This window comes from Scaptodrosophila lebanonensis, unplaced genomic scaffold, assembly GCF_003285725.1.
Source record: "Scaptodrosophila lebanonensis strain 11010-0011.00,11010-0021.00 unplaced genomic scaffold, SlebRS2 tig00000118-arrow-arrow-pilon, whole genome shotgun sequence".
NCBI lineage: Eukaryota > Metazoa > Arthropoda > Insecta > Diptera > Drosophilidae > Scaptodrosophila > Scaptodrosophila lebanonensis.
The window spans coordinates 91,786-152,733 of NW_022060578.1; the positions used below are offsets into that span (position 1 = coordinate 91,786).

The 60,948-nt window shown below is 38.1% G+C and overlaps 3 protein-coding genes and 2 non-coding genes across 6 annotated transcripts; 3 read left to right on the forward strand and 2 right to left on the reverse strand.

Moving 5' to 3' along the window:
- Window positions 1–20,930: 20,930 nt before the first annotated feature.
- Window positions 20,931–21,012, reverse strand: Trnas-aga. The gene has a single exon. It is a non-coding gene; the product is annotated as a tRNA-Ser (tRNA).
- A 4,951-nt stretch (window positions 21,013–25,963) lies between these two features.
- Window positions 25,964–45,732, reverse strand: LOC115628491 (abhydrolase domain-containing protein 2). Its single transcript, XM_030524620.1, has 6 exons — window positions 45,412–45,732; window positions 45,041–45,351; window positions 27,412–27,581; window positions 26,989–27,343; window positions 26,581–26,930; window positions 25,964–26,432 (listed from the first exon to the last, which is right to left on the reverse strand). Exons 2-6 carry the CDS (start codon window positions 45,193–45,195, stop codon window positions 26,263–26,265), a joined length of 1,200 nt encoding a protein of 399 aa, XP_030380480.1. The 5' UTR covers window positions 45,196–45,351; window positions 45,412–45,732; the 3' UTR covers window positions 25,964–26,262.
- On the forward strand, window positions 30,605–30,675 carry Trnag-gcc. The gene has a single exon. It is a non-coding gene; the product is annotated as a tRNA-Gly (tRNA).
- Window positions 45,733–47,197: 1,465 nt separating the features above from the next.
- On the forward strand, window positions 47,198–53,406 carry LOC115628456 (protein mothers against dpp). Of its 2 annotated transcripts, none has more exons than XM_030524573.1 (4): window positions 47,198–47,322; window positions 50,781–51,090; window positions 51,346–52,036; window positions 52,286–53,406. In XM_030524573.1, the coding sequence occupies exons 2-4, from the start codon at window positions 50,821–50,823 to the stop codon at window positions 52,690–52,692; spliced, it is 1,368 nt and encodes a 455-aa protein (XP_030380433.1). In that variant the 5' UTR covers window positions 47,198–47,322; window positions 50,781–50,820; the 3' UTR covers window positions 52,693–53,406. The 2 variants fall into 2 exon arrangements, with proteins under 2 accessions (XP_030380433.1, XP_030380434.1); XM_030524574.1 differs by lacking the exon at window positions 47,198–47,322 and adding an exon at window positions 50,560–50,699.
- Window positions 53,407–57,482: 4,076 nt separating this feature from the next.
- LOC115628503 (uncharacterized protein K02A2.6-like) lies at window positions 57,483–60,552 on the forward strand. Its single transcript, XM_030524644.1, has 2 exons — window positions 57,483–58,177; window positions 58,235–60,552. The coding sequence occupies exons 1-2, from the start codon at window positions 57,511–57,513 to the stop codon at window positions 58,828–58,830; spliced, it is 1,263 nt and encodes a 420-aa protein (XP_030380504.1). The 5' UTR covers window positions 57,483–57,510; the 3' UTR covers window positions 58,831–60,552.
- The last annotated feature ends 396 nt before the right edge of the window (window positions 60,553–60,948 follow it).

The following is a 60,948-nucleotide window of genomic DNA, read 5'->3' on the forward strand; positions in this document are numbered from 1 at the left end:
TGTTTTATTTTTTTGATTTTCCCCCCCACTTCCCCCCTATGGGGGTTTTCCCGATTTTCCATTCGTATAATCGCCTATATCTCGGAGACTATAAGACCTAGGAACACCAAATTTTAGTCCCAGATGCCTTATATGAATACGCAGAAAATGTATATTTTGGAATTCCCCTCCCTCCCCCCTCTACCCCGCAAATCGTAACTCCCGTAATTCTTGGAATTTCGAACTAAAATCTTGGAAATACCCCCAGTTGGTTATTATGTGTCCGTATGCCAAATTTCATTATGATAGACCGATTTAACAAGAAGTTATAGCCATAAATATATTTGCTGATGCAGCGCTGCTGCAGCGCTGCTCAAGCGCTGCCCGCGGCTGTTGTTGATGTTGCTGTTTGGTTGACTGCGAAAATGCGTACACAGACACGAATAGATGCGCATAGGCATACATACACTCACACAGACGCAATTGCTATGTAAATGTGCAATTATAAACCCTTTACGTGAGTTCAAATACCGAGAGAGGTAAAATCGATCAAAGTTTTTTTTTATTTTCTTAATTTTTTTATTTTCTATAATTATTGTAAACATATGTACAGAGTATTTCAAGGTCGGGACACCCGACTTTAGCTTTTTTACTTGTTATTTCAGTTCTTGTTACTCTTCCTGTGTGCACATTAGAACTAGAGATGGAACATTTAAAAAAATAACGATACGATACGTTCCTAATGACGTATTTACACAAGGCTTAACATATAATACACCTAGCCCTCGCTAAACGCAGGGGTTACGTTCTTTGAAAACGTCGTGTTAAGCGAAATAGCGTTAAACGAGCCATGTATTTTCATACAAATTGAAAGGTTACGCTCCTAGACTTCGAAAAATGCATGCAACAATTTTTGATGTTTAAATTTATTAGTTTCAAAAACATAAAAAGGTTTATTTAAATGGCAAAAGTTTTCAAAAGTAAAAAGAGAACACATATGTATTAAAATAAAATGAAAATTCATTTAGTGGAATTTATAACAGCTTTAGTAATAAACACATTTTATATGGTTGCTCACCCTGCGTGGCAACAAAATCTGTAATTTTCGACTGTTTAGTGGCTCTTAAAGCTTCAAAGCAGCTCTCCTTATATGGTTTTTTTTTTGTTGCCATGTGGAAACTGCAATTTGTATAATTTACTTTATACCATTTTATTTCATTCAACGGTTAAACCATTTCACTTATCACAAGAATTTTAATCTATGTGCGCGCCTGAATAAATAAAGTTTTGCTCACCTTAGCAACTATTTATGAGTATGCACTCATTCTTACTGTGATGGTGTAGAAAGTGGGGCTTCCCTTTTTCTACACACATCTCATGTGTGGTGATACATACTTTACCCAAAGATACTCATGTAATCGACAAAATAAAAATATCGATTTTGTCCATCGCGTTAGAACGCGTTCACCGCGTTGATAGAGAAAGGTAGCAATTTGCAATCGCGACCGAGTTAGCATTAAAAGAGTTAGCGTTAATAATAGTACTCACTACTACAGTATTTACATGAGGGTGCTTACTAGTACAGCTCGGACATCTTGACTTTAAGGATCTCCTGACCCTAGCCGACATACTAATTTTGGCTTAACTCTTAAAACATTTCTTGTTTTCTTTACATTTTCGTTTTCTTATTGTTCATCAACAATTGTATAAATTCTTAGACATTATCATTTAAAATTTTTTATAAATTTACGTTTTCGAATTTAATTTTTGGGACACGTCTATACTGCTTTAACTTTAACCAAATTTTAGTCCAAGATGCCTTTTATGAATACGCAGAAAATGTGTATTTTGGAATTTCCCTCCCTCACCACTCTCCCCCGCAAATCGCGATTTTCTCTAACTCCCGTAATTCTTAGATTTTAGAACTAAAATTTTGCAGTTAGTAATTATGTGTATGTATGCCAATTTTCATCATGATAGACCGATTTAACAATAAGTTATAGCCATAAATATATTTGGTGCTCCAGCGCTGCCCAAGCGCTACCCGCAGCTGTTGTTGATGATGGTGCTTTGGTTGACTGGGAACATGCTTACACAAACACGAATATACGAGCATAAACATACATACACTCACATAGACGCAATTGCTTTGTATATGTGCAATTATACACCCTTTACGTGAGTACGAATACCAAAAGAGGTAAAATCGATCCCAATTTTTTTTTTTTTTTAATTCTCTTACTTTTTTTTAGTTTCCATAATTATTCTAAACATATGTACAGAGTATTTCAAAGTCGGGACACCCGTCTTTAGCTTTTGTTTGTATATTTCTTTTACTAAAGGCATTTTCTTTGTCTTTTCTTTTATTTTTCTTTTAAACTATCAATAGATGTCTGTTAATGCTTATATAGCTGCGCTGGACTTAGTTGTTTTTGTTGGATAGAGTCTAATGAACTTTGTATACCCGACTACGACTTCTAAAATATGTTTCTTTGTCGAGCCTGTGCTCACAATAGGACCATAATGGTAAATATGAACCAACCCAAATGGGGTATTATCTTTTGGAATAGCATGTAGAAATCCTTCTTTTTTCCCGCATTTTGCTAAAAACGAAATCACTTTAAGCAATTTTGTATATGTTCATTAGCTTTTTTACGCATGCTTGGAAACCAATAACTTTTGCTTATTACTTCTACTACTTTATTTGTACCTACATGACCCATTTCGTTGTGGTACTTAAAGAGAACATGTTCTTCCATTGACTCAGGAACGCAGAACACTAACGTATCTTTAATTTTTTTGTAAATGATCCCGTTACGCACCTCATAATGCTCATGTACTCCCAGAGTTAGGAGTTCTTTAAGTTTCATTAGCTTTTCATCTCTGTTTTGGGAAATAATTAAAGTATCATCGAAGGTATTTGATACTATAACTAAAATTGTGTTGCACCTACTGAGAGCATCTAAATGCTGCATTCTCTTGTCATTTCTGTGTTCTAGTTCATAGTCGTAGTTTTGAAGATCTAAAGCCCACCTTGCTATTTTTGGGTTTAAGTTTTTTTTACTTAGCGTCAAAGCCAGGAAATTACAGTATGTGACTATTTTAAAGTGTATACCTTGTAAGTAAATTATAAACCTTTTTAATGCGTAAATAATTGCTAGGGTTTCAAGATCGAAGCTATGATACTTTGATTCCATAGTCGTCGTCCTTTTCGAGAAATAAAATATAGGATGAAACTTATTATCCCGTTTGTTTGTTTGTAACAAAATAGCGTCTAAGCCAATGGAGCTTGAATCACAATGCAGCTCTGTTTCGTCATTTGGGCTAAAAATTGGCAAAATAGGTGACTTTAATAACGACTCTTTTAATTTTGAAAATGCTTCTACAAGTAGTTCATTTTTACCGAACACAAACATTTTATCCTTCTTGGTTAAGTCATGGAGCGGTTTGGCAATATTAGCAAAATCTTTAAGAAACTTTCGAAAATACGAATACGCCCAAAAAGCTATGAACTTAATGTACTTTTTTCGGAATCGGGAAATCATTAATGGCTTTGTTTGTATACCTTCGCGTGTGATTATGTAGCCTAGATACTTTACTTTATTTTGAAAGAATTCGCATTTATCGAGTCTAAGCTTCAGCTTATTATTTACCAACCGTTTAAAAACTTCGCTAAGTATTTCCATATGTTCATTACTTTTCCGTTTCTTATCATGTCACTAAAAACTTTACTTATAAATCTCTGAAAACCAGAAGGGGAATTTTTCAACCCAAAGGGCATTCTAAGGAACTCATATTGGCCCAGTGGAGTTATAAAAGACGAATAGTCAAGCTTTGAAAACACACCCTTGTTTGCTAATCGATCTAAAAGATCCTCGATTAGTGGAATCGGAAAATTGTGCTTTATCGTCTCTTTGTTTAACTGTGTATAATCTACGCACATTCGCAAATGGCGAAGCATATTTAGATTCGCTCGGCCAAATAAAACCCTTTGCCAAATTTTCCTCCATTTCTGGCTCATATTCAATAGACAATATTTGCCATTTATTTAAATCAGGGCAGTCATTGCTGCTGTCGAGCTGTTGAATTATCTGCTTTATATTATCTTCTTTTTTTAGAATTAACTCAATTTCTTTGCATTGACGAATTTAAGTTTCTTGACATATAGTATTATTATTTTTCATTTTACGTATTTCACAAGGAAAAATTACTTAGCATTACATTGTTGTAAAAAAGATCTACCTAGGACAATCGGATATCCCACTTTAACGCTTTTATTGAATATTTGAACATAACAAGATTCCATAAGCTTTTAATTCACTTTTTTTTAAACCAAAATAGCGTCTTCCTTCAATATTTTCAATAGTAGTTTTAGGTCGTACACTAGACTTCTTAACTAAGTTGATGGGACTCCCAGAGTCAATTAGGCATTCTATAAACATTAGTTTTTGGTAGAAAAGTTACTTTTAAATAGCTTACATATTCATTTTGTTCGTTGCTCTTGGTCGTCTTTTGACATTTTGGGCAATCTTTAGCAAAATGCCCAAAGCTTGTGCAAGCGAAACAGGCTCCATCAGGGCGTTGGGGCTTGCGGCAGTCGTTTGCAGTATGACCACGACTGTTGCAGTTGTAGCACGTGATTGTCTTCTTTTCACCAGCTGTTGATCGTTGAGGCACTAGGCAAATCGAAGCATTAAAGTTTGGCCTGATTGCGTACGTCCGGTACGGTTGACATCCGGTATTCCTTCAATGACGTACTGAATGAACTCTTCCTCTTCTAGGCTTAGACTGCCTGCCAAAATCAGCTTTTCGTTGAAGTAGTCGCCAAAATGCTCGTTGTACTGCCAAATGCGTTGGGACAGTTTTTCGCGGACAGACACCTTGCTTTCCTTTGTCCCAAACATGTCGTCCATGTCTTTAATGAGGTCACCAATCGACTTAACAACATAAGCCGGATTGGAGAACATCCATTGTTGAGCTTTTCCTTTTAGCTTGTTGCACGCCAGTGCACGCATAATATTGTCGTTGACATCATAGGTATCGCTGACGCACTTAAGTTGTGCTATCCAAGCATTAAATTGATCATCGCCGTTGTACGGTGGCAAAAACAACATTATTAACCTTCGTTTGATTCTGAACACCAACCATCTTCACCGATGCTAACTCTTTTTCAAGTAACCAAATTTGTTGTTGTTGTTTTTATGGTCTGGCCTGACAGTTGCCGCTTCTTTGTTCATCGATTGGTTTGTCATTTCTACCTTGTCAACCTTGACTGTTTCACACCCCATCGTTTCTACCTTTGACTTCATCATTTTTAAACGCAACGGTTACTTCGCCTGTTGCGGCGATTTCCACAGGCACAAGCCTTTGTATCCTCTTCGTTGCTTATCATTTCTACTTTGTCGTCGTCGTTTTCAACCTTTGCTTTTTCGTCGTCGTTTGTTTTTCGCCGGCACTTACAGTTAGTTCTGCGTACTTTTGCTGAACGCCGCTAGCTGTAAATCTGTCTGCCGGCACTTTTCCAGCGTCCCCGTGAACATTTAAAAGTTCACTTTTGCTGACAATTTGCTGATCGTCGCTCTGGTTTTCTTGGATAACACAGTTTATAATAACTGCGTGAGTTGGGAACTTTCCTCTTTCTGCTGTTGGAACAGCTTCTAGTCGCTTTGTTATAGTATTTGTTGGCACCACAATTTAAGTTCTTTGAGTGTATAGCCTTTAGGGTCAATATATGACATTTGCACCACTATTTTATGTAGTTCTCGGTAAGGCGTGAATACAAGACCGCTTCTGAATTTGTAGGCCAACTTTCTTGGCAATCGCAAAACGACTGACTGCCATTTTTATTTCAGTTCTTCTTGTTACTCTTCCAGAGTGTACATTAAAACTAGAGATGGCACATTTAAAAAAATAACGAAACGATACGTTCCTAACGACGTATTTACACAAGGCCACTAACCATACAACATATAGATGCTTCATTTCATACAACGAAAACGTCCCATCAAAATTGTGAGCGACAGCTCATGGGCATGAGAATTTCATACACTGTTGCCATCTTCTGTCGCATGCGTATGCAGGTGAACTTTGTCAAATGTAGTGTTCATATGCAGACATTGCCATGACCTATCTCAACTTGTATTTATGCACAAGCAATTTTGTTGATCGACTATTTCCTATTTCTGTTTGATTGGCTTGCATCGTAATTTAAAAATATTTGGTAAAAATGTTAGTTTGCATTCAAATCAAATTAATTTAAAAATATTTGTTTAAAAATATTAAACGTTACGTTAATAGTAACCTTAAACTTAAAGCTCCAGCCGATGATTTTTTTACTTTAATTAAAATACACTTTGATGTTTTTAAACGGTATTTCGAGGCAAGTCTCACAGATTCCAATTGAAAAAAAACAATAGTTCAAAAATGCGTATTCATTACATCAAAGTTAGATAAATACGTATGCTGGCTTACAGAGTCTGATCCGTGCTGTTGGAGCACCCTACTTAGCTTCTAAGCCTTTTCTTTGCGCTCTCTATCGCGCCCTTTACTGCGCTCTCTGTGGCGCTCTCTTTGGGCATTCCTTTGCTTATGCCGGCCCGCTGACTTGTAGCGGCAGCAGGCAAATCACTTGCTAAGTAATTCTCGCACGTTGAACCTCGTTGTACAATTATCCAAGCCATTAAAGCAATATTAATAATCGAAAGAATACCGCGTCTCATTTAATAACTAGTTAAATATTGTTTGTTGCAATCGCTAAAAAGCTAGCGATTTTTCACGTGTTATAATCACAGAACTCAATTACTTAATGATTTCATTTTGATTTTAATTGAAAAAATTATAAATGGATAACAGATAGGATTGCTGGTAGTAAGAACTCCAAGGTAGTTTTAAATAAATTAAAAATTATTAAGCAGTAGAATTTTTTCTTACTTTATGTTTAAATAGTTATATAATAAGGTTATATAAATAAAGTAATATTTAGTGGGGAACATGGATTTGACTTAATTTCAAATACTTATAGTAATTGAAATGTTATGCATTTTTGAAATTAAGTCATTGTTTGGTCAAGCAGCAGGCGCAGACAGCGCAGTCGTCCGCAACAGACGCATAATTATTCATATATACAAATTGTATATATTGTATATATGAAACCCATAGACTAAATACTCTGAAATACTCTGTACATATGTTTACAATAATTATAGAAAATAAAAAAATTAAGAAAATAAAAAAAAATTTGATCGATTTTACCTCTCTCGGTATTCGAACTCACGTAAAGGGTGTATAATTGAACATTTACATAGCAATTGAGTCTGTGTGAGTGTATGTATGCCTATGCGCATCAATTCGTGTCTGGGTAAGCATTTTCGCAGTCAACCAAACAGCAACATCAACAACAGCCGCGGGCAGCGCTTGAGCAGCGCTGCAGCAGCGCTGCATCAGCAAATATATTTATGGCTATAACTTCTTGTTAAATAGGTCTATCATAATGAAATTTGGCATACGGACACATAATAACCAACTGGGGGTATTTCCAAAATTTTAGTTCGAAATTCCAAGAATTACGGGAGTTACGATTTGCGGGGTAGAGGGGGGAGGGAGGGGAATTCCAAAATATACATTTTCTGCGTATTCACATAAGGCATCTGGGACTAAAATTTGGTGTTCCTAGGTCTTATAGTCTCCGAGATATAGGCGATTATACGAATGGAAAATCGGGAAAACCCCCATAGGGGGGAAGTGGGGGGGAAAATCAAAAAAATAAAACAAACTCGTATAGAATACAGACATAACGCATCTTTGTGCAAAATTTGGTGTCTCTATCTCTTATAGTCTCTGAGATCCAGGTGTTCATACGGACGGACAGACGGACAGACAGACAGACAGGGCTAGATCGACTCGTCTCGTCATGCTGATCAAGAATATATATACTTTGTGGGGTCTGCCACGCCTCCTTCTGCCTGTTACATTTTTCAGCTCCCGCAAACCTAATATACTCTTGTACATTTCATGTATAGAGTATAAAAAGGCTCCCGAAAAAGCTCGGTGTCTCAACATTTTGGTGAACGTGATTTACATTAAACAAGAGAGAACGCTACAGTCGAGCAGCAAAAAGAGGAAGAAGAAGAGCGAACTTGTTGCTGCAGTTTGGTGGGGTTGTACTGTAGAGAATTTGTTTCGCTAATAACTTTTCTCAGAATTGACCGAATTGGATAAAATTTTAAACAACTGTAGACTGATGATGTTCAAATGTATGTTAGTCGTCCTGTTACTAAATTAAATGAGTGTATAAGTGTTAGTAATGGTGAACTAGGTAAAATCTCTGACTGGGCTAAAAACAATGGGTTAAAACTCAATCCCACTAAATCTAAATGCCTAGTAATCTATAAAAACCAACTAAACACTTCAAACTTCAACTCCCTTGTGATTGGAGACACTCCGATTGAATATGTCGATCAAGCTAATAACTTAGGCTTCTGCTTCAACAGGAGCTTGACATGGAACAATCATATAAATAAGGCTGTTGGTAAGGTTTATGGTGCGTTAAGACTTCTGAACTTGACTCAGCAATTCCTACCTGTAAATCTGCGAATGATGATAGCGAAAACATTCATACTTCCAATGCTATCTTATGGTGTTGAGGTATATGCAAATTGTGACGCAATTTCATTCCGAAAACTAAAAGTCGCTTACAATAGTGTCGCTCGTTATGTTTTCGGTCTAAGACGCTCTGATCATGTCACCAGCTATGCATACCAACTTTTGAACTTAAGTATCATGTCTTGGATAAACTTTCGAGTTTTATTATGTCTACAAAAATTGATAAATACTAAGGAACCAGCATACCTGTATCAAAGAATTAAATTTTCCACATCTCTAAGAACTCATAACTTAGTATGTCAGCGCCACAGGCTTCTTTTATCCGACAGACAATTTTTCATATATGCTGTTCGCATTTGGAATGGACTACCAACACACATAAAAAACATCAGAAACGCTACTCAATTTCGAAGTAATCTAAAAAAATATCTTCAAAATTAGCATTAATAAACTGTCACGATAACAAGCATGACATATACAATCATTTTACAATGTAATTTAGTTTTAAGAAAAATATAAATTTTATTAAACTTATTTTAATTCTCTGTCTCAAATTTTAATATAATCTCATTATAAACTAACTAGTTTAGTACATATGTAAAACTCTTTATGTGACTAGTGCTATAACATATAAGTAACTCTACTTGTTGCGCTAGGAAGTAATTAACAATAAATAAAATAAATAAATTAAATACAAAAATTATATATAAATTATGTGTGCAAAGTTTGGTTGAGGTAGCATTTGAAATGTGGACGCTATTGACGAAATTCTGTAGCGGGGGAAGGGGGGGAAAATTAAAAAAAAAATAAATAAACTCGTCCTTACTCGGACCTAGGAGAATCTGGATGCCAACTTTGGTTATTCTAGCTTTTATAGTTTCTGAGATCCTCGCGTTCATCCAGACGGACAGACGGACGGACAGACGGACGGACATGTCTAGATCGATTTCTCTCGTCATGCTGATTCAGAATATATATACTTTATGGGGTCGGAGATGCTTCCTTCTGTATGTTACATACTTTGCACAAACCTAATATACCCTTTTTACCCTACGGGTACAGGGTATAAAAATCGGTGACCCTGAAAAGCCATAGTTTGTGGCTCAAAACGATATATATTTGGTGTAGTAACTAAGCACTAAGTGTGTGCAAAGTGTGCATACATACATACATACCGCTGCAGCATCAGTGCACGTATGTGTGTACATAATTGACTGTACAAGGCGCATAGTTTTTGTACATATAAACCGCAAGCAAGCGCCGTTGCTTTGTGCGGTCATTTGCCTTTGCTTATATGCCGGTGTTTGGCGCGAGTTAGAATTTTCGGTGCTGAACATTTGAAGTGCATTATCGCGTGTTGTTGTTGCTGCCGTTGCCAAACCGAGACTTGTGTTTTCGTTGTGCATTACATTTAATTCGTATTAGAGTACTGCACTAATAATGGATGGTGATGATTCATCTGTACTGCCGTGTGAGCGTCAGATTGAACGTGGAATTAACGAATTAAAAGAAGACAAAATTGGTTTGTTGAGAGAAGATGAGTTGCTCTGTCTTGTAAAACTGCCGAGGATAAGAAGATTAATTTTAACTGCGCGCTCAGTAGTTTGGAGGAATTCGACTGTGGTGACGCGAGCTTCATCTTGCATGAGGAGTTTGGCAAAAAATCCGCGTCTGCAACTGCCAAGCTGGAAATAGAGTTACGGAAGCGCCATTTTCAAGTGCCCTCTTCGTCAACTATTCGGAATGACTTGACTACAGAGACTCAAACTATGGTGGTCCAAAATCGGTCTCGCTTGCCCGAGCTAAAGTTGCCTTCATTCAGCGGCAGTTACACGGGTTATGCTGATTTTATGTCGCCCTTTTCAACAATCATCGACAAGGATTTGGAGTTAACCCAAGTGGAAAAGCTGCAGCATTTCGCTCTTTAGAGATATCGACGGAAAATTATAGAGTGGCATTGGAGTTGCTTAATCGACGTTTTAATAACCGCCGTCTTATATTTCAGGCACACATTGCTGAGGTTCTGGGGCTAAAGAAGGTTGATGTTGGTGCGACTGCCAGATTGCGAGAGTTTTCGGACAAGCTGAACGCGCACGTGCGGGCATTACATGGAATGGGAAATTCTGAGCAGATCGCCGATTGTGTCATCATCATCTGCAGAGATTGGACAATGCGACTCAGACCAAATGGGAAGAAACTGTCCCATTTGACACGGTTCCGACGCTACAACAGTTCACATCATTTCTGGAAAAACAATGTCAGAAGTTTAAAAATATGGAGCAGGCTATCGCAGTGTACAATTCTGGATCACAGGTGGGAAATAGTAGCAAAAATACTAACAACAATAGAAGGTCTTTTGTTGCTACTAACCCTAGTACGAAAGTCTGTGTATTTTGTGATGCCGCGGACCATTCAATACACACCTGCTCCCAATTCGCAAATCTGTCGTCAGTTCTGCGCCATAAGGAGGCCAGAAAGCTTTCCCTCTGTCTCAATTGTCTCCAAAAGGGTCATCAATATAGAACCTGCAAGGCTCGATCCTGTAGAGTCTGCGGTGTAAGGCATCACAGCCTTCTGCATTTTGAAGGATCCGTAGCGCACGTGTTTGCATCTGATGCCCAAGTTTCTGATTCCTCTCAGCAAGCAGTAACGCAATTGCCAACATCGTCGTCATTTCCAAGCGTCATGACTGCCACATCTCCGCATCCGCCCATTTCAGCCCAGAATCTCAGCCCTGATGTTGTGCTTCTCGCCACCGCCGTTGTCAACGTGAGGAGTCACGCTGGCACATTGGTACCTTGTCGTGCCTTGCTCGATTCTGGATCGCAGGGGCATATAGTTACTTCTCGAATTGCTCATCAGCTTCAATTGCGCAAAGTGAAAACAACAACTTGGCCTTGGTGAGGCAAATTTCATTTCGAATGGATACGCGATTGACATTAGTCGGGAGTCTCGGTCGTCAGAATATTCAACCAACATTTCGGCGTTCGTGGCTCCGAATATCACGGACAACCAGCCCAACATTAATTTCGATACGACGCATTGGAAAATTCCATCTAATATCCGTTGGGCTGATCCTAGCTTCAATAGGCCGCAACAAGTTGACATGCTGATCGGCGCCAGCCTGTTTAAAGGTGCAGTACTCGGCCTTCATAAAGGAATACAAGGATTTGAATCACATGTCTCTTGTCAGCACTGACTCAAGGGATAAGTTTTGATGGCAGGTCCCACCATTCAAAGCAAGCTCTTCAACACAGTGCTACGGTTTCGTTCGTTTGCAATTGCTCTCACAGGCGATGTATGCAAGATGTACCGCTGTGTACGGGTGGCAGAGCCCGACACTTTCTTACAATGTATATAAGTTGGATACCGTAACATACGGCACAAAACCTGCTTCGTTTCTTGCAGTACGTACAATGCCCCAATTGGCCATGGATGAGCAGGCCTCATTTCCCATTGGTGCCGAAATTCTTCAGCGTGATTTCTATGTGGATGATCTCATTACTGGAGGCAGTTCAGTTCCAGAGGTGATGGAGATCATACATCAGACTACTACTCTTCTGTCGACGGGCAGTTTCAAATTGCGGAAATGGTGCTCAAGCAACTCTGCAGTACAGATAAGGAATCGCTGCTTAAATTTGATGATGGTAGCGACATCACCAAAACATTGGGCTTGGTCTGGGATCCGGCTTCCGATCAGTTTTTGTTTTCGCTCTCACCCATAGAGCTGCCTTCTAAGCTTACCAAGCGTTCTGTCTTTTCAGCTATCGCACCCCCTTGGTCTTGCTTGTCCTGTAATAACCAAATCTAAAATCTTTATGCAGGATCTCTGTAAGGCGAAGCTGGTGTGGGATGACAGTCTTCCGGCGGCGTTAGCAACCACTTGGATTGGTTTCTGCTCAAATTTTTAACGTGTGCCAAAGCTAACTTTTCCACGGCTGGTGCTGGCTAACGCAACTATTGAAGTCCATGGCTTCAGCGATGCCAGCAGGAGCGCTTATGGAGCCTGCGTCTACATAGTCTCTACAGCTCAGGGGAAAACGACGGTGCAACTTCTTTGTGCTAAATCGCGTGTGGCACCTTTAAAGACGACCACAGTACCCAAGTTGGAACTCTGTGGTGCTGCATTACTGGCGCAGCTTATGCATGAAGTGGCCAAGATGAAGATATTCTGTGGTCCATGCTATTGCTGGTCTGACTCATCCGTCGTATTATCTTGGCTTCGCAGCGAGTCTTCGTGCTTCAAGATATTCGTCTCCAATCGTGTAGCCACAATTCAGGAGCTGACATCTGGAATGGAGTGGAAATACGTGCCAACGAATTTAAATCGGGCAGACATTTTATCTAGAGGGGCTCTGCCCGGTGAACTTTTGGAATCTTCGTTGTGGGCTCATGGACCGAAATTTCTTACAGAAAGCAAAAGCAAATGGCCTGAATCCTGCTTGTCTGTACAGTCGCTGCCTGAACTTCGTCAAAAGGTGCTGCTTGGAGCGGCATGCTACACAGATGTTTCGGCAGGCTGCAAGTTCGTAAACTCTTTCTACAAGTTACAAAGGGTTTTTGGTTTCGTCTACAAATTTATTCATCGTATCCGGTGCTCTGGCAGCGTACATGCTGGGCCACGTGCGTTGTTGGCCTCGATTCGTCTACAATACTGGCCCATAGGTGGCCGAAAGACGGTTTCAGCTGTTGTCAGCAAGTGCACAGTATGCTTCAGAGCCAAGCCGCGCTTGGTTGAGCATCTGATGGCCGACTTGCCTGGCGATCGAGTGGATTCGTCGTATACATTTATGGTCACTTGCGTTGACTACTGCGGCCCATTTTTCTACCGGAGTGAGGTTCGCAACAGGCCAGCCATAAAATGCTACATCAGCGTCTACATATGCTTCGCGACAAAGGCTGTGCATCTAGAGCTCGTCAAGGACCTGTCCACAGCTGCTTTTCTTGGCGCTTTAAAACGCTTTATCTCCACGCGTGGTCGACCCGCTCGGATATGGTCCGATAATGCGACTAACTTCGTGGGCGCCAAAAATGAATTGGCAGAGTTAAAGCGTCTGTTCCTGAGTGCTGAGCATGTACAGCGCCGCCAGGCAGAAGACCGCATTAAAGCGTTCTACTGGCTGATGGGTAGGAGATACAAGCTGCCGACGTCATCAAAGCTTCTTGTATACAAGGCGATCATCAGGCCAATCTGGACATATGGTATCCAATTGTGGGGCACCGCCTGTAAAACTAATGTCCGAATTATACAGACATTCGAGAACAAAGCTCTCCGCATCGCCACCAGCGCTCATCCTCTGCACGACAACGACACCATTCATGAAGTCCTCAGCTTCCCTTGGGTGAAGGACGAAGTTAAGAAAATCAGCAAGCGGTACATGCAGAGGCTACATGACCACCCCAACAACTTGGCGATGAACTTCCTGGACAACAGCGAACGGACCAGGAGGCTGCTCAGGACCCATCCTCTGGACCTCCCCAGGGACGAGCCGGATACTACAACCACATTCTAAATTAAATAATAAACTATGAAGTTTATCTTTATCCAATTTAATGATTGTCCATGATGGACAGTTTTAAATAAAATCGAAAAAAAAAAAAATGTACAGGCGGTGCAAGAGTTTTCCTTAGCAGAGTCGATTGACTGGCGATTTATACCTCCTCGTTCACCACACTTTGGCGGACTTTGGGAATCGGCGGTGAAGACGGCAAAGCATCATTTTTACCGTGCTGTTGCCTCTGCAATACTCTACTTCGACGAGATGCGCACCTTGGTTTGCCAGATCGGCGCTATAATTAATTCTCGACCATTACTTCCACTTTCAAGCTCTGAAGGAACCTTGACGTGCTGACTCCCGCTCACTTTCTGGGTACGGCGCCGCTTACATCATATATTGAGCCTGATGTTACCAAGCTCAATTAGATAATTTGGGCCGTTGACAGCGAGTCACCTATCTGCAACAGCTGTTCTGGAATCGTTGGCGTGAAGAGTACCTCACTTTACTGCAAGAACGTTCAAAATGGCGACGTGGTTCTCGTCAAGGATGAAAACTTGCCTCCTCTAAAGTGGCCATTGGCAAGAGTCGTCGAGCTGATCTCTGGAGCTGACGGTGTGTCGAGGGTCGCGGTGCTGCAGACTGCAACTGGAATCATTAGACGAGCGGTGCGCAAATTGTGTGCATTGCCAAAAGAGGATGAGGTTGGAAGCCCGTGCCTTCCAACGGGGGGAGGATGTTTGGTCGAGCAGCAGGCGCAGGCAGCGCAGTCGTCCGCAACAGACGCATAATTATTAATATATACAAATTGTACCTTGCTCTGTGAAGCAAGAAGCGCTAAACGTTTAATAACTCTTATAATGTTTGTTTTGATCGCGCTCAATATTTGCTCTCTTTGTACATTTCCTTTTGTTATCTTTTTCTTAGTCTCTGCAGGTGCCAGTGCAGCTGCAATCGAAGTTAGTTGACCTAGATTCGCCGTGCCAATCTAACGCTTGTCGCTGTGCTGTTGTACGAGACAATGCACTTCTACTTTTGCGCATATTTTTTAAACGCTCAACTTTTTGAGTTGGTGGCCTCTTAAATTCGTGTATATCAATTAGGTTTATAGACAAACATAATTGGCCCTGCGAGGCAAAATATACATATGTACATTCAAAAAGAAATCGTTCTTGTTTTAATTGTCGTGTCTGACGCCCGCTTCAGACAAAACCCATAGACTAAAAAAGGCTCCCGAAAAAGCTCGGTGCCTCAACAGTCATTTCACGTCGACTCAAAGGTCCTATTAAATAATTTAGGACCCCATTAAAATGTTGATGGCCTCCACGTGGTGTTCCCTGGATATGTGTGATTTTATAGGCATGCTTAGAAACTAGAGATGGGCACGGGCCGGCTATTTTCGGCCCGACACGACACGGCCACGAAATTAACTTTTAGAAACACGCACGCGCACGCACGACGAAAATTTTTCTTAACACGGCCCAACACGAACTTTTTATATATTAAATATAAAAATTTAAAAAAAGAAAAATATATATATATGTACATAAACATTACAAATTTTTATTCAGAAAGATTATCTTATCAATATTTGAGCTAAGAAGCTGAGTACGTCGCTCATTTAAAATATGTCCAGAAGTGGAAAAAACTCATTCGCTTGTTGCAGAGCTGACAGGGATATTGAGTATATGCCTTGATAATTGCCTTAGCATTTTAAATTTTGTTGATTTTTTCCAGAATGTTAGCACACAAATTCCTGGATCAACAACACTACTTATATAATCATCTATTTCAATATCCATTCTTGACCTGTCCAATTTAATTTTTTTTTTTTAAGTTTTGCTCAGCTTGCAATTAAGCTCTGAATGTTTAAAATATTTTACCAATTTTTTAACTAAATTAAGATTGTGACAAGAAAGCCTTTTGTGGTGGCTAAATGCGGAAACAACATTTGAACCATTGTCTGTTATTATGACACTACTCTTAAGACTGTTTCGTAGCTCATATTCATCAAGTATAGAATTGACTTGTTCCAAAATATTAGATCCTGTTTTAGAAAGTACAAATTCGTTTACACCTAACATAGCAACTTTAAGTTCAAACAAATCTGTAATATAGTGGGCACTAAGAAATATGAAAGTCCGCTGTGTATACATATCTGTCCAAAGGTCGGTGGTAAATGCCAACTGCTGCTTAGCGAGGTCAATCTTAAGCTTAGCTCTTATATTATCATATGTCACAGACAAAACTTTTGTTGATAATGAATTGTCTAAAAATGTATTTAGCTTGTGTTCTAAAATATGGGCAAACGCTAAAAGTAATCGAATTATCGATATATTTTGATTATTTACCCAACATTCGTTTTTTTATTACTTTAGTTGTTCATTATAGCCTGTACCCAAAGGGTGAAAGGCTATACTAGTTTTGTGCGCATGGATGTAACACACAGAAGGAGGCGTGGCAGACCCCACAAAGTATATATATTCTTGATCAGGATGAGAAGCCGAGTCGATATAGCCTTGTCCGTCCGTCCGTCTGTCCGTCTGTCTGTCCGTCTGTCCGTATGAACGCAAGGATCTCAGAAAGTATAAGAGCTAGAATAACCAAACTTGGTTTCCATATTCTCCTAAGACCGAGAAAGTACGAGTTTGAGTTTTTTTTCGATGCACCCCCCCACTCCTCCGCAATTCGTGTTTTTTCTTATAACTTCCGTAATTCTCGGAATTTTGAAATCAATTTTGGTAGGTACATCCAGTTAGTACTAATGTGTCCGTGTGCCAAATTTCATCATGATAGGTCAATTCTGAAGAAAGTTATAGCCATAAGTAAAATCGCTGCTCATGCGCTGCCTGCAGCTCTGTCGGCAGCGCTGCCCGCAGCTGTTGTTGTTGTTGCTGCTTTGGTTCAACTTTGTGCTGCATACATACACGCATATAAACACGCATAGGTACGTGATGTAAATGTATGCTGTTAAAACTAAACATAAACATATATTCTAATTTAATTTAATTAATTAATTCATTAATTTTTTTTAATAATTTTTTTTTTTTTTTAATTTTTTTTTTTTAATTTTTCTTTTTTTGTGGAGAGTACAGGCTATTTTACTGTCGGGCTTGCTCGACTGTAGCGTTCTATCTTGTTTTATTTCGTGCTATGTTCGTGTTCTTTCGTGTTTCTTCGTGCGTGTTTTGTCGTGCCTTTTTGGCTCAACACGAACACGCACGGCCACGCACGAAATCGGAATTTACAACACGAACACGCGGGCCCACGCGTGGCACGAAGTGCCACGACAAAAAACACGGCCCGTGCCCAACTCTAATAGAAACTCATACACTGTTGACAAAGTTCAACTGCATACGCATGCGACAGAAGATCGCCACAGTGTATGAAATTCTCATGCCCATGTAGCAGGCAAAATCTGAAAACGAAAAGCGAAGCTACTGCTCGCAAAACACCAAAAAAACAAATACATACAGGGTGCGCCATCTTACACACCGACATAGTGTGTAGATATTGAATGGCTTTGTCATTAGTGAACCGATTGACTTGAGTAAAAACCTCAGTTCAAGAAATTGTACAGAACCAAATTATTTAAAAATATCTCATACTTGAAAATTAGTTGTTTATTTTTAAAGATATTCAGTGTTTACATGCCGACATAAAAGATGGCGCACCCTGTATAAACGTATACATGTATATATGTGCACGCACATATTCAAAGAGCATAAGCGGAACAGATCGACCGTCGCTGTTGACTGCCTCTCTGCGAATGAAATGAAATTCGCTCACAGAGAGCACGAATGCGACAGCTCCCAGTCGGGTTAGCCGAAGTGCGACAGCTCCCATTCGGCAAATACCCGAACAGCTACGGAAGGTGTCGCTCACAATTTTGATGGGACGTTTTCGTTGTATGAAATGAAGCATCTACATGTCGTATGGTTAGGGACTAGGCTTAACATATAATATACTAGCAGGTCTTGCCCGTCTTTGCTGGGCTAAGTAAAATGTGCTTATAATTAAAAGTTTATTTACTATATGATATTCTTCTTTCGACGCTCTCTAAAGTTTTTTAAAGAGTTCATTTACCAAATAGCAAAAAAAGTACAATAAGTACTATGTATGGTTATACGTACATACATACATATGTACATACATATCTTCGTTACGCACCGGGCGGACTGCCAGTCCTGACTTAACTGTGTGCTTCCTCAGCACGTTGTACGCACGGTCAAATTATCCCCGAAAAGTCCGACGCGGGACATTTAATTTTGATTTATAAATCCGGATGTCCCGCCAAAATTGAAGCGTTCGGCAACGCTGATATGTACATACATTTAAATTTTTCATGCAGGCGTTATCCGCCTATATACATACATACATATATAAGTATGTATTAAATTTTTAAAATCAACACTAATTTGTGTCTTCAATTCCAAATATGATTGCTGTGAATGTAAAAGGTGTGTTTCTGCTTTTGTTAATCGCATGAATACACTACAAAACAGGCTTAACGGTAAATGACTCTTAGATTTGTTCAGAATACATTTGTAGCGTTGTTAGCTAACACTAAAATGGTAAGTCGCTGTAAATATGCGATCAGCTGAGATGCTAGAGATGGGCATGTGTCGAATGATCTATGTGTTAGAACATCAAAACTATCGATAGTTGAATCCGTCGATACAATCAATAATTCCATCGAAGTTTGAATGCAATTAACAGAAAATTTAAATAATAACATCTTATAATTTATTGAGATAAATTAGAACAAATCATATAGAATCATACATATGTACTACATATCTATGTACATCTGCACGTAACGCGAAGCAGAATATACGTAGTTCCGCTTTCGGCTTCTGCTTTACTATCGCTTACGCAGTCGTTGTCTAGCGACGGTAACTGTAAACTTTTGGAATTTTGCCTTTGAAATTAACAGGCGTAGATGATCAAAACGAAAACAGAAGCGCGAGCCAATGACTTGCAGTTGTTGTTGTTTTTCGTTTTAAAATTTTGATTTAAAACCATATAACATTATTTATTACAATCAAACAAAAGTGCTCGATTGTCCAATGTATACATACATACATACATACGAATGTACATACATGCTATATACATATGTACGTACACAGGCATACATACATACATATGTATGTACATATGCATGCATGTTTCTCTTTACTTTTTCAACCGGACGTAGAGAACCGCACACATAGACACGAACTGTTGCTTGTTCTGTGTGTGATTGTGTGTATATGATGTCCCCAACTATTTGATATTTGCGTTCTTTGTACTTTGTTGTTATGCATAAAGTTACTAATGAAAACCCTAATGCCAAATGTACTATACAAAGAAAAAATTACTTTTAAAAATGTTCAATAATTTTTAATTAATTAACATTTCTTGCTCTGTCAGTGCAAGACGAATGAACATACATACATACAAAGATATGTATGTACATGTACTTAGATGTGTACATATGTATGTGTGTACATTAACACAATAGTGTCACACAATAAAATATTTAAAAAACCAAGTATCATATATCATGTCGATCGGTTGAAAAATGAGTGAATGAAAATTTTAATCAAACTTTGGAGCTAGTTTTCCCCCCATTGGATCTCGAATTTTCCAAAATCCCAGGTTGCTAGCTTTTACTGTTTGGGCTGTGGGCTGTTGAAGCGGTTTTCTTTTGTGCCTCAACATTTATTTTGCACGAAAACTCCCATATTTCAGGTCCCAAGAAAAATTTCAAAAAACCAAGTATGCAGTTTTTCTTGGAATTCTTTTGGAAGTATACAAACAAAGTTTGAATTTAATCAGATGTAAGGACACATTGTTTTATATATATAGATAGTTAAATCATCGTATAGTATTTACATAAAAGTACTCACTACTACAGTATTTACATGAGGGTGCTTACTACTACAGTATTTACATGAGGGTGTTTACTACTACAATACATGCATTTTTATACGGTCATACTCGGGTAAAATCCGCGCAATACTCGAGACATCCTCGGGTAAAACCTGCGCAATACTCGAGTAATACCCGAGTATAGCTCGCAAAATACCCAAACAATACTCGAGCAATAACGGCACGAAAAAAATTATATGTACATATGTATGTGTGTATGTAAGAGCCTAAATGGTAAGCGTTAAGAAGCTGTTAAAGTGTAAGTGAGCACCAAGAAGTGGTTTAGAAAATAAGAAATCCAATTAACTTTAAACTTGGTTTATGTATTTGAATACAAGACAAACTGCGTTGTATATTTGTAACTTTTCATTAAAGAGTCGAAGAAATAATTATGATATATGTACGTACATATGTATGTACATATATACATACATATATATGTATGTGTGTATTCTCATTTAAATGTTGTGTAGTTGCATAAGTTGACCAAATAACTTTGCCAAATTGTACAGCTTTTAATTCTAGAAATTACTTGCCATGATTTATCCCTATCATACTATATACATAAATATACATATGTATGTACATACATACAATTAATAATGTTTATATTCCAGCCATTCTAAAAAGATATCGGTTGTTTAATTTGGATTACTGTAAGGGTTTCAAAAAGAGTTTTGAAAGTGATGAGGTGCGGCACTACTATTTCATTGAACACAACTGTATATACATACTTCGTGGGGTCTGCCACTCCTCCTTCTGCATATTATATTTTTCTCCTCTCGCAAACCTAATATACCTAGAGTATATTACCCTTGTATGTACATTTAATGCACAGAGTATAAATATTAGTATATAAATATAAATAGTAATAATATAATTAGACAGCTATAGGTACAAAAGTATAAAAAAGGAAAAAATGAAGAAACTAACCTTCGCCGCAGCTGGTAGGATTCGAACCTACGCTCCCAGAGGGAATCTGATTTCTAGTCAGACGCCTTAACCGCTCGGCCACAGCTGCTTCATACGTGTTGAGCAAGTTGTATTAATATAAGCCTTTTACTTGTTGTTAGCGATGTTTCTTAACTATACATTAATGCGTTAACATAACTGATATCATAACATCGAATGTACAATGAGCGCCAAAACACAAATTGAATATACACATTTCATTAAGTACTTTTAATTAATTAATGAAAATAAAAAAATCTATACCTCATAGGTACAAACATATGTTTACGCAATTATTAAATTAAAATGATTACGAAACTTATCGAAATTGTGTTTGCCTTTGCATAAGAAGAAACAAGTAAAAAAGCAAAAGTCGAGTGTCCCGACTTTGAAATACTCTGTACGTATGTTTACAATAATTATAAAAAATAAAAAACAAGATAGAACGCTACAGTCGAGCAAGCCCGACAGTAAAATAGCCTGTACTCTCCACAAAAAAGAAAAATTAAAAAAAAAAAATTTTTAAATTAAATTATTAAAAAAATGAAAGAATTAATTAATTAATTAAATTAAATTAGAATACATGTTAATGTTCAGTTTTAACAGCATACATTTACATCACGTACCTATGCGTGTTTATATGCGTGTATGTATGCAGCACAAAGTTGAACCAAAGCAGAAACAACAACAACAGCTGCGTGCAGCTGCAGGCAGCGCATGAGCAGCGATTTTACTTATGGCTATAACTTTCTTCAGAATTGACCTATCATGATGAAATTTGGCACACGGACACATTAGTACTAACTGGATGTACCTACCAAAATTGAGAATTACGGAAGTTATAAGAAAAAACACGAATTGCGGAGGAGTGGGGGGGTGCATCGAAAAAAACTCAAACTCGTACTTTCTCGGTCTTAGGAGAATATGGAAACCAAGTTTGGTTATTCTAGCTCTTATACTTTCTGAGATATTTGCGTTCATACGGACAGACAGACGGACGGACGGACAAGGCTATATCCACTCGGCTTCTCATCCTGATCAAGAATATATATACTTTGTGGGGTCTGCCACGCCTCCTTCTGTGTGCTACATACATGCCCACAAAGTTAGTATAGCCTTTCACCCTTTGGGTACAGGCTATAATTAAGAAAATTAAAAAAACAATTTGATCTATTTTACCTCTCTCGGTATTCGAACTCACGTAAAGGGTGTATTATTGCACATTTACATAGCAATTGCGTCTGTGTGAGTGTATGTATGCCTATGCGCATCTATTCGTGTCTGTGTAAACATGTTAGCCGTCAACCAAACAGCAACATTAACAACAGCCGCGGGCAGCGCTTGAGCAGCACTGCAGCAGCAAATAATTTATGGCTATAACTTCTTGTGAAATCGGTCTATCATAGTGAAACTTGGCATACGGACACATAATAACTAACTGGCGGTATTTCCATAAATAAATAAATTTTAGTTCGAAATTCTAAGAATTACGGGAGTTAGAGAAAATCGCGATTTGCGTGGGAGAGGGGGGAGGGAGAAAAATTCCAAAATATACATTTTCTGCGTATTCACACAAGGCATTAGTCCAAGATGCCCAATTTAGTGTCCATAGGTTTTATAGTCTCCGAGATATAGGCGATTGTACGAATGGAAAATCGGGAAAACCCCCATAGGGGGGAAGTGGGGGGAAAATCAAAAAAATAAAACAAACTTGTATAGAATACACACATAAGGCATCTTTGTGCAAAATTTGGTGTCTCTATCTCTTATAGTCTCTGAGATCCAGGTGTTCATACGGACGGACAGACAGACAGCGCTAGATCGACTCGTCTCGACATGCTGATCAAGAATATATATACCTCTTACATTTTTCATCTCCCGCAAACCTAGTATACTCGTGTACATTGCATGAACAGAGTTATACTCTGGAATGCTACAGTCGAGCGAGCTCAACTCTTAAATATCCTGTACCTCCCTCAAAAAAGAAAATAGAAAAAAATTTTTTAATTAATTTTAAAAAAGTATATTAATTATATTATTCTATTTAATTAAATACAAATTATATATATATCGACTCGTCTTGTCATGCTAGTCAAGAATATATGTACTTTGTAAAATCTACCAAGCCTCCTTCTGCCTGTTACATACATTCGCATAAAACTAGTATGTATTGCCTTTTCCCCTTGGTACAGGCTATAAAAACAAAAACTTATCCGTTTTCGGACTTATGAGAATCTGGATACAAAGTTTGGTAGCTCTTTACTTTCCGAGATCTTTGCCTTGCGTTCATAAATGGAGATGGGCATGGGTATATTGATTGGCATTGCTGATCAAGAATAAATACATACATATAAATACTTTGTTGTCTCTGTCATAGCTCCTTCTGTGTGTTACACTTTAGTGCAGTTAAGTAATATACGCGTTCACCCTTTGGGTATAAAAAGGCCGCAATCGTTAACATAACGTTATGGGGTTGATTCCTGACATTTTTATAGCCTGTACCCAAAGGGTAAAAGGGTATACTAGTTTTGTACAGACACACAGAAGGAGGTGTGGCAGACCCACTAAGTATATATATTATTGATCAGTGTGACGAGTCGATATAGCCATGTCCGTCTGTCTGACTGAACGCAATAAACTCAGAAAGAATAAGGCCTATAATAACCAAACTTGGTATCCAGATTCTCCTAAGTCCGAGAAAGTACGAGTTTGAGTTTTTTTTCGATGCTACCCCCACCCCCCCGAAATTAGTGATTTTTCCATAACTTCTTAGAATTTCAAACTGGCAGTCACATTGACTTAGTGATTATGTGTCCGTATGCCAAGTGCCCGCAGCTGTTGTTTTTGCTGCTTTGACTTATTCCTCTACTGCAAACATACTTTTTATTATTATTTGGCATAAACAACCCTATTGGGTCTTTGCCTGATGCACAATTTGCCTAAACTGCAAACATACACGTAAGTATAAGTGAATGCTGTTGATATTGTACATACCCTTCAGTTCGGCTTGAGGCAATTGTCCTCTATGGGCAACCAATGGACCGGTCCTAAGCTCAATCAGTTTCAACACCAGTCCCTTTAGGAAGGCAGCGCCATACCGGTAGGACATCGACACAGAACAGAATCTGTCTGTCCGTATGAACACCTGGATCTCTGAGAGACACCAAATTTTGCACAAAGATGCCTTATGTGTGTACGCTGTGCAAGTTTGTTTTATTTTTTTGATTTGTCCCCCTATGGGGTTTTTTCCGATTTTCCAATCGTATAATCGCCTATATCTCGGAGACTAAGACCTAGGAACACAAAATTTTAGAATTTCCCTCCCTTTCCCCTCTCCCAAGCAAATCGTAACTCCCGTAATTCTTGGAATTTCGAACTAAAATTTTGCAAATACCCCCAGTTAGTTATTATGTGTCCGTATGCCGTATGTATTCACTATGATAGACCGATTTAACAAGAAGTTATAGCCATAAATATATTTGCTGCTTAAGCGCTGCCCGCAGCTGTTGTTGGTGTTGCTGTTTGGTTGACTGCTAACATGTTTACACAGACACGAATAGATGCGCATAGACATTCATACACTCACATAGACGCAATTGCTTTGTCGGGACACCCGACTTTAGCTTTTTTACTTGTTTTAATTTCTATAATTATTCTAAACATACATATGTACAGAGTATTTTAAAGTCAGGGCACCCGACTTTTTTACTTGTTCTGTCTGGCAGAGGGGTAGTATCGGACCGGTCCAAAGCTAGTCCAAAACGGACCGGTCCATGGAGTAGTCCACTCGATATAAAAGGGACCGCTCCATTTACCAGTCCAATGTTGGCGAGACGCGGACAATAGTCCGCTTCGTATGACGTCGTGTGTAAAAACTAAGGGAGGCATGGCATGAAGTTCGGACTAGTGGTGGTGCGCGGCGGACCGGTACTTGCACCGGTTTGGACCGGTATGCCGTACCGCTAGGTAAACACATGTATGCATGTGTTGAATATTTTTATACCCTGTACCCGTAGGGTAAAAAGGGTATATTAGGTTTGTGCAAAGTATGTAACATACAGAAGGAAGCATCTCCGACCCCATAAAGTATATATATTCTTGATCAGCATGACGAGAGAAATCGATGTCCGTCCGTCTGGATGAACGCAAGGATCTCAGAAACTATAAAAGCTGGAATAATCAAAGTTGGCATCCAGATTCTCCTAGGTCCGAGTAAGGACGAGTTTATGTTTTTTTTTTAAATTTTCCCCCCCTTCCCCCGCTACAGAATTTCGTCAATAGCGTCCACATTTCAAATATAATTTATATATAATTGTCTATTGTTGTTCAAAATTTTATTAGCAAAACAAATTTTCGCCAGTACAACCCCCACAAACTGCAGCAACAAGTTCGCTCTTCTTCTTCCTCTTTTTGCTGCTGCTATGGGCGCATATAACTCAGTGACGCACGTTTACCTGGGTACAGGGTATTACACTGTCGGGCTTGCTCGACTGTAGCGTTCTCTCTTGTTTATATTTCATTTAGTTCATTAATTAAACAAATTAAATTTTTTTAATGCATTTTGCATTTTTTATAAATTTGTTTTTTTTTTGTGGGATGGGTACAGGATAGTTAAGAGTTCAGATCGCTCAAGTCTATCATTCCTTTCTTGCTTAAAACAGCGTTGTCGTTTTTATAAACCAAATTTTTATTGGTATAACGTACATTTACACAACATTCTCTTATATTTGATTTAAATATATGCGTGTTATACACACACGTCTGTTGAATAAAATACGTCAAAAATTTGTATACAAATTATTCCTTCGCCCTTACGGCCTTTCACATATATAAGTAGTCTATTAAAAGCGCTACTCATATAAAAACAAATTTACTTTAAATAATATAAGTATAATAATGTATATAAAACGTTTGCAAAAATGTACAATAAGGCAATTATTAAATATCAATATAACCTCGTACATGTTGGCTTTTGTTTTATAGGATAAAATTATAAAGCTTTAACAAAAAAGAAATGTAAAAACATTTTAATATTAGATCTTCTTTATAAATAAATTACGTAAGTTTGTTTACATCATGTCGAATGCAATTGTTAATTTGCTTATTACAAAAATTTTTCCAAAAGAGAGTATATAGTACAAAAGTGTGCCTTCTGCTTTCTTTTTTAAATGCACATTGCAACGTCTTTATCTACGAAGAACGCTTAATACATAAGTTATTAGGTGGTTAAACTATTTATACGATTCGGTTTTGACAGCAACATGGAATTTTGACATAAAGCATTGTATTATTGGGTAACTGCTGGGGCATCTTTAACCTATTAAGAAGTAACTTTTCTCATATCGGCGTGCATCAATGCCAGAGATCCCACCATAGCAACCAGAGTTCGATCCAGCCAAGTTACAGGATTGGGGTATAGGAAACCACCCTCATAAAAGCCCAAATGACCTCCGTGTGCAACCTCAATGTAGGCGAGATTTTGTCGTGTTGCTACAAATAAAAAATTATAATATTTCGTAATATTTGTATAACTAATTATTGGAAATGTTATGTGTGTGTATTTAGTATATACGATTATAATAGCGTACTTAACGTAACAACACAATTTTATACAATCAATAATTGGCGGAATACATACATGCATACTCTTTTATGGGATTCAATAAATCCTCGGGCACTAGGGGATCATCTTTAGCATTAATAAAAATCATTGGCTTCTCAATGTTATCGAAGTAGAACAAAGATGAGCTCCACTTGTAGAGCTCCTGTGTTGAAGGGAAATTATAAACTCGTCGTGTATAAGCCTCATCCAGTTCTGGTAAGGTTGCAGCCGAAATAATTTCACGTTCGTTCAGATTATGACGTGCCTTAACTTCGTCGGAGAGCAGCACATGGCGATGACGCAAGATAATATTTTTAACATTTTCAGTCATAATATACAAGTAGAAACGTCTAAAATTTTGCCAATTCAAAAGCCACTTAGTCCCTCTAAAAAAAAAAATGCTTTAAATACTTTTATAAAAAAAAATTGTAGATTTTAACTTACTCGACAGCATTATAGCCTTGACATACAGAGATACCACCTATTACACTGTTCGGTTTGTTTTTTGCTAGCTCACCAAAATATTTGGTAATTAAATTACCACCTAAGCTGAAACCGACTGCAACGATGCGACTCCGACGATATTTTTCATTCAAATGTTCCACCATGGCGGCGAAATCCTCTGTGTGGCCATAAGTGAAAATGCGTGTTGATGTCACCTGAACACTGCGAAGTGCTCCAATATGGTTCAGTACGGCGCAACGGTATCCACTGCATTGAGCCAAGTGTACAAAAGTTCGTATATATACGCTTTCAGAACTGTTGGCGATGCCCGGACAAATGGCAATTGTTATGTCATCTATAAGGCAATGATAAAAAAAATATATATATATATATGATGGTTACCAACAGTATTTGAAAATGTACCTTCTGCTTCATTAAGTGATTGATACAAATCATATGTTAACGTTGATCCATCATCTAGCCACATATAAACGCGTTCACCCAAGGGCCAAGGGCAACGCACACGCCCAACAATGCTATGTAAAACAGTCTGCACATGGCCGCTGAATCCCCAAAGCCGTGGAGGAATGTATCTGCAAAGTAAATTGACAAGAACATGTTCTACATACACATCGGTTTCTGTTTTGATAAAAAACAAGTAAAAAAAGCTAAAGTCGGGTGTCCCGACTTTGAAATACTCTGTACATATGTTTACAATAACTATAGACAACAAAAAAAAACTTAAAAATTAAAAAAAAAATTTGATCGATTTTACCTTTCTCGGTATTCGAACTCACGTAAGTGGTGTATAATTGCACATTTACATCGCAATTGCGTCTGTGTGAGTGTATGTATGCCGATGCGCATCTATTCGTGTCTATGTAAACATGTGTGCAGTCAACCAAAGCACCAGCATCAACAACAGCCGCGGGCAGCGCTTGAGCAGCGCTGCAGCAGTAAATATATTTATGGCTATAACTTCTTGTTAAATCGGTCTATCATAGTGAAACTTGGCACACGAACACATTTATTTATTTAATTGACAAATAACTGTCAATGTTAAACATAAAGAAAAGAAATAACAGACTAGATATACATTCAAATATTGGAAAAAAACATAAAAAATAAAAATTTAAATTAAATAGAATTACAACTGATTTAAAGAGATTCAGACTGGATCAGGAAATTAAGTAAGCAAGATTTAATCGAACTATTATTGTAGTTGCTACACAGAACCCGAAACGGACTGTGCAAAGCATAGTTGCTTGTACAGCGATTTAGGCTTATGGGAACAAAAAATCTTGAAGGTCTTTGTGGTACCGTAAAGTTAATTTGGCTGACAAGCACCGAAGACTCGATGTCGCCGGTAATTAATTTATGTATAAAAACAATACAATAATAATGGTAGAGGGTCAGTTCTACTCCATCCAAGACCACGTAAGGCAAACAAAAGAAATGGCTTTAGAACCGATTCAATGCGATTTTTATGTATTTCATATTGCGGGCACCAGACGATTACAACAATATTCTAAGGTAGGCCGCACCAAAGCCGTATACAAAATTAGTGTTGTGTAGGGGTCATCAAATTCCTTTGCCCAACTTTTAATAAAGCCTAGAGTTCCCTTTGCTTTATTAACAATGGTGGAGATGTGATCATTAAAACAAAGTTTAGCATCAAACAGTACACCTAGGTCGTTAACAGTGAAAATTCGTTCTACAGGAGAGTTATTTAAATAATATGAAATGAGGCTTGCATCGGTGGAACGTCATTAGCTTGCATTTAACAAAATTTAAGTTCAACAGATTCCGCGAACACCACAATTGGAAGGCATTGAGATCAAGCTGAACATCGTTATATGAGAGGCAAAGTTTTACGTCGTCGGCATACATTAGTACACGAGAGTAAGTTAGGGATTATGGCAGATCATTTATAAAAAGAGTAAACAGTAGAGGACCTAAATGACTACCCTGTGGGACCCCCGAAGTTACTTTAATAGCTTTTGACAGTACGCCGTTAAAAATTACACGTTGTGTTCTGCCAAACAAATAACTATATATCCATACGATAAGATTTTTGGGATATCCCAAAAGACCCAACTTATGGATCAATAGCTCATGATTGACAGAATCAAAAGCTTTGCTGAAGTCAGTGTATACAACATCCGTCTGGCTCTTAGCTAAAAAACCCATTCATAACGAACGATGAGAATTCAAGGAGATTTGTTGCGGTAGAGTGGCGTTTCATAAATCCATGTTGAAAAGGGGAAATTATGGACCTGCAATGGTGCTGTAACTGAAAGGTCATCAGTTTTTCAAGAAGGACTAAAATTTTGTGTTTCTAGGTCTTATAGTCTCCGAGATATAGGCGATTATACGAATGGAAAATCGGGAAAACCCCCATTGGGGGGAAGTGGGGGGGAAAATCAAAAAAATAAAGCAAACTTGTATAGAATACACACATAAGGCATCTTTGTGCAAAATTTGGTGTCTCTATCTCTTATAGTCTCTGAGATCCAGGTGTTCATACGGACGGACAGACGGCTAAATTTTTGGTGTGAGCTGTATTAGACGTGTTGTTCTTTCCTACCCAATTTTTATACTCTGTACATGAAATGTACAAGAGTATATTAGGTTTGCGCGAGCTGAAAAATGTAACAGGCAGAAGGAGGCGTGGCAGACCCCACAAAGTATATATATTCTTGATCAGGATGAGAAGCTGAGTCGATATAGCATTGTCCGTCCGTCCGTCTGTCCGTCTGTCCGTATGAACGCAAGGATCTCAGAAAGTATAAGAGCTAGAATAACCAAACTTGGTTTCCATATTCTCCTAAGACCGAGAAAGTACGAGTTTGAGTTTTTTTTCGATGCACCCCCCCATTCCTCCGCAATTCGTGTTTTTTCTTATAACTTCCGTAATTCTCGGAATTTTGAAATCACTTTTGGTAGGTACATCCAGTTAGTACTAATGTGTCCGTATGCCAAATTTCATCATGATAGGTCAATTCTGAAGAAAGTTATAGCCATAAGTAAAATCGCTGCTAATGCGCTGCCTGCAGCTCTGTCGGCAGCGCTGCCCGCAGCTGTTGTTGTTGCTGCTTTGGTTCAACTTTGTGCTGCATACATACACGCATATAAACACGTATAGGTACGTGATGTAAATGTATGCTGTTAAAACTGAACATAAACATGTATTCTAATTTCATTTAATTAATTAATTCATTAACTTTTTTTAATAATTTAATTTTTTTTTTTTAATTTTTTTAATTTTTAATTTTTTTAATTTTTCTTTTTTGTGGAGAGTACAGGCTATTTTACTGTCGGGCTTGCTCGACTGTAGCGTTCTATCTTGTTTTTTTTTTCTACCAACATTTTTAACCATCTTATCTCTTGCTTATAGCAATAATTAAAAGTACCGTTTATTTTGACCACTATGACTAAAATTAGCTTGTAGTTTTGTTCAAGCTCATCAGAATTTGTTTTATTTGTGAATACACATGAAAGCACATTTGTATGTATGTACATACATACATATGTATATTTATATATATATATAATGGTATTTATTGCCCGACAGTGGTTTTACGCTTATAATCATTTTGATAAAATGAAACCGTAGGCATCGGTGGTTCAGTGGTAGAATGCTCGCCTGCCACGCGGGCGGCCCGGGTTCGATTCCCGGCCGATGCAGCTTAAAATGTTATTTTTTATATCATACATATTTTACCTATACATATTTTACCTTCCAAATACTACTACAAATATTTTAAGTAAGATTACATACTTGATAAAGATAAAATGTAACAGACAGTTTGTCCTGACTGACTGACTGACTGGCTGATTGGTGATAAACGCACAGCCCAAACGGTAAAAGCTAGGAAGCTGAAATTTGGGCTCAAGTATCCTATCATAGTGTACGTGCGCACTAAGAAGGGATTTTTGGAAAATTCGAGATCCAATGAGGGGAAAACTAGCTCCAAAGTTTGTTTGAATAATTCATTCGTTATTTTTCATTGGTTTCTATAAACAATAAAAGAAAGATGCACTTGGTTTTTTAAATATTTTATTATGTGACACTAATGTGTGAATGTACACACATACATATGTACACATTTAAGTACATGTACATACATATCTTTGTATGTATGTATGTTCATTCGTCTTGCACTGACAGAGCAAAAAATGTTAATTAATTAAAAAATTATTTAACATTTTTAAAAGTAATTTTTTCTTTCTTTAGTACATTTGGCAATTGGGTTTTCATTAGTAACTTTATGCAGCAACAACAAATTACAAAGAACGCAAAAGTTCGTGTCTATGTGTGCGGTTCTCTACGTCCGGTTGAAAAAGTAAAGAGAAACATGCATACATATGTACATACATATGTATGTATGTATGCCTGTGTACGTACATATGTATATAGCATGTATGTACATTCGTCTGTATGTATGTATGTATACATTGGACAATCAAGCACTGTTGTTTGATTGTAATAAATAATGTTATATGGTTTTAAATCAAAATTTTAAAACGAAAAACAAGAACAACTGCAAGTCATTGGCTCGCGCTTCTGTTTTCGTTTTGATCATTTACGCCTGTTAATTTCAAAGGCAAAATTCCAAAAGTTTACAGTTACCGTCGCTAGACAACGACTGCGTAAGCGATAGTAAAGCAGAAGCCGAAAGCGGACCTACGTATATTCTGCTTCGCGTTACGTGCAGATGTACATAGATATGTAGTACATATGTATGATTCTATATGATTTGTTCTAATTTATCTCAATAAATTATAAGATGTTATTATTTAAATTTTCTGTTAATTGCATTCAAACTTCGATGGAATTATTGATTGTATCGACGGATTCAACTATCGATAGTTTTGATGTTCTAACACATAGATCATTCGACACATGCCCATCTCTAGCATCTCAGCTGATCGCATATTTACAGCGACTTACCATTTTAGTGTTAGCTAACAACGCTAAAAATGTATTCTGAACAAATCTAAGAGCCATTTACCGTTAAGCCTATTTTGTAGTGTATTCATGCGATTAACAAAAGCAGAAACACACCTTTTACATTCACAGCAATCATATTTGGAATTGAAGACACAAATTAGTGTTGAATTTAAAAATTTAATACATACTTATATATGTATGTATGTATATAGGCGGATAACGCCTGCATGAAAAATTTAAATGTATGTACATATCAGCGTTGCCGAACGCTTCAATTTTGGCGGGACATCCGGATTTATAAATCAAAATTCAATGTCCCACTTCGGACTTTTCGGGGATAATTCGACCGTGCGTACAACGTGCTGAGGAAGCACACAGTTAAGTCAGGACTGGCAGTCGGCCCGGTGCGTAACGAAGATATGTACATATGTATGTATGTATGTACGTATAACCATACATAGTACTTATTGTACTTTTTTTGCTATTTGGTAAATGAACTCTTTAAAAAACTTTAGAGAGCGTCGAAAGAAGAATATCATATAGTAAATAAACTTATAATTATAAGCACATTTTACTTAGCCCAGCAAAGACGGGCAAGACCTGCTAGTGTATGTATATTCTTGATCAGCATGACAAAGCGAGTGGAGTGAGGGGGTTGTACTAGAGAGAATTTGTTTCGCTAATAACTTTTTTTAGAATTAACCGATTTAGAAGAAATTTGAAACCAAAGTAGACTATTGTGTACGAATTATGAGTGCAAAGTTTGGTTAATGTAACTTTTGAAATGTGGACGGTATTGACGAAATTCTGTAGCGGGGGAAGGGGGAAAAATTCAAAAAATAAAATAAACTCGTCATTTCTCGGACATAGGAGAATCTGGATACCAACTTTCTAGCTTTTATAGTTTCTGAGATCATTGCGTTCATCCAGACAGACGGACGGACATGTCTAGATCGATTTCTCACGTCATGCTGATTCAGAATATATATACTTTATGGGGTCGGAGATGCTTCCTTCTGCATGTTACCAATTTTACCAGTTGGATAAAACACATTCAAGTCAAGCACTAATGTTTATAACCTGTACCCAAAGGGTGAAATAGTATATTAGTTTTGTGCGAGTGTACATGGAAGGAGGCGTGGCAGACCCCACAAAGTATATATATTCTTGATCAGCATGACAAGCCGAGTATATATAGCCATGTCCGTTTGTCTGTATGAACGCAATGATCTCGCAAAGTATAAGAGCTAGAGTAACCAAACTTGGTATTCAGATTCTCCTGAGTCCGAGAAAGGACGAGTTTGTTAATTTTTTCTGATGCACCCCCCACTCCGCCCGTATTCACGATTTTCTATAACCCCCGTAATTCTTGGAATTTTGAAATAAAATAGTAGTCACACCCAGTTAGTGATTATATATCCATATACCAAGTTTCATCACAATAGATAAATTCTGAAGAAAGTTATACCCATAAATAAAATCGCTTCCCCTGCTCTGCCTGCAACTCTGCCCGTAGTTGTTGTTGTTGCAGCTTTGGTTCAACTTTGTGCTGCATACATGCATATGTTAAATATTTTATATTTAACATAATTAATTAATTAACTTTTTCAAATAATTTTTTTAAATTTTACTTTTTTTTTGTGGTGGTTACAGGGTATTTTACTGTCGGGCTTGCTCGACTGTAGCGTTCTATCTTGTTTAACTATTAGTTTAATTGGTTATTCGGACGTTTAACTTAATGTATTATGTGTATTTCGTTTATATTTTGGACATTATTGCCCGTCTTAACCCGGCTCAATGTTTCCAATTGTATTTATTTTGTGTGTGCATAACCTACCCATATGTTTTCACCTTATAAGTTACCAGTAGGAAGGCATGTAAGGTATTTAAATGAACATTTTCTGTTCTTGACAAAAAATTGTTCAGTAGTCCGTTACATTTTTGTTCTTGCCAAACTATTTCGTTAAACGAACATGACCACTATAACTAATATTTTTTAAAGCTCGTTTTCCCCCCTTTGGAGGTAGAATTTTCCAAAAGCCTTTCTTAGTGTGCTCCTACACTATGATGGATACTATGAAAGGATACTTGAGTCCAAATTTCATCTTTTACCGTTTGGGCTGTGCGTTGATCACCAATCAGTCAGTCAGGACAAACTGTTTTATATATATAGATATTAAATTGGTTATGGACAAGTTGAAGTAGTGTCATAAAGGCACTTAAATAATATCACAATCAACTTCTAGATATGTGAGATGAGTTGTTCCAAATGTTAAATGCAGCCTTGTTTGGAATAAAACCTACCATAACCGAAGAGCTAACTTTTTTTTTTGATCCTACTTTTTTGATAATGTAATAAAAAATAGTGTACCAATAATAAATGTAGGAAATCTGTAGATTGCATTGGTAAATTGTACGCATGGTTAAAGGCTTCAGTTCTTCTTTCGTAACATTGCGTGCCGCTGCTATTTTCTTCCCTTCCTTTCCGGAGCACGTGTCTGCGAAGATTCCTTGACTTCAACGGCGTTATTGAACGCCACATAGGGTATCTCACCATCGCTAGCATTAGTGATACTGCTATTGGTTGGCGAATTGATTGAGATTCTTCTTGGTGTAGTGTTTTCTGTATCCATGCTGCACTTTCCCAGAAGTATCCAGGCTGGACTTGTCTGTATTATATTGACTGCTGCTTCTCGCATTGTCTTTTTCATCAGAGTGTGAACCGCTACTCCACTCGAGAATTTTAATGCTGCTTGTTGAACTGCCGCTTAAATCTAGGTAAGAACTGTTTGAATCATTCGCACCAGGTTTACGTGGCTCAAAGAAATTTGGATCCCTCAGGTAGGGAAATTTATGTCCCACTGTGCATTATGGTAATCTCCTCCGCACTGGTTCATCATCAACTTTTTGGTTTGATCTTGCCCTGTGCCATGGGCATCATGCCAAAATGACACATCATGGCAATGGCTTCTTGCTCTACGGTATTCTCACTTAGTGTTCACTATTTTCTAAGTCATATGAAGTAAAGTCTTGCAATTTTAATCCATTAAACTTTCACCATAGGAAAATCAATTGATTTATATGGACGATAGCGATAAAGCAACAAAGACAGAGAAACTCATATGGAAGTTTTAAAGGAGGTATTCAAGCGATTAGTAGTAAATAAATTAGAGCTAAGGTTGGACAAGTGCGAATTTTTACAAAGGGAAGCAAAGTACTTAGGGTATGTAGTAACAGGAAATGAAATTAGGCCAAATGATAAGGCAATGCAAGCAGTAAAAGAATTTCCAATTCCCCAGAAGGTAAAAGATGTCCAAAGTTTTTTGGGGCTGTGCTCTTATTTTAGGCAGTTTGTACAAAACTTTTCAACAAAGGCCAAACCACTTAGCGATTTAGTTAAAAAAGAAAAGGAATTCAAGTTTGGATTAGGGGAGTTAGAATGTTTTGAATCGTTAAACAAGTAAAAAAGCTCAAGTCGGGTGACCCGACTTTGAAATACTCTGTACATATGTTTAGAATAATTATAGAAATTAAACAAATTAAGAAAATTAAAAAAAAAAAATGATGTCTATTTTACCACTCTCGGTATTCGGTATGTATAATTGCACATATACAAAGCAATTGCGTTTATGTGCGTGTATGTATGTTTATGCGCATCTATTCGTATCTGTGTGGGGCCTCGGTGGCGTAGTGGATAGCGCATGCGCACACCAAACAAGAGGTCGTCGTGGGATCGAGCCCCCACTCATAGCGAGAGCATGACCTAAAAATGTTCTCCTCTCGAAAAAACTCTCCTAAGCTCATGCCTTCAACGTCGTGGTCATTTATCCACCCAAAAACACATCCATCCACGCTATCTGGACTGCACAATAGTTAAACCCCCCAAGACGTCTCTCCCCGACGGCGACAGGTGGCAGTCCCACCACTGGGATAAGTCGCATCTGGCCAATCACCAGGTCGACTGACAACTACATGATTATGGAAACTACTACAAGACAACTGAATCCAAAAAGGACTCCCACTACTTCGATGTCTGATGTCAGGGATGGCGCTGGAACCCCCAAGGAAGCAGACGGGATCGGGAGACCTAAAAAAGACGGCAACCTGGCGGCGGATGCACCCTTCAGGAATTGTCCCAGACACAACAACACCAAATGGGACACAGCCAGACAGACGGCTAGAAATAGAGAGTGTTAAGATTGGAAAAAATGTCCTTGTAGTAGCCCTAAGCTCCCAAGTGGAGTACAAAGGAAATATAAAAAAATTCGTATCTGTGTAAGCATGTTTGCAATCAACCAAAGCACAAGCATCAACAACAGCTGCGGGCAGCGCTTAAGCAGCTCTATTTATGACTATAACTTCTTGTTAATTCGGTCTATCATAGTCAAACTTGGCACACGGACACTAACTGGGGTATTTGCAGTATTTGAGTTCAAAATTCCAAGAATTACGGGAGTTACGATTTGCGGGGGTGAGGGGGGAGGGAGGTAAATTCCAAAATACACATTTTCTGCGTATTCACAAAAGGCATCTTGGATTCCGTGTTCCTAGGTCTTATAGTCTCCGAGATATAGGCGATTATAAGAATGGAAAATCGGAAAAAACCCCATGTGGGGAGGAAAATCAAAAAAACAAAAACAAACTTGCACAGCGTACACACATAAGGCATCTATGTGCAATATTTGGTGTCTCTAACTCTTATAATCTCTGAGATCCAGGTGTTCATACGGACAGACAGACATAGATCGACTCGTCTTGTCATGCCGATCAAGAATATATGTACTTTGTGGGGTCTGCTACGCCTCCTTCTCCCTGTTACATTTTTCAGCTCGCGCAAACCTAGTATACTCTTGTACATTTCATGTAGAGTATAAAAATAGCTTGTTAGAATGGCCAGCATTGTATAGCCCGAAGGACGAGACAGAGCTTCATTGTGATGTCAGTGCTTTAGGTTTTGGGGCAATTCTAATACAAAGGAAAGCGGATAACAAGTTACATCCGATTTTTTATTTTTCGAAAAGGACAACGGAAGTAGAACCAAGATATGAAGCTTTAAGTTAGAAATGCTGGCGATAGTGCAAGGAATACATTTTAAATTGGTAACTGATTGCAATTCTCTTAATCTGGAATTTAGCAAAAAAGCCTTAAGCCCTGCAATAGGTCGGTGGATACTAGTATTGCAAGCTTATGATTTTACACCAGAACACAGACCGGGAATCCGAATGCAACATGTCGACGCTCTTAGCAGAAATACACAGATATTGACGTTGGATACAAATACATTTGAAGAAAACTTTATTATTTGTCAGAATAGAGATACCATGTTAAAGCAGTTCAAAGAAGAGTTCGAAGAAAATGACCACACACGATACGAAATGAGAAATGGAGTCATATATAGGAAAAAAGATAATGGGGTTCTCTTGTTTATGGTTCCAGAGGAAATGGAAAATCGTGTGCTATTCAAGTACTATGATGAGCTGGGACATATTGGAATAGAAAAAATGACTGAGATTATACTGAAAAGTTATTAGTTTCCCAAAGTCAAAGAAAAAGCTAAGAGACACATAGATAACTGTTTGAAATGTATTGCATATTCTGGGAAAAATGGAAAGCAGGAAGGGATGCTACATAATATTCCAAAAGTAGACTGCCCCTTTTGACGTAATACATGTAGATCACTTTGGGACCGTTGACAAAGACAGAGCGAATAAACACATATTTGTTGTAATAGATGCATTTACGAAGTTTGTCAGGCTGTTACCAACAAAAACTACAAAACAACAGAAGTCATAAAGTCCCTCAAGGAATATTTTCGATCGTATAGCAGACCAAAATGTATAATATCAGACAGAGGCAGTTGTTTCACTTCTAATAGTTTAGAATGTTTTTTAAAAGAAAACGAAATGAGGCACTTAAAAATAGCAACAGGTTCACCCCAAGCCAATGGGCAAGTAGAACGAATAAACAGAATATTAGGACCAATGATAGCTAGACAAATAGATCCAGAGGAAGCACTGTATTGGGACAGTTGAATATACGATAAATAATACGAACCAAAGATCGGTAAATCAATATCCAAGTAAATTACTATTTGGAGTTTCACAAAGAGGAAAACAGATAGACGTACTAACGCAATATTTAATCAAAACAAAACACAGGGCTACAACTAGAAGAGGATAGACTCAAAATGGCAAGACGCTCATAAATATGAAGAGGGAGATTTGGTGATGATTAAGAATTTTGACACCCATATAGGAACTAATACCCAGATTCAAAGGACCATACAAGATCACGAGAGTATTAAGAAATGATAGATATGTGCTAGAAGATGTTAATGGTTTCCAACAAACACGACTCCCTTATATAGGAGTATGGGCAGTTGCAAATTTGAAGCCATGGCTAGGTAACAACAAAACTAAAGAAAACGAAAAGGCTGGAGGAGTTCAGGATAGGCCGAATTGTAGCAAGCAAAATAGAATATAAAAAACATGTACATATTAGCCATAAGCAATATCTTAATCCCAATCAACATGTATATATCATAATGAAACACATGTCATAGAATAAACTAGACATAAGCAAAAGTGTAAAATAAAGTCAGTCGATTTATGAAACGCAAAAGGTGCGAATGTGTCTCGCTGGTTACAAGTATAAACACTAACAAAGACATTTTTCGTCATAAAAAAAATCATTGGAACATAAACCTTATAAAAAATATTTTGCATATCCTAAGTAAATATTATTAAATTAGGAAATTACTACATGTATACTAAAAACACTAGCATTCACACACAGCATCCAAAACAACCGCACAATAGAGATGCCCCATTGGGGCAGTGCCAAATAACTGTGTATTAATTTAACAAACTTGGCAAAAATGTGTATCGCTGCTTTGGCAGGTCTTTTTGTTAGCGAACATTTGAATGGACGTTAACTGCCATTTAAATTTCCAATACGGACTAGGGAAACAAAATGTAAGTTTTTTATTTTTTTAATTTTTTTTATTTATTGAATATTCTCTCTCGGAGACTAACGATAAGTACTCAAATCTTAATCTAATATAGTTCTTTAATTAATTACAATTAAATATTTGAATTACTTCCCTAACTGTTATTGCTGGGTTGGGAGGTCTCTTCGCCGGAGTCGTGTATGGCTAGCCTGCCAAGTTAAATTCTGCGCAAGTCTATTTGAATGGTTCCGAAGCTTAAGCTGGTACTTTGCTTTCACCTTGCTGATTTCATCATTAACAGGTCCCACATGTAAATCTTTCCGGATATTTTCACTCCGTATGTACCTGGGAGCCCCAGTGATGGTTCTCAGTATCTTCGATTGAGCTCTCTCGATTAAATTTAAATTACTAATGGAAGCGTTTCCCCATAGTTCAGAGCCATATGTCCAAATTGGTTTGAGAACTGCATTGTACAAGAGTACTTTGTACACCACTTTTAGTGGTGAACGGACGTTTATAAGCTAATGTAGATTAATACTTGTAGCTTTTAGTTTCAGTTGATCTCTCTTCGCTTCGATGTGTTTGCGTCAAGTAAGCCGTCTATCCAAATGGACACCAAGGTATGTTACATCGTTTTTTGTGGAATATTGATGTTGTTTAGCAACAATGGAGGACAAGTTTGTTTATTTAAGGTAAAGGTGACATGTTTGCACTTTTTCTCGTTTACAAGTATGCACCAGTCTGCTAGCCATTCTTCTATGGCCACGAGGTAAGATGATAAGAGGAGCGATTTAGGATGACAGTATCATCAGCAAATGCCGAAATTGTTGTATGTCTGTTTGTCGGTATATCTGCTGTGTACATGATATACAGTTTCGGTCCAAGCACACTTCCTTGAGGTACACCAGCTTCAATTGGATGGTATTCGGAGAGGAAATCTTTGCATCTAACTGCGAAACTTCTTTGTTGTAGGTATGACTCCAGTATTTTATGGATGTTCTGTGGAAGTAATATTTTGATTTTGTGAACTAAGCCATCCAGCCAAACGCGGTGAAAGGCTTGGGCGACATCCATCGTTTTTCAAATGCATTTCGTATCTCAGAGGTTATTCGGTTGACTTGTTCAATGGTTCCATGTTTTTCGCGAAAACTAAATTAGTGATTTGGGATTGCACTCTTGGTATGTAGGTGTTGCTTGATGCAATTCAGGAGTACTTTTTCGAATATCTTTGATAGGCAAGGCAGGAGACTGATAGGTCTATATGATGATGGCTGAGACTTGTCGTTTCCGGCTTTATGCATCATTTTGATGACAGATTTTTTCCATTGTCGAGGATAATAGTCCCATTTCATCATGCTGTTGAAAATTATGGTGAAAAAAAATACTGCACAGCTCGGTTCAATCATTTTGGGGGAAATTATATCGTGGCCCGGCGCTTTTTTTGCATTGAAACTTGGCCCTTAATGTCACTTGTAACTTCTCCTGCTTGGAATACGATAGGCGCGGTAGCTTCAAGATGATTGGTTAGTGGGAGCACAAAGCTATTTATAGCTGGATGTGGTTTGAAGACTTTTTCTAAATGGGCGGCAAATAGATTTGTCTTCTCTTCGTTGGTGCGAGCCCACATTCCTTACGTAATGGTGATTCACTCTCGATTGGTGGACATACGCCTCATTTAGCTTTCCACAATGGGAATCGTTTGCTGTTTGGGGAGAGTACATAGTCCATTTGAGCTCAGTGTTTCTCATTTTCTAGGGCTTCGCGTAGTAGCTGGTTGGCTATTTTCAACGGCTCCTTTGATTCAGGTGATCTGTGCGCTTGCCACTCCCGCCGAAGCCTTCGTAGAAACGCTTCAATATGCCTGGGAACACGACTGCTTATGTAAGTTTTATAAGCTGTGATTTTTGGTGTGGAATGCTTTGCCGCCAGTGGCATTACAGACACTAATACTTCAACTGAGGTATCTATGTTATCTTTACAGTTAATGTTTCAACGGCCATCAATATGGGAACTTACGTACTTCCTGTATTAAAGCCAGTCTGTTTTTCTAGAATTTAAAAATTGTGGGCGCTCCGAGTACTGTGGGTGGTCATAAAGGCGAAGAAGGATTGGCGAGTGATCCGATGATATATCTGTTTAGTGCTCCACACAAATCTTCTTGTAATAGCAAAATCAATCACATCTGGTTGCTTCTTTGGATCTGTGGGCCAGTATTAGTAATTCCGGAAGATTTTCTGCATCGTTTGTTGTATTGCTACCATTGTATTTGTTAGAGTTGCCAGAATTGATTCTATTCCACTAGGCAATTGGGATGGATTTGCAGTGGTATGTTGGGTAGTAGTTTCTGGCCCCTGTTGCGATGTCTGACGATTCATTATTCCTGCAGTGGTTTGTTTAGAGACTGGGGCATACGATTCGTTGGTGTAACTTAACGCCTTAGCAAAAGATACTCCTGGAATCGTAGTTGATGATATGTATGGCAAGTTTTGCCGGATGACTGGATTTCGAGCTGCGGATTTTTGTTTGCTTAAGCGACTTTTTAACTCCATATTCCTGGCAGTTTGTGCATTGGGCAGGATTCTACCATGAACATTGGTTGGGGAATTTTATATCTATTTATTATGTTCATTGCCATTTTGACTTCAAAGCCCTTATCTCGCTTTTATCTCGCTGGTACTGTCGACTCGATTCCTTTGATATCCACTTGTAATCCCTTGCTACTTTTAAGTTGTTAGGTGTTCCATCGTCGAGGTATTTGACCAGTGCACATTGGGCCAGATGGCCGATTTTTTGGCATAAATTCGAAACATGAAGTTAGAGACTTGATACAGGTGCTTGTAATGACATGTGTAACAACTGTATAACATTTTAGACCGATCGGACTACGCCAACTCTTACCGCCCATATAAGACACAGATATTGTGACTTGTTATTCAACTAATGTGTGTTCGTATTTCGTATTCGTATAAATAACGCTTATATTTATGATTATTTGTGCTTTAACTTTCAAATAATCGCCCCATAGGGATAGGTTACAATTGATATGATGTATGTATTTATCAAAACGATAGAGATCATGTGTAAGAACCACTACGATTTAACCACTAAACATTTCCAAAATCATCTAGGAGTTTTAGGGGTATTATAGTGATTACGAATAAGGATTTCTGCGCACTTTCAGCCTCAGCTACAAAACAAGTAAAAAAGCTAAAGTCGGGTGTCCCGACTTTGAAATACTCTGTACATATGTTTAGAATAATTATAGAAATTACAAAAATTAAGAAAATGTAAAAAAAAAATTTGGATCGATTTTACCTCCCTCGGATTTCGAACTCACGTAAAGGGTGTACAATTACACATTTACAAAGCAATGAATGTCTATGCGCGTCTATTCGTGTCTGTGTAAACATGGTTGCAGTCAACCAAACAGCAACATCAACAACAGCTGCGGGCAGCGGTTGAACAGCAAATATATTTGTGGCTATAACTTCTTGTTAAATCGGTCTATCATAGTGAAACTTGGCATACGGACACATAATTACCAACTGAGGGCATCTTCCAAGTTTGAGCTCAAAATTCCACGAATTACGGGAGTTACGATGTGCGTGGTAGAGGGGGGAGGGAGGGAAATTCCAAAGTACACATTTTCTGTGTATTTATATAAGGCATCTTGGACTAAAATTTGGTGTCCCTAGGTCTTATAGTCTCCGAGATATAGGCGATTATACGAATGGAAAATCGGGAAAAACCCCATAGGGGGGAAGTGGGGGGAAAATCAAAAAAATAAAACAAACTCGTATAAATTCAGGGTTCGTAAAATGTGCTCGCAACCCGTTCGGGCCCGCGAGAAATTCTGCTGCGCGGTTTTTCGGGTCGCTGCCGACAGAGGCGGCGGGTCCGATCGGGTCGTCTGGCAGAGGTAACGGGTCGTGCGGGTACGCCGTGCTTCGCCGCGGGTCGCTGCCGACAGCAGCAGTGTCGTACGAGCCGGTCTGCAGTAGCAGAGCGCTCGTTCGTGGTAGACAGGCATATGTATGTGTGATGTGTGAAATTTGAATGATGGTATGCTTGTGTGTATATATTTTTATAAGGAGAAATGTGCGCGATCTCTTTCACTCTGTACCTGCTGCCTACTTCGTTTCAGCTTGACCCAGCTGTTTTGCCTACGTTTGCACAGTGGTACCTGATACTATTTTGAAGGATCCGTGGCGTTGCAACTTGGCGTAATTTAAAGGGACTTTTTTACCTATACACTCCTATACCAATAAAACCTACAGTCAATTCGTATACTTCATTCACATAACGAATAGTAAAAAATATTTTAGTAACAAGTTTATTTATTTGCAAATGATCTTTTTATTTCCTATAGCAGAATTTCTCGCGGGCCCGAACGGGTTTTGCCCGCATTTTACGCATTTGTGCAAAATTTGGTGTCTCTATCTCTTATAGTTTCTGAGATCCAGGTGTTCATACGGACGGACAGACAGGACTAGATCGACTCGTCTCGCCATGCTGATCAAGAATATATATACTTTGTGGTTATTCTAGTTCTTTTACTTTCCTTGCGTTCATACAGATAGACGGACAGACGGATATGGCTATATCGACTCGGCTTGTCATGCTGATCAAGAATATATATACTTTGAGGGGTCTGCCACGCCTCCTTCTGTGTGTACAGTCGCAAAAAGCTAATATACCCTTGTACCCTTTGGGTACAGGCTATAAAAACGTTATCGGTTAAAGAGAAAGCATAATACGAAGCGTAAGAGTTAAAGCTTTCAGTAAGTGAAATAGTCGGCAGAAGTGGAAAAGTTATATACAATTTCTTACTTAAAATGTCGGGATATGGTATAAATAATAAATACTGTAATAATGAAGTGATTTCCGATGCTGATAAAAGAGGAATTTTTAGAGAAGCATCCAACTCTCATCAATTGACCGCAAAGATCATGGCAAATGTTGATGTTGAAGCCAGCTTATATTCTGTTCAAAGGGTGATAAGAAATGCTCCACATTTGAAAAGATGAAAACTAAGGAAAAAACCACCAATTAACTATGCTCGGAAGGAAAAACGATTAAATCAAACTCTACTTAAATTTTGATTGAAGCTTTGTTTTCTTTTCGGATGAAAAGAAATGTGATTTGGAATGATCCGGTGGATATAACTTTTATTTCAATTGGTTCGACTTCATTGTCGTGAGGGCGGTGTAATGGTGTCGGGAGCTATCTCTTGTTATGTTACGTGCAAGTTATAATTTTTGAACACAAATATGACTGTAAACACTTATCAAAACGTACTGAAACTTACTTTTCCCCATTTCTAAAATGTATTTGGTAATTTGTCATGGCGTTTCCAACAAGACAATGCTCCGATTCACACTGCTCGAGTGATTAAATCTTGGATAGAAGGTCAAAACATCGACTTATTGCAGTGGCCGCCTTACTCACCGGTCATTAACATCATAGAAAACGTGTGGGGATGGCTGGTTTGTAAAGTTTACGAAGCGGACAGGCAGTATTCCACCAAAGTGGAATTAGTTGATTGCAATAAAAGTGCTTGGTCAGCCATTTCCTTAAATTATATTGCAAAGTTATACGAATCCCTTCCCAATCGGATCTATGAGATCTTACTCAACAAGGGGGATCGACTCATTATTAAAATTATAAAAAAATGTTTAAATAAGTTACCATATAAGTTTAACAATAATTTCTTACCTGAAAAGGTTCAAAAAATTATAAAAAAGAGAAGTGTGCTAACCTGATGACCAAACTTAAATTGTTAATTTTTAGTTGATTTCAAAAAAAAATTATAAAAAAATATTGAACATTGGTTTTTATTTTATTTAGTTCAGAATTAATTTGTTTATAACCGATAAAATTTTTAGAATTTTAACCTTTTTAGTTTTAATAGAAATGAGCGAAAACTATTGAAGTCAGGGGTGTGCTAACCTGATGACGCGCAGTGTATATTTTACTTATATACTAAAAAAGATGTTAACAACCTTTTTAGCTTAGGTGTCTTGGGTTGCTAACATTTCAATAGCTGAGCGCGAGTACGGTTTTCTCGATTTATTATTTGTTGATGTGAGTCGCAAGTGAAAAGGCAAACAAAATTATAAATGTGTTAGTTTGCCGCAGCAAATACTTACGGTTCTCGCAATACTGGCGCTATCTTGTACAAGCAGTCCAAGAACTGTTCATTGAGACACCAAACATTAGGTTTTAGCGGCTGGCTATGCACATTGAGAATGCGGAATAATATGCATATGATGACGGCAATAACAGTTAAGAAAGCGGTAGACATATTGATAATTCTTAACAGACTTGCTTAATCTGATATGCAATGATACCGGAATTTGTTCATTAAATTTCTCCAGAATTATGCGCAAAACATGCGCCCACTCTTCTTTTCCTCTGTTTGTAATTGTCGCGAGAGGCGCCAACAGTTTTTTGGACTAAACTGCAAAGACAAAATAGGAAGCTCTTATCCATCAGATAAAAAATATGATCCACCACTCACCTTGCGTTTCCTTTCCCAATGAACGTACCGTGTACTAATTTTCTAAACAATATCTGATATTGAAAGTTTTTTACGGGGACAAGTGGATTGGCATGCTATGTGTATACACAAAGTTAGGTGATTTGTTTGACTACAGAACAAGGGGAGTGGCGGGATTTGCACTAGCGCGCACTTGTAGATTACAAATTGTTGCTGAAGCATGAAGCGCAGCGCGGATCAATAAATGGTGGAAAAAGTGACACGCAACTACCTGAGCTTTGGTGCACTCACAATGTTTATTTTTTTCTTGGCAAAGGTACAATTTATTTTTACTACCATTAATACCACCTTTTCTCAATTTTTATGGAACTGAAACGTAAAATGCGACAGTTAGCCTTTTTCATAGTTAATACTGTGACCGGTGAGTGTGACCGTACATTAAAATACAAAGATACTAAAGTTGTGGTATTTATGGACGAAATGCACAAGAATATTCCTCAATGTTTAAAATTCAGTTTTAATTATTTGACATCGTCGATGTTTAATGAGTACTCGACTTTCCCCGATGTTTTTTCAACGCGATACGTCGACGTTGTTAAATGCTTTGGCGAAAACATCAAAACCTTAATTTTAAAAGTAATTCAATAGCAAATAGAAATGAGACTGAAGAATTATAGCCAAATATAAATTCCACATAACTAATAAATTAAAAACAACAAAAATAAATTAATCGACGGATCGATTTTTGTCGCGATTTATCGGAATACAATCGATGGCACTTGACTATAGACCGATTATGTGAAACATCGATGTACTTTAATTTACTTACAACCCTATTGCTTAGCTTACAAACAACTTGGGCTCCTTCACTTTGTTTATTTGGGTCGATAAATGATCGCAAGGAACGATATGATCGAACGTGATCATATGATTGAAGTTTATCGAGTCTGATCATATAAAATATGCATATATATATATACATACATATTTATGCGTGCATGCTCTTTTAGCAATCACAAGCTCTGTCCTGACGGACCTTCTGATTGGCGATCAACTCAGCCCAAACAGCAAGAGTTAGGAAGCTGCAATTTGGACACTCTCCAAAGGGGGAGAACGGGAAAGGATATTTAAAGCTTCTTGTGGCGTGGTCCGTCGCTGGTAGACTCTTTTTTGCGCATAATGCACATCTCGGGCAGTTCCTGGCTAGGTGCCCCCTTTCTTCGCAGAGTGGGAGATAAGAGCGGGCGTGGTCCGATGAACCTAAAATTTGTCCCACTTTCTATATTTATTATTATAATCAACTGTACCAAATGGGAAGTCCCGCATTTTATTTTATGCTTGGTTTTTCGGTCAATGTGCACTGCTTCGTGCAGCTTCCCGATATCGTGCGGCAGTAATATGTTCAATTGTGAGAGCAGGCTTCCATTGCCCGTTCTCCTAAAAAAAACCAACGGTTTTCTAACTCTTACTCTTTAAGATTATGTATATGGGACGCATTTGATGTTTTCCGGGACTATTTTATTCGATTATTCAATGCGGGACAACAACTGTCAATGCGGGACTGTCCCGCACAAAGCAGGACGGTTGACTACCTTATATAAATATTCACTGGAACGAAAATGCGAAATCTAGCATGCCCGTTTTCCGAAGCCTTGCTATTCACATGTTATGCTTTGTTTGGAATAAAAATTAAAATCGAGTCGTTAACAAATTTCAGGAATACCTTTTTGTAACGATTCTTGCTCTGCACTAATCGTTAAACATCGTACACCAACGTTAGATATCGAATATCGATACGATATCAACATCCCTGACGTAGTCGTCATTTCGTGATAAACAATTGAGAATAAATAATAAATTTCTTATATTTGCTTGTGCTCAAGTTAATAAGTTAACCATAGCTTGCAAAGCTATAAGTGTTTTATTAAATTCGTGAGTATAAATTATTATAATTTAGTGTAGATTTTCGTTGAAAACGAAAAAATCACGGTCAATTGCGTTTGGTCTGGGTGAGAAGAAAATTTTTTCTTCGTACTACACTGCCTCTACAATAGTTATCTGTGTATGTATGTATGTCGTGTGTTTTCGATAAAGTTGATGTGACTGCGCGCGCCATTAATTGAACGGAAAATGGAAACAATAAATGCACAGGGTTTTTATTACTACTACTACTTATTTGTATCAAATTGTTTTGTTTTTTAAGTATATCCATTTCATTTTGTAGTTCAATGCAATATACACATGTACATATGTACATGCATTTGTACATATCTATGTATGTTTGTATGTATATGTATATGTTTTTAAATGCCTGTGCTTGAATTTTTGTAGAAATTGTCAAGTGCATTGGGAACACATCGTGAGATTCTGCTACACTCTAATTAGTGACGACAGCAATAACAACAACAATATTAACAGTATTTGTACACATTTGATCATTAATGGAATTACTGGGTACATTTGCCTGAATGCTACATATTTTATGACGATATGCTTGTGACTCATCTGAGATCTTTTAAAATCTTTGTATATGTACATGCATACACAGATGGCTTTTAAAACGGCTATCAAACTTCAAAGCACGGTCTCTACACATACACCCGCACACATGTGCAACCCTTATCAATTTCATAACTGAAGTTCCTTTTTTGCCACTACACATACATACATATATACATATATGCACCAACACACATCTTGCAATTACAAACAAGATAGCAAGCCCGACAGTAAAATAGCCTGTACTCTCCACAAAAAAGAAAAATTAAAAAAAAAATTTAAAAAAAAATTAAATTATTAAAAAAAATGAATGAATGAATTAATTAATTAAATTAAATTAGAATACATGTTTGGCTATGGCTATAACTTTCTTCAGAATTGACCTATCATGGCACACGGACACATTATTACTAACTGGATGTACCTACCAAAATTGATTTCAAAATTCCGAGAATTACGGAAGTTATAAGAAAAAACACGAATTGCGGGGGAGTGGGGGGTGCATCGAAAAAAAACTCAAACTCGTACTTTCTCGGTCTTAGGACAATATGGAAACCAAGTTTGGTTATTCTAGCTCTTATACTTTCTGAGATCCTTGCGTTTATATGGACAGACAGACGGACGGACGGACAAGGCTATATCCACTCGGCTTCTCATCCTGATCAAGAATATATATACTTTGTGGGGTCTGCCACGCCTCCTTCTGTGTCTTACATACATGCGCACAAAACTAGTATAGCCTTTCACCCTTTGGGTACAGGCTATAAAAATAAATAAATCTCACACTCAATGTAGTATACATACATACGTAGTCGAGTAGAGACGGTAAACTAATGAACTCCAAACGTATGTAACATGCAAAAGGACGCCTATCATATGAATCGATATACATACATACATATGTATGTATGTAGATATATCCGGCCGTATGAACATCGAGATGTGTTAAACCATAATAGCTGGGAAAACAAAATGTATCTAGAGTTGTCTTATCCATACACAAGTTTATTACAAAAAGTGTATAGTTTCAATATTTTATAAGCGTACTTTGTGATGGAGAAACCATCATTGGATATAATATTCATAAACCTTGTTTAGTGCTTCGCCATACTTGAAGTTATCTCAAAATCGGCTCTCTGTATCATATATAGAATGTATATGTGAATGGAATTGAAATAATCCACCCCAAAAGCAATCTAAGTATTAAAAAAGATATGGCAATTTGGGCTTAAAGATATTCGGAAGTTTTCTGTATTCTGGCTATGTCCGACTGTACAAACGCGAGGATCTCAGGAAGTACAAGATCTACATGTCAAGTTGATGTTTTTGGGTACACCAAAAGGGTCTGTATGAGCGCTAGGATCAAGAAGAGGTGGAAACATCAAACTTGGTATGCAGGTTTCCCTAAGCCCTATGCGGGTGAAGTTCTGATCGAATATTTGGAAACAGTGTCTGCCGAAGAGAGTGTACCTGCATTTAGTGATTATGAGTCCGTATGCCAAGATTCATTATGGTAGGCCGATGTAACAGAAAGTTATAGCCATAAATGTCATGTCATATATATATATATATATATATATATATATATATATAATTTGAATTGTATATATATATATATATATATATATATATATATATATTTATATATATATATACATATATTTTTTATAGCCTGTACCCAAAGGGTAAAAGGCTGTAGTAATTTTGTGCGAATGTATGTAACACATAGAAAGAGGCGTGGCACACCCCACAAAGTATATATATTCTAGATCAGGGTGACAAGCCGAGTCGATATAGCCATGTCCACCCGTCAATCTGTCTGCAGCTCTTCCGGCAGCGTTGCTCGCAGCTGTTGTTGTTGCTGCTTTTGTTCAACTTTGTGCTGCATACATACACGCATATAAACACGCATAGGCACGTGATGTAAACGTATGATTTTAAAACTGAACATAAACATGTCTTCTATATTAATTTAATTAAATTAATTAATTAATTCAATTTTTTAATAAGTTTTTTTTTATTTTTCCTTTTTTGTGGAGAGTACAGGCTATTTTACTGTCGGGCTTGCTCGTACTGTAGCGTTCTCACTTTATTCTGATATGTATGTCAAGTTTGTTTTTTTATTTTTTTATTCTGATATGTATGTTTGTATATATGTATATATGTTTGTATTGAATATTTTTTTAAATTTAATTAATTTATTAATTTTTTTTAAATAACTTGTTTTTTTTTTATTTTCCTGTTTTGTGGAGAGTACAGGATATTTTACTTTCGGGCTTGCTCGACTTTAGCGTTCTCTCTTGTAGTTTATAATGACCATTTCATTTTCGTCGTTAAGAACAAAAGCATTGCCACCCGATTTCATTCTGTACTTGACCACTGTTGCTATTTGAATTACGCTATAATGACAATGTCTTTATGATTGATAATTGATTTGAATTGTATATTACGCATGCGCGAATGCGTGCCTTCTAACAAGCAATAACAACAAAAACTTACTTTAGTTTTGGACAAATACTTTAAACAATCGAATGATGCCGACAATCGAAATTGTTTCCAATAAGAATTTAAAACATGTGGTAATATACCCTTAGGTCAGCCATAGTGTTGCTAGATGTCACAAATGCAAGAGTTGAATTTTTGTTTCCATTTAGTTGTCAACAAATGTATATGGGTAAAACTTCGTTTCATATTGACCTATCAAAATGAAACTTGGCATACGGACGCATAATCACTAACTGAAATTTTTTTCCAAATTTTGTTGAAAAATTCTTATAATTACGACAGTTATGGAAAATCGAGAATAGGTGGTGAGTGGATAGTTAGTTAACATGTTTCTATTTACGAGCATTAATTATCTTTAACAGACTATTCGCTTCTTTTTTTTATAGTTATACTAGTTATCGGATATCCTTACCACACTCTAACAGAATGGACACCGACGACGTCGAATCCAATACGAGTAGCGCCATGTCTACATTAGGCACATTATTCTCTTTCACATCACCGGCGGTAAAAAAGCTTCTTGGCTGGAAGCAAGGGGATGAGGAAGAAAAATGGGCCGAAAAGGCCGTAGATAGTTTGGTTAAAAAGTTGAAGAAACGTAAGGGCGCCATTGAAGAGCTGGAGCGTGCGCTGTCCTGTCCCGGTCAGCCATCCAAATGCGTTACCATACCACGCTCCCTCGATGGTCGTTTACAGGTAAGTTTTTAATGATATCACAACCTTAAACGATTCAAATATCAGACTATATAAGTCCGATTATTGCTTTTTATTAAACGCTTTTTATTAAACGCGTTATTCGATTTACGGTCAGTAATAGCCGGCATCGATTCCTAGTCATAATTTATGGTTCGAAACCGATTAAGATTCATAGAAATCACTTCCTTCATTTGTTGAACATATAAATGACTATTATAATTACATTTTGAATAATAAATTTGTTTTTAAACTTAGGTCTCTCATCGTAAGGGGTTGCCTCATGTCATTTATTGCCGCGTCTGGCGTTGGCCCGACTTACAATCGCATCATGAGCTGAAACCTCTTGAGATTTGTCAATATCCATTTAGCGCAAAACAGAAAGAGGTATGCATAAACCCGTATCATTATAAACGCGTAGAGAGTCCAGTATTGCCCCCGGTTTTGGTACCGCGTCACTCAGAGTTTGCACCAGGACACTCATTGCTTCAGTTCAATCAAATGGCCGAGCCCAATATGCCACACAATGTAAGCTATTCCAGCAGCGGTTTTAATTCTCACAGCATGGGAAATAGCAACACATCTGTGGGCAGTCCCAGTTCCGTGAACTCCAATCCTAACTCGCCCTATGACAGCCTAGCGGGAACACCGCCACCCGCTTATAGTCCATCCGAGGATGGCAATTCCAATAATCCCAATGATGGCGCACAAATGATCGATGCGCAAATGGGCGATGTGGCGCAGGTTAGCTACTCGGAGCCAGCCTTTTGGGCATCTATTGCTTATTATGAGCTAAATTGTCGTGTCGGCGAGGTATTTCACTGTAACAACAACTCGGTGATTGTAGATGGCTTTACGAATCCATCCAACAATTCTGACCGCTGCTGCCTGGGCCAGTTAAGCAATGTGAATCGTAACAGTACCATAGAGAACACACGCCGTCATATAGGTAAGTATAAATATGATCAGGAATATATTATGGGATTCTGCAGAGAATACTAGGACAATAATAAACACACACAAACATAAAAACGTCAATTCGCTTTTTAAACGCACACTTAAATTATGGAACTTTAATATTTTAATGATTGTATTATTTTACTACATACTGCTATATGCATATGAGAGGGTCTAATGCAGGGTCTTTCCCATACATTTCAAGCCAACAATAATAATGTAATTAACTTCCAATTCTCAGGCAAAGGTGTGCATCTGTATTATGTGACCGGAGAGGTCTATGCCGAATGTCTCTCTGACTCTGCCATATTTGTGCAGTCGCGCAACTGTAACTATCACCACGGCTTTCATCCGAGTACTGTGTGTAAAATACCCCCCGGGTGTTCTCTGAAGATCTTCAATAATCAGGAATTTGCTCAACTGCTCTCGCAATCAGTCAACAACGGATTCGAAGCCGTCTACGAGTTGACGAAAATGTGCACAATACGCATGTCATTTGTAAAGGGTTGGGGCGCTGAATATCATCGCCAGGATGTGACCTCAACGCCCTGTTGGATTGAAATACACTTGCATGGGCCGTTGCAATGGTTAGACAAAGTGCTAACGCAAATGGGGTCACCGCATAATGCAATTAGTTCGGTATCTTAAGCTAATGTTTTTGGTTTAACTGTAAAACCAACGCAGAAAGTAAGTCAAGCTATAAAAGAGTAAAATCCATAGGCTCATCATATGCAGCAACAAATAAGCTGATACATGAGCAATAAATGCGAAGTATTCAGGATAAATGTGTCGAATATTTCTTATAAGTATGCATTCATGAAATGCATACTGCCATTGCCTGATATGTATGCTGGAAAACATTTACTCACCCGCCTTTCGCCTATTTAATAGTTTACTATATGGATTTTTACGCTTGTGGTCTGTTTGTCATTCCTTAAGCAAAAATAAAACAAAATAAAGCGATATGCGGAGAATATAAAGCAACAATCGAAATGATATTTATAAAACTGTTCCACATAGGCATACTCTCTTAGCGCTATTGTACAAGCCTTATTGCAAGTAATACCATATGTATGTGTCGTGCACCTTGCTTTAAATGTAACAACAAAACCTATACCATACAATTACACCTAACGTGCCCATTTACTGGCAAAATACAAACAACTATTTACTATGCTTAATTATGAAAAGGCAAAACTTATTCAGCAAAACTCAATTTCTATGTTACATTTTCTTACTTTGCCTTTATCAACAATTTCGATTGTTTAAAACAATAAGTTTAACTAATTTTAGGTTTGATATCCACCCAAAAACAAAAAGTTAATGTGAAATAAAATTTTATTTTTAATTTTTTACAATCAATGATCTTGTTTATTTTTTAAGTCTGCCAAAATCAAGCATTTTGTCAAGTGCACTTACGATTAAATGTAAAACGAATCATTCGTTTCAAATTTAAATTTTTGTGGAAAATGTAGGACTCTTTCTTCTGTTTGAATTTAAATATAATTGAGTAATTTCAATTATAACATTTGTGTGCCGAAACGATTTTAAGTTTTAATATAATTTTGTTTGAATATAAAAATAAAATATTTTGATTTTTCTAAAATTGTATGCGTTTTAATGAATCGTTAGCCTCTAAAATTTCTGTTTTAAAGGAGACCCTATGCAAATTTAATATTTATGTAAAGTAATGTTAAAATACCGAGCTGTATATTAGAGGCCTATACAGTACACATACAGACCTAAAAATGCAGGTCAAATGTTTGCAAATGTGACAGTTATGCATAAAAACATATTGTATATACATACATACATGCAAATGAAGTAAATCAATATTTATCAACTATTGTGCCTACGGAGCATTTTAGTTGCCTTATTATACTAAATGAAAATGTATGCCAAACCAACGGTGCATGGATGTCACTACACCAAAACCTGTGCTTAACTACTAAATTGCCTTGAAGTTTACAGTTTTAGTAACTAGTAAATCTTACCTTACACGTGCTTGCTTTTTGCAATAATTATTACACGCGGATATATATGGCAGTATATACACATATGTGTTTATTACTTTACATACTTATACTTAATACCAAACTTTTACTGTAAAACCGTTGTAAGACATTTAAAATTTCAACGCGTAATAAAGCAACAACCTTTGGTATTTGTGGCATCGAACTCATATGGATGTATCTGTACATTTTTGCACAGGTATTTGCATCAAATTGGCAACTCTAAGATAGTCATCATTTTAAACACGAATTAAGTAATAAAGTCGTTCGGACCCGGCACGGCGTACCTACTACTTAAAAATAATGTACTTACGTGTTTTTTATGTTCAATACAGAATTGAATCAAAGCAGCAACAACCACTAAAGATGCATGGCAGGACATAACCAGAGATTACATTTATGGCTTTATCTGCCTTTACAAATGATCTATCACGATCACTTGGCAATGTAATATGGAAGTAATGACCCATTAAAAATGGCGGACATGGCTAAGAGGATCTAATTGTCAAATTTGAACGCAAACAAGAGAGAACGCTACAGTCGAGCAAGCAGAACATTAAAATACCCTGTACTCACTCCCACATAAAAGTAAAAATTTAAAAATATTCTTAAAATTAATTTTTTAAAACTACATTGAATATAAAATATTCAGTACATATGTACATATGTACATACATAAGTGGACACATATGTTTATGTTTCAGCAGCATACTTTTGCATGAGGATCGTGTCTATGGGTGTATCTAAAATGCGTAAAGGTAGTCATATGTGCCATGCGTGGAGTTTGTATGATGGTATGCTTGTTACACGTATATATGTATGTACTAGCAGGTATTGCCCGTCTTAACCCGGCTCAATATAATTTTTCCAATTGTATTTATTTTGTGTGTGCATAACCTACCTATATGTTTTCACCTTATAAGTTACCAGTAGGAAGGCATTTAAGGTATTTAAATGAACATTTTCTGTTCTTGACAAAAAATTGTTCAGTAGTCCGTTACATTTTTGTTCTTGCCAAACTATTTCGTTAAACGACCATGACCACTATAACTAATATTTTTTAAAGCTCGTTTACCCCCCTTTGGAGCTAGAATTTTCCAAAAGCCTTTCTTAGTGTGCTCCTACACTATGATGGATACTATGAAAGGATACTTGAGTCCAAATTTCATCTTTTACCGTTTGGGCTGTGCGTTGATCACCAATTAGTCAGGACAAACTGTTTTATATATAAAGATAACGCAACGTTTTAAAATAGACTATGTGCAAAAAGGGGAATAGTTATAAGGGTATATCCTAATTTTAAATGCACATTTGGGTCTTTTCGTGCCATATTGAGTCAATACGGTCACGTACAAACTCGGAATATGAAACACGGCACTCGTGTCAATGCCGTGCAGCGATGAGCCACGATCAAAAAGCACTGACAATTCTCATCTCAATTTGCTAGAGTAAAACTTTCGATAGTTGAAGCCACCGATACCATCAAAATATCGAAGTTTGAATGCAATAAGCAGAATATTTAAATAATAAAATCTAATTATTTATTGAGATCAATAAGAACAAATCATATACATAAATACATCTGCCCGCAATGCGAAGCAGAATATGCGTAGCTCCGTTATTCGGTTTCTGCTTTACTATCGCTTACGCAGTCGTTGCCTAGCGACGGTAACTGTAAACTTTTGGCGTTTTGCCTTTGCAATTAACATTAAATGGTCAAAACGAAAGAAGAAGAGCGAGATAATGACTTGCAGTTGTTGTTGTTTTTAGAGCATTATTTTTTTTACAATCAAAGAACTGTGTTCGATTGCCCAATGTATACATTAATACGAATGTACATACATGCTATATTCATACACAGGCATACATACATACATACATATGTATGTTTCTCTTTACTTTTTCAACCATACGTAGAGAACCGCACACATAGACACGAACTATTGCTTGTTGTGTGTGTGAGTGTGTGTATGTGATGTCCCCAACTATTTGATATTTGTTGTTGCTGCATAAAGTTATTAATGAAAACCCTAATGCCAAATGCACTAAACAAAGAAAACATTACTTTTAAAAATTGTTATGTATGTGATGTATGTGAGTCAGTTGGTTCGTAGACGTCTGTCACTTCACATCGCTCTGCGTAGCGATCATAAATCAATACATTATACCACACAATTGTTCACCAGCTGCAGTTATTGTATTCAATAAACAATACTAAATAAGCAACGTACGCATATCTAAAACTGGCGACGAGGATGGGATTAAATAAAATATTTAGAGTGCGTACATTGTTTTAAAGTTATGTGTACATACGGCTGTACATACCTCAGTGCATAAGTACCCAACAACCGCGTGTTCACGAAATTGGTGCGAAAGGAGAATTCGCAAAAGACATACATACATACACACTTGTTACCGAGTGAGCGAAAACCAAGCGGGGTGAATAGGAATCGAACAAATTCCATATCGTATGCAGCGTGGTCATTGTTGTGCGTAGTCGCAAACATACCAAGAAAAGTGCAGTAATTCAGAGTAACTGTTCTGTTGATAACGCATGGCTAGTCTAGAGAACAGCGAGCAAGCATCGAGTAGTAGCGACGAGGCAGTCGTTAAAGGTGAAGGTGGAGAATCACATGTTACTGACCGAGTGAGTGCAAAAATTACTCACATGGCTGGGGTTGGAAGTCTGGAGCCGTTCGACTTGGGTCATCCGCACAAATGGTCAAAGTATATGGAGCGCTTTAATTTGTTCCTGCTGGCCAATGATGTCAAAGAGGATGAGCGGAAAAAGGCGGCATTTCTTACGCTTGCCCGAGTGCCCTTGTACGACCTTTTGACATCATTGGCATTTCCTAAACAGGTCAGTGAATTGAAATTAGCCGATATTTACAAAACTCTAACTGACCATTTGTCTCCACATCCCTCCGAAATCGCCGCATTCTACCACTTTCATAAACGAGACCAACACGTGGATGAGTCCGTTAGCAACTATGTATATGGCAGCACTTCGTACATTAGCAGTCGATTGCAAAATTGGACCGGCGTTAGATCGGATGTTGCGCGACGATTCGTATGTGGTTTAAGAGATGAAGGTCTGCAGAAAGGTTTCTTGGCAGATAAGGATTTGACTGTGCAACGAGCCTTAGAACGCGCCATGTCTAATGAAGCAGCAGCGATCAGTGCAATGGCTATTAGACAAACTGGCGAGCCCGTTCATAATATTAAGATGAATCGTTACCGGCATTCACAGCGCGGTACAGTCAACAACAAATACGATGGACAAGTATGTGGCGGCTGCTGAGGCCGACATTCCCGCAAGCTGTGCCCCCACCATGATACTGTGTGCCATTCTTGCGGTCATAAAGGGCATCGTAAACGAGTCTGCCGTAGCCCTGACGCAGTGAAGTCGACTAGATCTATATCACCACCCAACTCACAGCAAAGACATCGAGGGATGTCAGCACACAGATCGTCTCGTGGAGAATCTGTCAACCAAATCGTGCCATTGGTCAATCAAAAGAAGTTAATTTCTCTTGTCATGAATGGGTGCACGTGTTCTTTTGAAGTGGATTCAGGGTCGCCAGTGACCATAATGACGGAAACCACGTTCAACAATATCTGGGCACAAGGACAGCCAGATCTCGCCAAGTGTGACTTGGACCTAACGGATTACCAACGCAACCAAATTCCGATTAAGGGTGTCATTGATGTGTCAATTCGTTACAATCGTCGTAAGATCGACATTCTGCCACTGATCATCGCCAATGTAGGAGGCTCAAATTTGGTAGGATGCAACTGGTTCGACGCACTGGGCATACGCATCGAAGGCGTGTTTGCAGTCAACAGTGGCGTCAACATAAAATCCGTGCTCAGTGAGTATGAGCATTTATTCGCTATAGAACTAAGGCGCCATAACGGTCCGCCAGTTACACTGCATATCGATACGGGCGTCGCCCCTGTCCGTCTGTCACCGCGCCGTATACCTTTCGCAATCAAGGGTCTGGTCGAAGAAGAGATCGAGCGATTATGCAAACAAGGCATTTTAGAGCCAGTAGAATACTCTGACTGGGCAACACCAATCGTGCCAGTCGTCAAGAAGGATGGATCCATACGCATCTGCGGTGACTATAAATCAACGTTAAATAAAGCAACCAAACCTCATTACTATCAAATTCCAGGCGTCAATACCCTATTAGCTTCGATCGAAGGAGGATCGATTTTTGCAAAAATAGATTTAGCACAAGTTTACCAACAGCTTGTGGTCGATGACAATTCAGCATTGCTTCAAACGGTATGCACACACAAGGGAGCATACAAAGTAACACGGCTGCAATTTGGCATATCATCAGCGCCAGGGATTTCTCAGAGTTTCATCGAGAATCTTCTACAAAACATCCATGGCGTTTTACCCTATTTTGATGATATAGTCGTAATGGGAAAAACAGAAGAAGAGCTTGCGGAAAGGCTCATACAAGTGTTCTCGCGTTTTGACAAGGCAGGGTTGCGCCTACGCAGAGACAAATGTCAGTTTGGAGTGCCATCAATAGAATTTTTGGGCTTCAAGAACGATGCATGTGGAATTCGGCCAACTACTGACAAGAAGCAATTACAGTCATTCTTGGGACTGCTAAACTTTTACCATGCATTCTTGCCACAAAAAGCAACCGTGGCGGAACCTTTGCATCGCCTCCTAGATAAGCATGCCCGCTGGAAATGGGACGGAGAGCATCAAAGAGCTTTCGAAGAAGTTAAGTTACATCGAGCGACGTGTTAGTACACTACAATGAGGAACTACCATTAATACTAACATGTGACGCACTCGGAGCAGTCCTAAGTCATAAATTACCAGACGGCACTGAGAAACCAATAGCGTTTTATTCTAGAACGTTGTCAAAAGCTGAACGGAACTACTTGCAAATTAATAGAGAAGCCGTAGCGCTTATATCAGGAGTCAAAAAATTCCACAATTATCTGTATGGCCGTTCTTTTACGTTGGTTAGAGATCATCGGCCACTATTGGGAATTTTAAACGCGTCGAAAAGAGTACCGGATGTCATTTCATCAGTTATGCTTCGAAGATCAATCTTTCTCAATGCCTATAGTTATACACTGATACATCGTGCTGGATCAAAAATTGGAAATGCAGACTTCTTGAGTCGTTGTCCGGTACCATAAGAAGTAGAAACAACAACTAGCGAGGACGTATTAATGATTGAACTGGTAGCAAAGCCAATCGTGAGTGCTGACCTGATTGCGTCCCAAACTTCGAAAGATATCAATCTCTCGAAAGTTTTAAACTGGGTGTTAAGGGGATGGCCCAGCACCAAAATTGACCGTTCGAGCAAATTATATCCATTCTACTGCCGTCGTAATGAACTCTCTGCTAATAGAGGAGTTCTTGTGTGGGGGAACTGTGCAGCACAACTGCAATATGAAACAGAAAACTGCAACTCACCACTGGGAGTCAGCCAAACGCCCCTGGTCGCGCCTTCATGTCGATTTCGCTGGACCGTTCTTGGGCAAGGTATTTATTTTGGTCGTGGACTCATATTCGAAATGGTCGAAGTCGACGTGGTCAGCTCAACCTCTGCAGCTGCCGCCATCAAATTTCTCCGACAGCTGTTTGCCACCCATGGGCTGCCAGACGAGTTGGTATCAGATAATGGAACAGCGTTCACGTCGGAAGAATTCAAATTGTTCATGGAGAACAACGTTATAAGGCACATACGCTCAGCTCCGTTTCACCCGTCTACTAACGGCCAAGCAGAGCGGATACAGAGTACCAAAAACTATTTGAAGAAGTTTGGAAAGGACCAAAACATTGATCTGAGCTTGGCCAGATACTTATTTAATCAGCATTCAACCCCACAGCCTACTACAAATCGCTCGCCAGCAGAGCTATTATTCAATCGCGGGCTTAAGTCATACTTTGACAAGATACAGCCGCATGAAATAACCTTTGGTAAGGTCGTCGATCCCGGTAATGCTAAACCTCTCATTACAGGTAGTCCAGTTTGGGTTCGTAATTATTCACCTGGAGATAAATGGATTGAAGGCGCAGTAACCGATCAAACTGGCCCAATCTCGTACAAGGTACGCCTATCCGATTCTAGAGTCGTCCGGCGACATCAAGATCAACTTCGTAGTCGTGTCAGCCCAACTAATGCCTCCGACTGCGAACCTAAAAACACAGAAGCACCTATTTCGTCGTATAGTGATACCGAGCCAAGTATGTCCGATGGGGAAACTCAAAATGGATCAGGAGCTTTACAGCCTGAAGTTGCAACGCCCTCATCGGCAACACCACGAAGATCTCAACGGAAGAGGCAGGCCACTCAGTTCTTTGCTGCCTCTGGGTGTTAAGGGGTGTTATGTATGTGACCGGTCAGTTCGTTCACTGTCACACGAACTGGAGTCAGTTGGTTCGTAGAAGTCTGTCACTTCACATCGCTCTGCGCAGCGATCATAAATCAATACATTATACCACACAATTGTTCACCAGCTGCAGTTATTGTATTCAATAAACAATACTAAATAAGCAACGTACGCATATCTAAAAAAAATGTTATATAATTTTCAATTAATTAACATTTCTTGCTCTGTCAGTGCAAGACGAATGTACATACATACATATGTAGATACATATGTACATACATAGATGTGCACATATGTATGGACATTCACACATTAGTGTCTCACATTTTGCTTTGGCTATTTCAATCGTTTGCACGCAACTACACGAGCAGCTGCTTGTATGTGTGTGTGTGTATGTATACTTAGTTGTCCCCAACTGTTTGATATTTTGTATTGTTTGTTCTGCCTGATTTTGTAAAATGCATATTTTGAAAATCCTTGAATGCAAAGATGTAGATTTAGTTACGTAGATTACATT

What these genes read in the sequence shown, in the direction of transcription:
- LOC115628491 (XM_030524620.1), bottom strand. Translation starts at nt 45,195, where the DNA reads ATGTCTACCGCTTTCTTAACTGTTATTGCCGTCATCATATGCATATTA. An exon ending in ATCACTTAATGAAGCAGAAG is followed by an intron (nt 27,344 to 27,411) that starts GTACATTTTCAA and finishes ATTGCCTTATAG; the next exon opens with ATGACATAACAATTGCCATT. An exon ending in TCCCATAAAAGAGTATGCAT is followed by an intron (nt 26,433 to 26,580) that starts GTATGTATTCCG and finishes TTTTATTTGTAG; the next exon opens with CAACACGACAAAATCTCGCC.
- LOC115628503 (XM_030524644.1), top strand. Translation starts at nt 57,511, where the DNA reads ATGTCAGCACACAGATCGTCTCGTGGAGAATCTGTCAACCAAATCGTG. An exon ending in TGGATCCATACGCATCTGCG is followed by an intron (nt 58,178 to 58,234) that starts GTGACTATAAAT and finishes ATCAAATTCCAG; the next exon opens with GCGTCAATACCCTATTAGCT.
- LOC115628456 (XM_030524573.1), top strand. Translation starts at nt 50,821, where the DNA reads ATGGACACCGACGACGTCGAATCCAATACGAGTAGCGCCATGTCTACA. An exon ending in CCCTCGATGGTCGTTTACAG is followed by an intron (nt 51,091 to 51,345) that starts GTAAGTTTTTAA and finishes TTTTAAACTTAG; the next exon opens with GTCTCTCATCGTAAGGGGTT. An exon ending in GAACACACGCCGTCATATAG is followed by an intron (nt 52,037 to 52,285) that starts GTAAGTATAAAT and finishes TCCAATTCTCAG; the next exon opens with GCAAAGGTGTGCATCTGTAT.